This window comes from Coffea arabica, chromosome 9e, assembly GCF_036785885.1.
Source record: "Coffea arabica cultivar ET-39 chromosome 9e, Coffea Arabica ET-39 HiFi, whole genome shotgun sequence".
NCBI lineage: Eukaryota > Viridiplantae > Streptophyta > Magnoliopsida > Gentianales > Rubiaceae > Coffea > Coffea arabica.
In genome coordinates, this window is record NC_092327.1 from 2,319,629 (window position 1) to 2,391,717 (window position 72,089).

Consider the following 72,089-nt stretch of genomic DNA (forward strand, 5'->3'; position numbering starts at 1 on the left):
AATCAGCATTTATTGATTTTCCATTATCACTGCATGATAGCAAAGCAGGACAACTAAGTATAAAAAAATAAATGATTTATCACATTCAAAAGATTATAGATTAAGAAAGTAAAATAGTATATTAAATCTACCTCCTCATGCTAAAATAAAATATTGTACATTTAATTAGCCAGACTATTTATGGTATTTGATGTATTAAAGTGGGTAATACGTTTATATTAAATTGTATTTGTAGACTTAGTTGACTATTGGTAGGGATTCATTTCAAACAAGCATTCCAATCCCAGTCTTTCCGACAATTGTATGATTCGCCGAGTTTTAATGTTGGAAGAATTGCCTTCAAAGCTATTCGCTGGGAGTCAAAGGAGCCAGGGCGGTTCATACTAAACACAGATGGTTGTTCTAAGGGTAATCCAGGTCTGGGTGGAGGTGGTGGTGTTCTAAGGGATTCAACGGGATTACCACTCTTTGGTTTTTCGGCCTATTTTGGACAAACTACAAGTTTCCATGCAGAGGTTCGGGCACTTCTCATTGGTCTTCAAACGTGTATACAAAGGGGGTTTGGGAATATATGTATACAATCGGACTCATTGGCCTTAGTTCGAATTATTCATCGTCAAATTCAGTGTCCATGGCAGATTACAAGGGAGGTCAGGCAGATTCGGCATTTTTTGGAGTACCCGACTTGTTTATCACATTGTTATCGGGAGGCTAACACAGTTGCTGATGCGTTGTCCAATGAGGGGGTATCTCATCCACATCAACATGTCAGGTTGTATGACACCTTTTCTACATTCCCAAGACTGGCCCGTGGGGCAATACGTCTAGACAGAATAGGAATGCCCTCATTTCGCAAAATTAAACATATGTAGAAGGAAATTTCTGTATGTTGTTTATCATTATATGAATAAAATAAAAAACTAGTTTATAAAAAAAAAAAAAGTTGACTATATATTATGCCCATGAAAATCTTGTTGCGTTGACCCTTGAACACCAACATACATAAATTTCGCAAAAGGAACCAGAATAAATTTTTCCATTTCAGTTCATGATCACTCAAGAGACATAGGCCAAATGCTTATAATATGAATATTTAACAACAATGGAAGACATAGAAAACATAGTTCAACTAAAGTAACTAACAGCAATAATAGCTAAAGATACAAAATTTCTGAAGAAATATCTTCGTCAATTGATTATTAAAAATTTAAGAACAACATGAGACGTAATCAACAATAGCATTTACTTCCATAAAATTGAACAATTCAAGATGAAACTGTTCCAGATTGTAGTTACAAATTGTATTTACAATTCTGGACAACAAAACCCATGATCACTCACAATTCAAGATGAAATTTTAGTAGATATTTTGTCTTCGTAAAAGGAACGAAAATAAATTTGCACGTCTTAGTTCATGATCACTCAAGAGGCATAGGCCAAATGCTTATAATATGAATGTTTAACAGCAGTGAAAAACATAGAATAGATAGTTCAACTAAAGTAACTGACAGACTTACATGTGGTTGGGAAAAAAAGGCTAGAGAAAATGACAAATTCAACTCTTGGAGTATGCATCCACAGCACCAGCTACAAGCTTAGTACCTTGGATAAATGAAACAAAGGCAAATTAACAAACATCTAACATGCATCCTATAGCATATGAATGTTGTCCAATTCGGTGGAAAAATCTAACATGTTTCTATATGAAAACTTACTCACACATTTGGTTTATATAGATCACTGAACTTTCTCTCCTCCTTCTCTCTAAAACCTTCTGTCTAAAAGATTGGTTTCTCTGTGAAATATCTTAGGTTTTTACATGGCTTCCCTTCAGCCATCGGCTGAGGGGCAAGGGTCTCCTACAGCAAAAAAATCTTTTTCCCAACTCTTTTCACAGCCTTCAACATCGCCTATCCAAATTCGGCAGGCGTCTGTTTATAAGGGTGAAGCTGCAATCATTTTCTCCAGAGAAGATGTGGACAAACTTGCAGCACCATTTCGATGGGCTTTGGTTGGAAAATTTTCTCATGGGAGACCTTCGTTGGAGGATACTCGCAAGTTCTTTGCTTCATTAAATCTGAAAGACCAAGTTTCCATTGGATTAATGGATTATAGACATGTTTTGATTAAGTGGACTGCTGAAGTAGACTTTAACAGGATTTGGACGAGAGGGATCTGGTAATTGGGCAAATATCCGATGCGTGTATTCCGATGGACTAGGGAGTTTCATGTGTATAGAGAGTCATCTCTGGTACCAGTGTGGGTGAATCTTCCAAATTTACCTATTCATTATTTCGATAAACATTCTTTGTTCTCCATTCTTTCTCCAGTAGGGAGACCATTATTCTTGGATTCGGCAACGGCGGCTGGGACATGCCCTAGTGTGGCCAGGGTGTGTGTGGAGATTGACGTATCGAAGCATGTTGTACCACGGATCTGGGTAGCTGTTGAAGGGGAATCAGGTTTTTGGCAAAAAATTGTTCCAGAAAATATACCACCTTATTGTTCTTGTTGCTGGAGATTGGGTCATTTGACTGTGGATTGCAAGAAGAACTTGACTGAGATGGAAAATCTTCAATCCAAGCGTCTACAACATGATTTCCAGTTACACAGCAACACTGACCTCATGGCAGATAGTAAAACTGTGCGTAACACCCATTTTAATGGGAAAGTTCTTGCCGAAGTGCCATTACCTGGTGTGATTGATGAAGAAGGAACCTCAAAAGATGCAAGGGCAAAGAGTGCTCGATCTGCTCAGCTAGACGACGAAGGGAAACCATTGGACGCTACTGTGGTTTTACAAATAGAAGCATCTAATGAGAACAATGACATCAGGGCAGCTCGCCCATTTGTGAGCAATACTTTCATTAATGGGAAAGATTCTGAGAATGTGCTATTAGCTAATGCGGAGGAGGATGAAGGTAACACAACAGCTGCAATTGAGAATCCTGATTGACCTACTCAGCCATCCAACGAAGGACAAACAATTGTTGCCGAAGAATGCAATGCTGATGCGGGATGACAAACAGAAAATATGGATGATGGTGCACATGGACAACCTGCTTCGGATGATGGCATGCAAACTCCTGCTAATCTGAACGTTCACCATGACCATGATTGTGAAGGGTCCCAGATGGTAGTGGAGCACAATTATGGAGATGTCCAGCAGCAAATCATCGACTCCAAGCAAATGGCCGACACATCAAACAAGCTAAAGCAAAAGGCTTATAATGACATTGGCGGGTTTTTACTTTAAGTGCAAGTTTAATTCCGAATTTACACCCGTTGGACTGCAAGTATACAGGTCGCAATTGTAGTACGAGATGTGTATCGGGTCGATCCCACGAGGAGCAATTTAAAACAATTATTAGATACTAATTTACTCTATTATTTAGACTCACAATTAATTTGAGCAGAAACTTCAGATTTTAATTCAACTACAAAAATTCTTAAATAGATAAATGCAATATCTCAAGGGGAGTAGAATTCACTAAATATTAAGATCTAGGGATGTAGATTCCACTTATGACACAAAAGATCTAAAATGAATTAATTCAACACTTGTTACTGCTCTTGTTTAACCAAGGATTCATTTCCAGAAATACCAAAATCACATTCTCATGATAATAATGGGTTAAAACAGATTAGTTTGTCCTAATCTCTTGGTAAATACTAAATCTGTTCTTATTCACACATGAAATGCAGATTTCATCCACTTGAACGTATTTCTATTCTCATGAATATACAACTCAAGTTCTACTTGTGTCATTCCATTATTTTTACCATTTCTCAATGAATAAAAATAACTATAAACCTGCTATTGGTGATCAAGCAACAACAAGTAATCCAACATACACAAGTAGATAAGTTAATACAAGACATAACAAGAATGAATAACAATCACTTCATATCATTTGGCCATAAGCTTCATCTACTCCCTAGATAAAGAAAATTAGCTACTCATGAATGATAAAACACTCATAACTTCATTAATGTAAATCATCATGAATTACAAATACAAACAGAGTAAAGAAAGTCTTAGCCAAGATATGGTGAAGCCTTCCAAAAATCTCCTTTGTCTTGAACTTAGATGATTACAAGATGAAATCCCAATTGCCCCTTGCAAGTCCTAGGTAGAGAGAATATGTTTTTCTGTAAGAAGCTAAGCTACGAATGGATCCCAGACCTCTCCCCATATTTCTGCATAAAAGGTGGTAGAAATTCCATTCCTCTCACTTCATAATTTCCTCCACTCAGATTTTGTAAAAAGAAGTCAAAGATATGATGTTTCCTTTTGTCCACACTCATTTGGTCTTCTCTTTTATTGCAGAAGCATGTGCACCGAATTCCCTTGCATCTTATAGCTGGAAAGTGGTATGAACACAAGAGAATTGACTGAGTCAAATTGCAGAATTTCGGCTATAAAACGCGCCTACACAAAACGCGGCATAACTCGCGTTTTGTCTACTCGCGTTTTCACTCTGGCCTTATTTCAACTGCAATTTTCTCCATGATGCAGGCCGAACTAGCTTTTGTGCAAAACACAAAAGTTGTAGCCCTTTGAGTTAGCTTTCCAATGCTTCAAGAATCATCCAAATCGGAGCTTTGTACCCTGAGATATGATCGAAATACTGTTACCTGTTCAAACCTCTGTTTTAACTTCCGACCACAGAATGCAGCTTCTGTATTCCAACGTTTTTCCCATGAAGATGGCAGAAATGGATTTCGATGTCTTCATACTAATTGTAGGTCTCTTTCTTAGCTTTAAAATGGTATAAAGATCACCTCAATCCGATAAGTGTAGCTCCAGATATGGTCAAAATACTGAAGAGTGTCAAAACTGACTTGAAGTGCAATTCTTCATTTGAACGTTTTTCACTTCATTTTTCTTTTCACCACTTAATTTCATCACCAAATCTCTATTTTTCACCTCATTTGCCATCCTTTGGTGATTGAGTCATCATTCCTGCATAAAAATGAAGGTTTTACCATTAAAATCACTAAAAATGCAATATTATCCACTTTTACCAAAAATATATAATTTTACCAAAAACCTCTTTATTTTATTTATAAAACTAAATAATCAACTCAAAATTAACTAATAAAATGCACTTAAAAATACGTAAAATAAACTCTTATCAAATACCCCCACACTTAAATCATTGCTTGTCCTCAAGCAATATAAAATTCTAACCATCAATGATCCAAAAAAATTGAAAATAAACATATGTAGTATTTCAACTCCATTTCCTTGAATCAAGGTAAATAACCCTTATGTGATCTTTCCATTAAGTTCAAGTACTCATAATATCAAGCAAAGAAGAGCCAAGTATACCATAATTTTACCAATTCAACTCAACTTCTTATTTTTATCCAATTTCGCAAGCAAGCAACTCCTATAGTCAATAAAAATGCTAACTAATCTCATGATCAACTTCTTATTTTTCTTAAAGAGGGATTTAATTAATTTTTATTTATTTATTTATTTTTTTTATATATTTAAGGGTTAAATATTACTTAAATTGTGAAAAATGCCTTTTGACGCGAAGATCAACATTTTTAGATGCAGATCCCCGGTTACTCAACATTTCACATACTCAAGTTGCTTTGCATACTCTTAATTCAAGTACCTTTTTACGCGAATGTCGACATTTGTAGATGCCAACCCCCGGTTACTCGGTATGAGAATCATTGGAGTCGAACAACCCCTTTTTTTTTTTTTTTTTTCAATATATATATATATAATAAAATTCCCTCTAAGAGTAATCATGAGAAGAGTATGACACTTATTAACCATATTAATTTCTTATCTTATAAAATTAGATAAAAAGAAGAATTTTCATCAAATATACAAAATGTAGGCATAATTTTCTCCATTTTACTAGATATACTTTCCTATAGATGTAAAAATTATAATCACATAAAAATCATTTCCAAATTTCATGAGAAAAGAAGTATCAAAACCGCATATATTTATTTTAAAAGGATAAGTGACAACATTTTATTTATTTATTATAGTTAATAACATATATGTGTATAAGGTTTTGGAAAAATTTTGACAGAATCTCCCCTTAAAAGTGGACTAAAACTCCCTGCCAGCAACCACAAGAAACACCATTTAAGCACAAGAATTATATCAAACACAACTAAAACCACAAGTATCACACATATTTCTCCCCCCACACTTAAATTACACATTGTCCTCAATGTGTAGGGAAGAAATGAAACAAAAGAAGAAAAGAAAAGAAAGAAGTACTCCCCAAGTCAATGGCTGAGATCCTTATCAGCCACTAATCACGAACCACTGTCAAAATACAAGTACCTACCACATAGAAAACAGAAAAATAAAATGAAGTTAAACATCTTAAGTTCCACAAGTTAAGATAATTAGGCAAGCAAGTTCATCAACTAAAGATAGCTTCTGCAGTGTGCCAAGTCAGTCATCCCCCTCAGCATCATCGTCATCCTGTGCATCACGATTGGGCGGTGGATGAATGCCCAAATGATCTTCAATTCGGCTTAGACGATTCCTAACGTCAGCGAACTGGAATGCAAAGTCCTCCATATGATCAAAAAGTCGCTGCCAATTAGTTTGTGGTGGAGGAGGAGGTGGTGCTGCAGTAGAAGGTCCAGCTTCATCCCGACCATGTCTAGCCTTTTGTCTCCGCTCCTGAACAGGGCGTGGAATGTCTCCCGTGCCAATACCAAGGCGGCGAAGAGTAGTGATAGTCATCTCAGCACGTGGTGGAACATACTCCCGCCGCATGCCTTCCAAGGGAACCTCAAAACGGGGAAAGATTAAAGTCAGTAGACGAGGAAATGATAGTTTGAAGGAAGTTGTCTTACGCCTCGCCGTAGACCTAATGTGGCTGATGATGATGTTAGGCAATGAAATCCGAGCATATGGAGATGTCCGGTTATGGAACATGTAATCCAAGAAGTAGATATCGCTCTTGCGGACCTCCGTGTGCCCCGTCTTCTTTGGGATGACATTGTGAGCCATCATGTAAATGATAAGACGATGACGAGGTTCGAATACATTCGCCAATATAGTCTCCTTTCTGGTAGAGCGAAAAGGTTGGTACTCGAGACCAAACCTAGCCATGGCCAATGAGGGATCCCACCTCCTATTCGGGGGAACAAACTCCTTCTTCAAATCTACTGGACGTCCGTCATCCATACACCCCAAAATAGCAGCCAAATCTTGCCGTGACAAGGTGATTCGTCTTCCACGCACCCAGGACTCAACTATTTCTCCACTATGGCGCGCCTTACTTTCAATGTTGGCGTAAAACTCGCGCACCAAGTCTGGGTAGTAATGGTTTGGAAGGGTGAGAATCGGAGCCCATCCTAGCTGAGCAAAAGCCTCTGAGATGTTGTACATCATCTCAACTGGTGGACTGACGTGCATCTCAAACAAAAACTCCAAATTAGCACGCGCCTCATGCCACTCCTGATTCCTGCGAGTGTTGAACCTAGCACTGTCAAATACCGATTTTTCCGCTCCACGGGAGGTGCCCTCACCAGGTCGACGGTTAATTGGCGGAGGAGAAGGTGAATTCTCCTCTTCAGTCACCTCCATCTCTTCATTAACCTCCCTCTCCTCACTGCTAGAGGACGAGGTTATCACACGTCTTCCCCTTGGCATAGTACCTATTAGAAAATATTGCAATTAACCACATGTAATTGGACACAATTAAAAATTTAGCCATGAATATCCTAAAATGATCCAAATAATCTCCAATTTATTCCTTCAAGTGATAACACGTCCAATAACTAATATATAAGACCAAATAAGCAGAACCAAAATTTATGCCCAAAAATTACTCAAAATCACCAATTGAAACAAGATATGCAATAATTATAACCCAATCGGTGAAATTAGCAACAATTATGATTATAACTATTGAGAATTTCAATAATAATATGCTTTTAGCTATAATCATGTTTAGGCAAAAATTAAACTAATTAACTCACCAAATCAACCAAATTACTCACTATACACAATGCACATGCTTAAACATCATCAACTAACCATTTTTAACCATAATTTAACATCACCAATGGCTCAAAAACATCCTAGTTCCTTTTTCCAATTTCATCTAAATATAGCAATTGTGAATTTTAAAGTACTTGAAAACCAATAAATTGCTACATTTAAACATTTAAACATGCTTAAACAATCATAATAATCATGAATAAAATCAAAAATAGCCATGAACCTCATCAAATTTTCGAAATTAAAAGATGTCAGATAGCTCAGGATAAAAAATATGAACTTCTAAAATCAAAAGATTTGATGAAGAAACTTACCTCAATCACGTAGAAGGATGTTTGGTGATGCTAAAAATGCAAAAAACCCTATGAAACAACCTCCAATTGACCTCCAATTGAAGAAATTAGAGTTTAAGAACCCTAACCTTCAATCCCTCAAAAACCTGATTTTAGGTGTTTTTCTTGGATTTTAATCGGTTAAAAAGGTTATATGAAGCTCAAAAGGTGTTGGGGTGATGATTTCTAGCAAGATTATGGAGTATAAATGAAAATTTGTGAGTTGGGTAGAAGGAAGAGGGAAAAACGCGGCTGGAAAAATTGGAGAAGTGAAGAAGAAAGGCTGAAATCGCGTTTCTGAAGGCTATATTCAGACACATAAAACGCGACTAAAAACGCGCCTTCAACTCGCGTTTTTGAAGTCGCGTTTCCTGCACAAATCTTGCAGGAATGAAAACGCGACTGTGTTGGAAAACGCGACTTTGAGTCGCGTTTCAGAAGTCGCGTTTTTGAGTCTTGATCCAGGCTTGAAAACGCGACTTCCATTAAAACGCGACTTTAGGTCGCGTTTTGAAGGCGCGTTTTCTTTTCTGCAGGTGCAGAATTGAAAACGCGATTCTGAGAAACGCGACTTGTAGTCGCGTTTTCGAAAACGCGTTTTCTGCTTCGATTTTTAGCAGAATTTCAACTTTTGAAAAATTACAAAAGGTACCCCAATGACTCAAAATGCATCATAGATCATTTGTTTGCCAATTTTAATGGCTGGAACAAATGTAAAACATTAAAAACATGCATTTTACCCCTTTATAATGAATCAAAAACACCTTTAACGCAAATCGAGGGGTTGAGTTGTTTGATCAAAGTTCGCCTTTTTTGTACTCAATTGGTCATCCTTGCCTTCAATTGCCAACCCTACATTACAAAAACAACAATTTAGCTAAAACATTGATTCAAACCACAAAATCACACCAAGTTAACAAATATAACCTAAATATTGGGTTGCCTCCCAATTAGCGCTTTTGTTTATAGTCGTTGGCTCGACTCACACATTCAGTTTCTTAAATTGAAGAAGAGTCGCCCAAAAGACATATGAGTCCTTTGGGTACGATTTCACCTGCCAAGTAAGGTTTCAATCGTTGTCCATTGACCTTAAACCTTTCATTTCTTGAATTTGCCACTTCAACCGCTCCATAGGGAAATACTTGAGTGACTTCAAATGGTCCAGACCACCTTGACTTCAATTTTCCTGGAAATAACCTCAGGCGTGAATTGAATAAAAGCACTTTTTGCCCTACCTGAAATTGTTTAGGAATAATGTGCTTGTCATGCCAATATTTGATCTTTTCTTTGTAAATTTTGGCATTTTCATATGCATGTAACCGGTGTTCCTCCAATTCACTCAGCTCAAGTAATCTCCTTCCACCTGCAAGATTAAAATCTATATTAATTGCTTTAATAGCCCAATAAGCTTTATGTTCAATCTCTACAGGTAAGTGACAAGCTTTTCCATAGACTAAACGATACGGCGACATCCCTAAGGGAGTCTTAAATGCCGTTCGGTAAGCCCATAGTGTGTCATCTAGCTTTGTAGCCCAATCCTTGCGTGATTTATTCACAGTTTTCTCCAAAATGAGCTTTATCTCACGATTAGCTAGCTCCGCTTGTCCATTGGCTTGAGGATGGTACGGGAGTGATGTCTTGTGCCTACAACCATATTTAAACAATAAGGAATCCAGTTGTTTGTTACAAAAATGTTTTCCTTCATCACTTATTATGGCCTTAGGTATGCCAAATCTACAAAAAATGTTCTTTTTAAGGAATCGGAGTACAACCTTAGAGTCATTAGTAGGTGAAGCGATTGCTTCTACCCATTTAGAAACATAATCCACTGCTACTAAGATGTACTTATTATTAAAAGAGCTTGGAAATGGTCCCATAAAGTCTATACCCCATATATCAAATAATTCAACTTCTAAGAAGGTAGTTAGGGGCATTTCATTCTTTCGAGATATATTTCCAGTTCTTTGGCATGCATCACAACTTTTAACATATTCCCGAACATCTCGATACATAGTTGGCCAATAAAACCCTGATTGCCATACCTTTGCCACAGTTTTTGAGGTGCTAAAATGTCCACCTGTTTCAAGGTTATGACAATGATATAAAATATTATGTACCTCGTTTTCGGGAATACATCTACGTACCATACCATCGGCACAATGTTTATACAGCAATGGTTCCTCCCAAAAGTAACTTTTGACATCATGTAAGAATTTCTTCTTTTGATGGTAATTAATTCCCTTTGGAATCTCTCCACTTACCAAAAAATTAGCAATATCAGCATACCATGGAGAATTGATAATTGCTAGGACAAACTCATCCGGGAAATTCTCTTGAATAGGAACTTGATCCTTGACTGGAATATATTCTAGGCGTGATAGATGATCCGCTACTAGATTCTCTGTTCCCTTTTTGTCTTTTATTTCCACATCAAATTCCTGCAATAAAAGAATCCACCGAATTAGTCTTGGTTTTGCATCTTTTTTATGTAACAAATATTTAAGAGCCGCATGGTCCGTATATATAATAACTTTAGATCCTACTAGATAAGATCTAAATTTATCCAAAGCAAATATCACTGCCAATAGCTCTTTTTCTGTGGTTGCATAATTGAGTTGTGCTTCATTTAGCAACTTGCTAGCATAGTAAATGACGTGCAACCGTCCTTCTTTCTTTTGTCCCAAAACTGCTCCAACCGCATAATCACTTGCATCACACATCAATTCAAATGGTAGTGACCAATCAGGCGAAGTTATAATTGGGGCCGAAATCAATTCCTTCTTCAACCTTTCAAATGCAACCAAACAATTGTCATCAAATTGAAAAGGAGTATCTTTACATAATAAATCACATAATGGCTTTACTATTTTAGAAAAATCTTTAATAAAACGTCTATAAAAGCCAGCATGTCCTAAAAAACTCCTTATCCCCTTGACATTGCTTGGGGGTGGCAATTTTTCGATGACTTCTATTTTGGCTTGATCCACCTCAATTCCCTTGGAGGAAATCTTGTGTCCTAAAACAATTCCTTCTTTTACCATAAAATGACATTTCTCCCAATTCAGTACAAGATTTGTTTCCTCGCATCTCTGCAAAATCAATTCCAAATTATGAAGACACTGATCAAAAGATGAACCATACACAGAAAAATCATCCATAAATATCTCCATAATTTTCTCAATATAATCAGAAAAAATAGCCATCATGCATCGTTGAAAAGTTGCGGGAGCATTGCATAACCCAAATGGCATTCTTCTAAAGGCAAAAGTGCCATAAGGACATGTAAATGTGGTCTTCTCTTGATCCTCTGGAGCTATAGCTATTTGATTATATCCTGAAAAACCATCAAGAAAACAGTAAAATTCATATCCGGCTATTCGCTCCAATAATTGATCAAGAAATGGTAGGGGAAAATGATCTTTTCTTGTTACCGTATTTAACTTACGATAATCGATACACACTCTCCACCCTACCACAAGTCTAGATGGAATTAATTCTTCATTTTTACCCACGATTGTAGTTATTCCACCTTTCTTTGGTACCACATGAATTGGACTAATCCAAACACTATCGGAGATAGGAAAGACTATACCTGCATCAAGCCACTTAAGAATTTCATTTCTTACCACCTCTTTCATGTTTGGATTGATTCTTCTTTGTGTTTCCACCACTGGTTTGCAACCGTTCTCCAATAAAATTCGATGCATGCATATAGAAGGACTTATACCTTTAATGTCTGAAATTGTCCATCCAATTGCCTTCTTACGATTTCTTAGAACTCTTAACAACTTTGCACACTGTTCATCATCAAGGTCAGCACTAACAATTACAGGTAAAGTTTTATTTTCTCCAAGAAATTCATACCTTAGATGAGTCGGAAGTGGCTTGAACTCTAACTTTGGAGGTTCAATTTCTGAAGGTTGTGAAAACCCTTTTCCTTGGCCAAGACTTTCATACAAATTACCCCTTTTATAAGGTGCTTGAAAATCCAAGTACTTGGCCAATTCTTCAATTTCTTCACAAACATCTTCTTGCTTACCTAAACTCATTAAACAATACTCAAGAGGATCTAAGTCAAAGTTGACTTGACTCATCTCTTGGGTTAGTTTATCAATTGTGCCAATAGAATAAGCATGATCGGTAAAAGAAGGGTATTTTTCCATTTCATTCAAATTAAATTCTACCTCTTCTTCACCTACTTGAAACTTAAGCTTGCCATTTTTGACATCAATAATAGTACCTGCAGTAGCTAGAAATGGTCTACCTAGAATAATTGGCATAGATATATCTTCTTCCATATCTAATACCACAAAATCCACTGGAATGATAAATTTTTGAACTTTTATCAATACATTCTCCAACACTCCCAATGGATATCTAATAGACCGATCTGCTAGTTGCAAAGTAATATTAGTGCGTTTAAGCTCATGCAAACCCAATTGTCTAGCCACCGTTAAAGGTATTAATGATACACTAGCACCAAGATCACACAATGCCTTAGAAAAATCAACGTTACCTATGGTGCACGGTATAGAAAAACTCCCCGGATCCTTCAACTTTGGTGGTAGCTTATTTTGAATAATTGCACTACATTCCTCCGTTAATGCTATTGTTTCACAGTCTTCCAACTTTCTTTTTCTAGTCATGATTTCCTTGAGAAATTTCGCATAAGACGGAATCTGCAAAATAGCATCGGCAAAAGGAATGTTAATGTGCAATTGTTTGAAAAGTTTAACAAATTTTTCAAAATCTTTATCAAACTTATTTTGCTTTAATCTTTGTGGAAATGGAACCGCAGGAGGTATTGGAATGGTAGTGGAAGATGATGGTTGCTTTTCTCTTGGATTCTCCCGACTATTTTCCTCCACAATCGCCTCTTGGTTCCTCTGCTTTTCTTCTTGTTTTTCGTTCTCATCTTTCTCAACTTCCACCACTGGAGGATCTTCTAATTGTCTACCACTACGAAGAGTAATGGCTTGCACCTGCTCCTTAGGATTGACCTCTGTTTTGCTAGGTAATTCTCCTTGATTTCGATTATTCAAAGAACTAGCAATTTGACCAATTTGGACCTCTACATTCCTGTACATTGTAGTGAGTTGATCCAATCTCCCTTCTACTCGTTCAAATCTGTCCGAAGTCACCTTAGCAAGTTTTTCCACCGCGATCTCCCAACTTGGTTTAGTTTCAGCCTGTGGTTGCCTTGGTTGAAATCCCGGCGGATTGGTTGGCCTTTGTTGATTGCCTTGATCTTTCCATCCAAAGTTTGGATGATTTCTCCACCCCGGATTGTAAGTATTCGAGTAGGGATTATTTGGAGCATTTCGGTTGTAATTATTGACAAATTGTACCTGCTCAGAATCAACACACTCATTAATATCATGTTCACCTCCACAGAAAGAGCAACATGTTACATGTGCATTAGATGAACTTGTACCAACTCCACCTTGTCTACTTAGCAACTTCATCACATTATTCATTTGAGCACTCAGCATATTGAGAGTGTCCATTTCTATCATACCTGCGTGACGTCTTGTATTACCTCTCTCATTGGCCCATTGGTAGTTATTTGCTGCCATTTCTTCTATCAAATTATGAGCCTCTTGGGGTGATTTACCCATTAAAACTCCACCTGCGGCTGCATCAATAATAGTTTTAGTGGAGAAAGATAAACCATTATAAAAGGTTTGTATGATTAACCATTCCGGCAGTCCATGATGTGGACATTTTCGAAGCAAATCTCTAAACCTTTCCCATGCCTCATATAATGATTCTCCCTCCAATTGACTAAAACTAGTGATATCCATTCTAAGCTTAGCAGTCTTTCCTGGTGGAAAATACTTATTTAAGAATGCTCTTGATAAATCATCCCATCCGGTGAAAGTATTAGGAGCATGAGAGTGTAGCCAAAGTTTGGCCTTATCTCTCAATGAAAATGGGAACAATCTTAACCTTATAGCATCATCACTAACTCCATTCATTTTAATTGTATCACAAATTTCCAAGAATGTACCTAAGTGTGTATTAGGATCTTCTACAGCATTACCTCCAAATTGAGATTGTTGAACCATTTGGATAAGTGATGGTTTAATCTCAAAGTTGTTAGCATTTACCGTAGGCCTTGCTATGCTCGTTTGAGATCCTTGTGTTCCCGGTAGAGCAAAATCTCGTAGAACTCGCCTATTTGCTTCATTTTCAGCCATTTCTTCTTCAAATGGTAGTTCTATCAAAATTTCCTCTATCGGTTGCCAAATCTCTTGTTCCTCTTGCTGTTGTGTGTGCCTCCTTTGTCTACGTAGTGCCCTCTCAATTTCTGGATCGAAAGGTGCGACTTCTCGAGACTCCCGGTGCATACACTACAAACAGAAATAAGGGATATTATGCAACTTCAATGGTAAAAAAAAACTGATTATAATATAAGATTAAATATAATCAAAAAAATAAAGCTGTCTAAATTAATAAAGATGATTAGGCTCTAATATTGCCGCTCCCCGGCAACGGCGCCAAAAAACTTGACGGGTTTTTACTTTAAGTGCAAGTTTAATTCCGAATTTACACCCGTTGGACTGCAAGTATACAGGTCGCAATTGTAGTACGAGATGTGTATCGGGTCGATCCCACGAGGAGCAATTTAAAACAATTATTAGATACTAATTTACTCTATTATTTAGACTCACAATTAATTTGAGCAGAAACTTCAGATTTTAATTCAACTACAAAAATTCTTAAATAGATAAATGCAATATCTCAAGGGGAGTAGAATTCACTAAATATTAAGATCTAGGGATGTAGATTCCACTTATGACACAAAAGATCTAAAATGAATTAATTCAACACTTGTTACTGCTCTTGTTTAACCAAGGATTCATTTCCAGAAATACCAAAATCACATTCTCATGATAATAATGGGTTAAAACAGATTAGTTTGTCCTAATCTCTTGGTAAATACTAAATCTGTTCTTATTCACACATGAAATGCAGATTTCATCCACTTGAACGTATTTTTATTCTCATGAATATACAACTCAAGTTCTACTTGTGTCATTCCATTATTTTTACCATTTCTCAATGAATAAAAATAACTATAAACCTGCTATTGGTGATCAAGCAACAACAAGTAATCCAACATACACAAGTAGATAAGTTAATACAAGACATAACAAGAATGAATAACAATCACTTCATATCATTTGGCCATAAGCTTCATCTACTCCCTAGATAAAGAAAATTAGCTACTCATGAATGATAAAACACTCATAACTTCATTAATGTAAATCATCATGAATTACAAATACAAACAGAGTAAAGAAAGTCTTAGCCAAGATATGGTGAAGCCTTCCAAAAATCTCCTTTGTCTTGAACTTAGATGATTACAAGATGAAATCCCAATTGCCCCTTGCAAGTCCTAGGTAGAGAGAATATGTTTTTCTGTAAGAAGCTAAGCTACGAATGGATCCCAGACCTCTCCCCATATTTCTGCATAAAAGGTGGTAGAAATTCCATTCCTCTCACTTCATAATTTCCTCCACTCAGATTTTGTAAAAAGAAGTCAAAGATATGATGTTTCCTTTTGTCCACACTCATTTGGTCTTCTCTTTTATTGCAGAAGCATGTGCACCGAATTCCCTTGCATCTTATAGCTGGAAAGTGGTATGAACACAAGAGAATTGACTGAGTCAAATTGCAGAATTTCGGCTATAAAACGCGCCTACACAAAACGCGGCATAACTCGCGTTTTGTCTACTCGCGTTTTCACTCTGGCCTTATTTCAACTGCAATTTTCTCCATGATGCAGGCCGAACTAGCTTTTGTGCAAAACACAAAAGTTGTAGCCCTTTGAGTTAGCTTTCCAATGCTTCAAGAATCATCCAAATCGGAGCTTTGTACCCTGAGATATGATCGAAATACTGTCACCTGTTCAAACCTCTGTTTTAACTTCCGACCACAGAATGCAGCTTCTGTATTCCAACGTTTTTCCCATGAAGATGGCAGAAATGGATTTCGATGTCTTCATACTAATTGTAGGTCTCTTTCTTAGCTTTAAAATGGTATAAAGATCATCTCAATCCGATAAGTGTAGCTCCAGATATGGTCAAAATACTGAAGAGTGTCAAAACTGACTTGAAGTGCAATTCTTCATTTGAACGTTTTTCACTTCATTTTTCTTTTCACCACTTAATTTCATCACCAAATCTCTATTTTTCACCTCATTTGCCATCCTTTGGTGATTGAGTCATCATTCCTGCATAAAAATGAAGGTTTTACCATTAAAATCACTAAAAATGCAATATTATCCACTTTTACCAAAAATATATAATTTTACCAAAAACCTCTTTATTTTATTTATAAAACTAAATAATCAACTCAAAATTAACTAATAAAATGCACTTAAAAATACGTAAAATAAACTCTTATCAGACATCAGCCTTGAGGGTGACGGGTCCAAAGCAATTGCAAAGCAAATTGTTGGAGGCGAACATCATCACATTGCCGACACCACTGAACTTAACAATATTTATGTCGAGTTGCGTGGGGATGGGCCTGAAAAATCCACATCAAATACAGCTCATGAAGTTGTTTTGCCAACTAATGCAGGAAACTTATCTCCACGAATGGTTGTCCCACGTGACAAGTCCCTGGATTCATCAGTACATCCTTTAAATATTGACCAATCTGTAGCCGTTGAGAGGAATTGCCGACAAGCGAGGGGTAAAGGTGTGCGGGTTAATGTGCCAACCGACAGACAGTTAAGGTCAACAACATCACACCAAAACTCATTCTAGGTTCTTTCTCATGATTAGTGGAATATTTTGGAATATTAGAGGTGTATCTAAAGCCCCTAATCTAAGAAGATTGATTAAATTAGTACGTATTCACCACGTTTAGTTTGGAACTATGGTGCAACTTATTAAATGATAAGTCAATATCTCTTCCTTGGTGTATTGGGGGGAACTTTAATGTTATTTTAGCACCTCATGAAAAAAGTGGTGGCCGTCCATTTGCTATAGCAGAGGGGTTGGATTTCATGTCTTTCATGGAGGAGGCTGGGGTTTTTGATATAGGCTTCTCAGGAGCTAGCTTCACCTGGTCGAATAATAAGAGAGGTAGAGCCAGGGTTTCAAAGAGGTTGGATGGGTTTCTAATTAATGGGGAGTGCTTGGATATTTCAGATAAAATTTCTGTGATTCACCTGGCAAGACATCCTTCGGATCATTCACCGTTGAAAATTTCTTTTGCGGCCCAATCAAATAATAAGCCGCGGCCTTTCCAATTTTTGAATCTCTGGACCACCAAACCCGAACTCTTGCAGGTTATTCATCAGGCTTAGAATCAAGATGTGGTTGGTTCTCCTTTGCGTATTTTGTGTTCTAAATTATTGGCAACGAGGAGGGCTATTCAAACTTGGAATAAACATCACTTTGGGAATATATTTGATGCTGTGCGATCTGCGGAAATGGCAGTTCAACGGGCAGAGCAAGCTGTGGATCAAGATGACTCAGAGGAATTTCATGTTCAGCTTAGCAAGGCTCAGGCGGAACTACGGCATGCACTGTCAATTGAAGAGCAATTCTGGAGCCAAAAGGCCAGAATAAAATGGCTTACACAAGGAGATCGTAACTCAAGGTACTTTCATGTGGTCATTAGGCAGAGACGAGCTCAAGGAATGATACACCGCATCAAAAAAACCTAACGGTGTTTGGGTGGACACAAATGCTGATATAGCAGATGAGGCAATAACATATTTCTCAGATCTTTTCACGGGCTCTTTGGAATCTTCTTCTGATATGCTGAATCTAATTCCGCCTATTATCTCAGAAGACGACAATGACAAATTGGAGGAATTCCCTTCAATTGAGAGGGTCTATCGAGTTGTGAGGTCAATGGATGGAGACAGTGCTGCGAGCCTAGATAGATTCACTGGAAAATTTTTTACATTTGCATAGGAAGTGGTCGCCCAAGATGTCTATAATGCAATACTCAGTTTTTTCTGTGGGGCAGAGTTACCTCGATTCATCACCTCTACCTCTATTGTGCTAATTCCCAAAATGTCAAATCCTCAGGAATTTTCACAATTTAGGCCAATCAGTCTGTGTAATTTCTTTAACAAGTTGATATCTCGGATCTTAGCAGACAGAGTGGCTTATGTATTGCCAAAAATTATTTCCCCCCAGCAGAGTGGCTTTGTAAAGGGTCGTAATATAACAGAAAACTTTCTGCTAGCTCAGGAGATAATATCGGGTATTGGAAAAAAGAGGAGAGGTGATAATGTGGTAATGAAGCTAGACATGTCTAAGGCATATGATCGAGTGGCATGGGATCATATTATTGGTGTTCTGAGGAGATTTGACTTCGGGGAAAGATTCATTGATCTTGTTTGGAGATTGATCTCTAATGTCTGGTTTTCGGTAATTATAAATGGGTCATCATATGGTTTCTTTAAGTCTTCGTAAGGACTTCGTTAGGGTGACCCATTATCGCCTGTTTTATTCATTATTGGGGCTGAGGTTTTATCTAGAGGTTTAAATAACCTCGTCATGCAATCGGGTTTTGTGGGTTTCAAAATTCCATACGCATGTCCTTCTATAACACATTTGGCATTTGCGGACATTTGGCATTTGCGGATGATGTCCTCATATTTGCAAACGGATCTTCATATTCTTTAAAGACTATCATGCAGGTGATACAGTTGTATCGAAGGTGTTCGGGGCAGATGATAAATGTGCAAAAAAGCTGTTATTTGGTTCATCCATCATTGTCACCGGCGAGACGATAGGTTATTGAACGTATCACTGGTTTTACCTGGCATTCTTTTCCAATACGTTATCTAGGATTCCCTCTTTACTTCGGAAGGTGTAAATCATCATATTTTGGGGAAGTGTGTCAGTCTATTCTAGAGAGGATTATGTCATGGAAATCAAGGATGCTATCATTTGGAGGCAAGATAGTTCTAATCAAACATGTATTAGCATCGATGCCAGTGCATCTGCTATCAGCGGCGATTATCCCGGCAAAGGTATTTAGAACTATAGAAAATGCCTTCTCGAATTTCCTATTGGGATCATCACCCGAGGATACCAAGTTTCACTGGATACATTGGTTTCAAATGAGCTATCCAGTAAAGGAAGGAGGAGTCGGATTTCGAAGGTTAAAGGATGTTTATACAGCCTTTTCATTCAAGTTGTGGTGGAACTTCAGAAAGGGATCGTCGTTATTATGAAAGCAAAATATTGTAGACGACTACATCCCTATTAGGTAGAAATCAGAACAATGGACTCAGCACTTTGGAGAAGGATGGTGAATGTGAGTCGACAAGTGGAACTTTTTATGTTATGGGTTGCTAAAGACGGAGCATGTCATTTTTGGTATGACAATTAGTTGGGGGGTGGTGCGCTGTTCTTACGAACTACGGTACTCCCAAACTTGTCGTTTGGCAATTTCATCACTAATGGCCAATGGGATGCGAATCGGTTATATCAATATCTGCCACGCGAAATGGTTAACTCCATTTTGAACCACCCGCTCCCGGAAGAGAGGGGCGAAGCTGAAGTCATATGGATGCCCATAACTTCTGGAAATTTCTCTGTAGCTTCAGCTTTTCGAGAAATTAGGCAAGCTCGAAACACATCAATGGTGTTTGATAGAATCTGGCATCCCCGTCTTCCTTTGAAAGCCTCATTCTTCATGTTGTGATTGTTGCTGGGTAGGTTGCCGATACCGGATAGGTTACGAAACTTTGGTTTTCATTTACCCTCAAAGTGTTTTTGCTGCCAATTAGCCTTTGAAGAGTCAATCGAACATTTATTCTCCAATGGCAATATAGCATTAACAGTTTGGAATTATTTGGGGCTTCATGTGGACTCCAAGTATCAGGGTCATATTTGAGATCTCGCATAGTGGGTTGGTGGTTGAAATCATATGATTCTGATATAAGACGGTTTATTGGATGACTACTTCCTACTGTAGTATGTTGGCAAATTTGGAAGGCAAGAAATAAAGCAATGTTTGAGGATGTCCAGATGCGGTCGAATGTCATTTGTCAAGCCATTTTCTCGGAAATCCAATCCATTGTGGAGTCAATAATATCAAATACAGGACATAGGCATCAAAGTGCCTCAAAATACAGGGATACATGTAACAAAATACAAAAGGTCTCAAGGCGAGAATCACTCCTACTAAGTCTTTAGCAAAAGTCAAAAGGTCGGGAGATCACTAATGTAAGTGAACTGTACTAGTAAACCTCAACCATCCTTGACAAAAACTACCAAAGTAGACTAAATCACTAGCTAAGTGATTGGCGGAGCTAGCAGTCTCTGCTACTTCAGTAAGATCATTTTCACCTTCAGCACTAGGAGTTTCTACCTCATGTCCCTCGTCGAGTATCTTGTCATCCACCACTTATTACACCAAAATAACACACTCAGCCATCATCCCTTTAGTCCGGTCTCTAATTTCATGTACTGCCCTAACAAGTCGACGCTTAACCTCCCGAAACTGCTCACGAAGAGTCTAAGCCTTTTTCTGCTCCTCAAGTACATCCGTCTCCAGTTCATGAATTCTAGCAATTTGGACATCTACAGTCGCCCTCAGTCCTCGATTATCCTCTCAAACTACCCTAGTTTCCTTGGATAATTGCCTCCGATCATCGATTACTGCTAGTGAAGGGTATTTTACATACGTGCAAGCTAAAAAATACCGAATTACACCCGTTCACTGCAAGTATACAGATCAACTAGTAGTTTAGGGTATATATCGGGTCGATCCCACAGGGAAGAGTGAACAATTACCGGTATTACTAAAGTTTCTTTATTATTTAGACTATCAATGAATTATAACAAATTTAACCTACTGAAATTATACAAAATAACAAATAAAAACTCCTTAGGTTGTGGTATCCCTAACTACTCATGCAAGTGCTATATTTGGATCATTAATTACTACATCTAGGCTAGTTATGGTGTAATTTCCTTATGCATTTGAATCCTACTTTCGTAGTGAATCAATTATACTTATAACTAATCCATACCTATTCTCATGGTTATGAAATTAGCTACAAGTTCATTTCTTCAATGAAATTACATGAAATGAATCACTAAAAACCACATAGATGCACCTCTACTTTCGTGAGTGTACTCCCTATGTTTAGCACTTCTTGAACTAATGTTAAATCTCAATTTTCATTGCAGAAATAACACCTTAGATAATCACAATTAATGGTACCAGATTAATCATGATTTAAAGAGCTAAAGTGCTAAATAACTTGCTCAAATTATAGCAGTTAAATAGCCAAATGATAAACACTAACAATCATAGAAAGTTCAACCAAACCCAAGGCATAAACTTTAGAAACACATAATAGACATAAATTCCAGAACTTGCATAATAACCATAGTTAAGAATCCAATACAAAAGATAAAGAATTGGAGTAGAGATAACCCATGTCACTTGAGCTTCAACTTCTCCTTCTTCATCTCCATCTTCATCCTAATCTAGCTATTATACAAGAATGGATTAACTACACTTACTACACTATCCTACACTAAGGAAATGGAAGAACTACATTTCTGCACTCTTCAAGCTTCTCCCGTATGATTCTTAGACCTCAAATGTCTCTGCATATAAGCTGATGAAAAGTCCTTCCCTTACCAGTCAAAAATTTCTGCTATGATTCTCCAAATCTGAATTTGTTAAGGGAGTCAAAAATAATGGCTTTTGACTTGGAACCTTGGCTATATCTCTTCCTTATGTCTTCTGAAGCATGTGCAGCCTACGTTTTCTCTCCAACTCTAGCTGGAAAGTAGTGTGAAGATGAGAAAAATGGCTGAGCAAATTACAGAAATTCGGCTGCCAGACACGTTTTTACTTTTGACCTCACTTCAACTGCATTTTTCTCCATGATGAAGGCCGAACTGGCTTTTGTGCAAAACACAAAAGTTGTAGCCCTTTGAATTAGAGTTCCAATGCTTTAAGAATCATCTAATTTGGAGATCGGTGGACGGAGATATGGTCAAAATACCATAGACTGGTCAATTCTGGGCTTCAGCTTTCGACCATCCAGATAAGTTTCTGTGTTTCGACCTTTTGACCAAGAAAACGGCTGAATTGGACTTTGATGTATTCATACCAAATGTAGATATATCTCTTAGCTTCAAAATGGTACCAATATCACCTTGATCCGATCATTGTAGCTCCTGATATAGTCAAAATACGAAAATGTATCTGAGTTGTCAAAGCTGACTTTTCTTGATTTTTGTCCTCAAATTGCATTTCTTCTTTTACACTTCATATTTTATTTTTCCCACTTTAATCCATCTTCAATCATCCAAATATCTTCTCAATGCACTTCATTTGATGATTGAATCATTAAACCTACAAAATATGAAGTTTTTACCATAAAAATCCATAAAATGCAATGTTTAGCCACTTTAACATAAAATGTAGTTTTTTACCAAAACCTTAGTTATTTTAGTTATAATACTAAATAATCAAACCAAAATTAACAAATAAAACACACTAAAAATACGTAAAATAAACTCTTATCAAATACCCCCACGCTTGAACCATTGCTTGTCCTCAAGCAATAAGAAATACAAACCAACAATGATCAAAATTTGAAAATAAACATATGTAGCATTTCAACTTCATTTCCTCAAAACAAAGGAAATAACCATTATGCAATTATTCAATTAAGTTCAAGTACTCATAATATCAAGTAAAGGAGAGCCAATTATACCATCATTATAACAAATTCAAATCGATTTTTCATCCTTACCTGATTTCACAAGCAAGCAACTCATATGGTCAATAATAATGCTTCCTAAACCCATGATCATCTTCTTATTTAACTTAAAGAGGGATTTATTTATATAATATAGCTAAATATTACTTAAGTTGTAAAAGTATCTTTTTACGCGAGGATCGACATTTTTAGATGAAGATCACCGGTTACTCAACACTTCACATACTCAAGTTGCTTTGCATACTCTTAATTCAAGTACCGTTTTACGCGAAAGTCGACATTTTTAGATGAAGACACCCGGTTACTAAGTACAAGAATCATTGGAGTAGAACAAATCTTATTCTATTTTTGTCTTTTTCTTTTGTTTCTTCATTTTTTTTTCATTTTTTTAAAGTAAAGATAATAACATTCCCTCGAAAGCATAATCATGAGAAGAGTATTACAATTATTGACCATATTTATCACTTAACTTATAAAATCAAATAAAGCGAAGAAATTTCATCAAATATGCAAAAAAATATAGGCATAATTTTCTCCACTTTAAAAGATATACTTTCCTACAAATGCAAAAATTATAATCACATAATAGTCATTTTCAAGTTAAATGAGAAAAGAAGTGCTTAAACCACATATATTTATCTCAAATGTAGAAGGAATTTGAACTACTAATGGTATGGAACTTTGTTACCCATTTGGATGAAATTTAAAATTTAAAATTTTTGGGGCAAGTTTGCAATTTTGGACAAGATTTTAGAAAAATTTTGAATTTTAACACAAGTCCAATATTTGCAACTAATAATTCAATCACATACAATGTATATAATCTCAATTCTCCCCCCACACTTAACATACACATTGTCCTCAATGTGTAAAAAGGAAAATCAAGATAAAGAAAAATAATACTCCCCTATTGTTGTGATTGAATATGAAGCTTCAAGATATGTTGTTCGCCGGTCTTCATCACTTCATGAGTTCCATTGGATAACCATTAGTGATATAAACCTAAGAATGGAAAATGAGAAACCAAAGTGATAACAAAGGCTTAAAACATCAAAACGGCTATCCGTAACTTCAAGCCCTTGTTTTGGTGATGTACCTATAAAAAATACACAATAAGCAACTCAAGGTACAAGAAAATATATGAGGAAAAGAAGAAAAAGAGAACCAAGGAACCTGCATTTTTTTCTCAAAAAAAAAAAAAATGCTCAGAAAACGTGAGTAGAAACGCGCCTTTAACGCGCGTTTTTAAAGTCGCGTTTTATGCACAAATCTCGCAGAATTGAAAACGCGGTTACATATGAAAACGCGACTTTAAGTCGCGTTTATCTGTGTCGCGTTTTACAGTTTTGCTCAGGCGAGAAAACGCGACTTCCTTCAAAACGCGACTTTAAGTCGCGTTTTAAAGGCGCGTTTTCTGTTCTGCAGGCGCAGAATCGAAAACGCGATTCTTAGAAACGCGACTTGTTGTCGCGTTTTCTTGGAAAACACGTTTTCTGCTTCGATTTTTAGCAGAATTTTAACTTTTGCAAAATTACAAAAGGTACCCTAATTACTCAAAATGCATCATAGATCATTCCTTTGCTAAAATACTCAATATATGCACATGTAAAATGATCAAAATATGCATTTTAACCCCTTCTAACAAATCAAAAACAATAATTACTCAATTCGAGGGGTTGAGTTCCTTGATCAAATTTCGCCTTTTTCACCTCGTTTGGTCACTTTTGCTTTCATTTCCAATACCTACAAATGAAAAATAACAAAATAACTCAAACACATACTTTAAATATAAAATCACACCAAAATAAAATAAATAGGCAGAACATTGGGTTGCCTCCCAATAAGCGCTTCTTTAAAGTCAATAGCTTGACTATTGAACCTCATTTTTCAAGGAGGTTTAGTTAACGAATAATCCACCATTTTAGGCCGTGGTGGATCATTAAAAGGTGGCTTTATCGCGAAAGCCACATAATCTAATGATGTGAGAAATAGAAGTGACTTACCTATCCCAAGTGTTTCATAAATATTACCTTGAGTATGCACCACTTGAGAACTTACCAAATAAAATGCCATGAGAGTATCTTGGGCAGCAATACCCTTAGAACCTACACTCTCAATGCACTCCTCAAGAGGGGTGAAAAATGAGTCATTAAAACTCACCTCTTGAGGTTCAAAGTTAGTTCCAAAGATATTATCATGTGAAATAGACATTTGCTCATTGAAACACAATTGAGATTCATCATTTTCATCAAAATGCAATCCATTTTCACATACAACATTCCTACCATTCATGCTAGGATCATTTTGCAATTTATTAGAAGAAATAACCTCACACAATGCATTCAATTGCTCATTTATTCTGCCAAAGTGAGAAGTTAATTCATCTATTCTTTCCTCAATCCTATCAAAACGGTCAGAAGTCAGATTAGCTAATTTTTCTAAAGCTAACTCCCAAGATGGTTTAAAATCATTAGCTACTCTTTCTATTGCTAACTCCCAAGATGGTTTTGGTTCATATTGGACACATTCAGGTTGGTAATCGTAAAAATATGAAGAATTATTATAAGTACATTGATTATCCCAACCATAAGCAGGAGAATTGTTCCAACTAGCACTATATCGATCAAAACAAGGATTGTAATGCTCTAATTCATCATAATAACCCACATTTTGTGCTTGCATACATGTATTAGTAGCATGATAACCTTCACACAAGTCACAAATCACATGATAAGAATTAAAATCATTAACATTCCTCCCTTGCTCAATTTCATGCATAATTGTGTCCATCATAACATCAAATTTTGCCTTTAAGCACCTTAAACCATTTTCAAAAGACATACAATCAGTAAATTCTTGGTTACCTCTGTTGAAGGAGCTTTGCACTTGGTAACCATCCATTTCCAAACTTCCATTCCTCAAGCATTGTCCTCCAAATTGACCTACCCTCCTCATTACCTAAAATTGCTTTTAAACAACTTAAGAGCAAAATTAGTAAGAAGACTAGATGATAAAACTCATGCACATATAAAATACTAAAATAACAGAAAATAACATTCACAATATAACTAATATTATGTCTAAACTAATAAAGTTGCTCTTCACACCGATATTGCCAAATCTTCCCCGGCAACGGCGCCAAAAACTTGAAGGGTATTTTACATACGTGCAAGCTAAAAAATACCGAATTACACCCGTTCACTGCAAGTATACAGATCAACTAGTAGTTTAGGGTATATATCGGGTCGATCCCACAGGGAAGAGTGAACAATTACCGGTATTACTAAAGTTTCTTTATTATTTAGACTATCAATGAATTATAACAAATTTAACCTACTGAAATTATACAAAATAACAAATAAAAACTCCTTAGGTTGTGGTATCCCTAACTACTCATGCAAGTGCTATATTTGGATCATTAATTACTACATCTAGGCTAGTTATGGTGTAATTTCCTTATGCATTTGAATCCTACTTTCGTAGTGAATCAATTATACTTATAACTAATCCATACATATTCTCATGGTTATGAAATTAGCTACAAGTTCATTTCTTCAATGAAATTACATGAAATGAATCACTAAAAACCACATAGATGCACCTCTACTTTCGTGAGTGTACTCCCTATGTTTAGCACTTCTTGAACTAATGTTAAATCTCAATTTTCATTGCAGAAATAACACCTTAGATAATCACAATTAATGGTACCAGATTAATCATGATTTAAAGAGCTAAAGTGCTAAATAACTTGCTCAAATTATAGCAGTTAAATAGCCAAATGATAAACACTAACAATCATAGAAAGTTCAACCAAACCCAAGGCATAAACTTTAGAAACACATAATAGACATAAATTCCAGAACTTGCATAATAACCATAGTTAAGAATCCAATACAAAAGATAAAGAATTGGAGTAGAGATAACCCATGTCACTTGAGCTTCAACTTCTCCTTCTTCATCTCCATCTTCATCCTAATCTAGCTATTATACAAGAATGGATTAACTACACTTACTACACTATCCTACACTAAGGAAATGGAAGAACTACATTTCGGCACTCTTCAAGCTTCTCCCGTATGATTCTTAGACCTCAAATGTCTCTGCATATAAGCTGATGAAAAGTCCTTCCCTTACCAGTCAAAAATTTCTGCTATGATTCTCCAAATCTGAATTTGTTAAGGGAGTCAAAAATAATGGCTTTTGACTTGGAACCTTGGCTATATCTCTTCTTATGTCTTCTGAAGCATGTGCAGCCTACGTTTTCTCTCCAACTCTAGCTGGAAAGTAGTGTGAAGATGAGAAAAATGGCTGAGCAAATTACAGAAATTCGGCTGCCAGACACGTTTTTACTTTTGACCTCACTTCAACTGCATTTTTCTCCATGATGAAGGCCGAACTGGCTTTTGTGCAAAACACAAAAGTTGTAGCCCTTTGAATTAGAGTTCCAATGCTTCAAGAATCATCTAATTTGGAGATCGGTGGACGGAGATATGGTCAAAATACCATAGACTGGTCAATTCTGGGCTTCAGCTTTCGACCATCCAGATAAGTTTCTGTGTTTCAACCTTTTGACCAAGAAAACGGCTGAATTGGACTTTGATGTCTTCATACCAAATGTAGATATATCTCTTAGCTTCAAAATGGTACCAAGATCACCTTGATCCGATCATTGTAGCTCCTGATATAGTCAAAATACGAAAATGTATCTGAGTTGTCAAAGCTGACTTTTCTTGATTTTTGTCCTCAAATTGCATTTCTTCTTTTACACTTCATATTTTATTTTCCCCACTTTAATCCATCTTCAATCATCCAAATATCTTCTCAATGCACTTCATTTGATGATTGAATCATTAAACCTACAAAATATGAAGTTTTTACCATAAAAATCCATAAAATGCAATGTTTAGCCACTTTAACATAAAATGTAGTTTTTTACCAAAACCTTAGTTATTTTAGTTATAATACTAAATAATCAAACCAAAATTAACAAATAAAACACACTAAAAATACGTAAAATAAACTCTTATCAGCTAGCACCACATCGTTAGGGTACGAGTAAGTCCTCCAACAATCACATGAAGGTCTAGTTCGACAAACTGGGGTCCACTGCCAAAGAAGGTCCCAAGACCTCTCTCGATAACGAATCGTTGGAGGTGTCTCAGAGGTGATCCATCTCTATCATTTCCTTCAATGACCTACAATTAACCCACAAGACTAAAGGTTAGGACCTTATGATCACTGGTGCCATTCAAAAATTTAGCTTAGGGTTTATCACGAATTTTTATAACCAAAAGTTCACGACTAAAAACTCTTAACCCTATTCCAGGTATTTCAAACCTAGCGCTCTGATACCAACTGTGACACCCCCACCTCTTCCTAGGACGAACCCTAAGGTGTCAGCGGATCGCCTACCTAATTCTCGTTAGAACTCACGCACTCGTTCAAGCTTAATATAGAGCCACAAACAACCATCGACTTAAATAAGAAGTAGTTAGAATATACAAGCCACAACTTCTAAGGCTAGCAATTACAATTACAATCCACCATACCCAAAATAACAAAATTTAATTACACTTTAAGAATCTCCAATAACATACAAAAGGTATACTAGTTTCTACCAAAAGTCGCTAGTCTAGAACCTCCAATTCCACCTCCAAAACCTGTTAAGGAAAACAAACTTAAAGGGATAAGCTAACGCTTAGTGAGGCCAAGAAAACAAGCAAGTAAGCAAGCACGTAGGACTAATTAGCCGAATAGCATGTTTGAAAGCATCTTTAACATGAACTTTCATTTAAGTGCACAAGTAGGAAATAACACACATGGAAGGATACAGGAGCTCTCAGGAGCTATTTCTACGTCTAGACCGCTTCGAGCCATTTGAGGTTGACTCTCCGTCAATTCACGTAGTAACATAACTGTAGTGCTCCACTTACTTCATCCATCCAACATAACACTCTCTCGGTTCCGGAACCAAACATGCATGAGGTGGCGATACTATTCGATTATGCCAAGCGAGATCTCAAAAGATCAAACTATAACATTTTCCAAGGTTCACCAAGCTTCTCGACCAAATCCTTGCCGGCTCAAGTTACAAGGTTAGCCAATGGGTTGGGGTATCCCCAGAAGTATAAGTGGTCAATGAGACATCGTTCCAATGGATTTAGAATTGTTTATGGCTCTGAGTCAGTATGAGAGGCACCTCACACCTGAATTGGGTGTGGTACATGCTTCCGCTCAGAGCTCACGAGTTAAATATGTTCATGTACAAATGCAAGTCATATATATTCATTTAACAAGTATCATGTAATCAGGAGAGAGAGAAAGGACGAGAGCGGTAAAGTACACCTTCGCCTTGACAAGTTCATGTATCATATAGCACTTGTACAAATAGCAATTCAATTATAGTAACATTGAACATGCACTTGACACTCACCAAAAGTCAAGGCAAAACAAGAGCAAAGCGAGAAGTCAGATGAGCTCTTTGGCGTTCTCGTGACCACCTGAGACATGCACAATTATGATTACCTAGGTACTCGACCAAGGTTATAAAGAAAAACATTTTCTTGCTATCCACTCTCAAGGTCACAAGTCGAGTTAAGTTAAAGGAGTTTTTCTCGCTAAATCATTGAAATAATGCTCAAAGAGAATTCAAAGGGTGTTTTCGATTCAAGTCGTGACAAGAAATCTCAATTCCAAAAAAAAGTATATATACTTTTGGCACAAAAATCGAGAAAAGGGTAGATGGTTTTCATCTCTCAAAACTTCTATTCTTATGTCCAAACTTTAGAATATAAAGAGCGTTCATATTTTCCAAACTAATGGAGTCAAAACTCATCCAAAACTCCACTCATTTCATAATAAATGTCAAGGCTAAAGGTTCCAAGATTCGAGTATAAAACTAGTGAAATTCTCCAAGAATTACTCTAGTTAAAACGTTCCCTTTTTAAAGTTCAAACTCATGAAAATCAAGGGTATAAGACCGGGGGTTGAAATCCATTTCTCAAGTATAAGGTGAGGTGCAATTGTCCAAGAAAGTTAAGCAACCAAGAAGAATTATAAAAAGAGAGGATTAATCCTTTGAAAACTAAGATTCAAAATGAAGGTTTAAAGTTCAAAGAGACCTTGTAACCAACCATGAAATTAAACTTAAAACGAACTAACACTCTCAAAGAAAGGTTGAAAGTGCTTAAAAGCGTACTTTGTTTGAAACCAGAAAATTTTCAGTTTGGTGTGACACTATTTGGAAAACTCATATCTCAAGTTCCGTAAGTCCAAAAATTTTAAACTTTATACCATTGGAAATTAGATTCAATGAACTAAAACTCTCTAGAAGACACTTTTCTCAGAATCCAATCTGAAGTCATTCAAATTTTGGTTCAAAGTCACTGTGATAGACAGGACAGAGCAAAACAGGCTTGCAATTTTAGTAAAGTTTGGAAATTCGTCAAAATTCTTAAAAATAGAATCAACCCTTGAAATTTATACCACTAATATAACTCCAAATCTAGTTTCAAATGCAATAAACAAAAATTAATTCAGACCTTTCTAAACCAAGATACAACAATTTTAAGAAAGCCGAGTTTTGGAACCTGTTTCACGAAATTTCCAGTTTTGAAGGCTTGGCAGAGTTTCAAAATCTGGTCATAACTAAAGTTACACACCTTAAAATTTACCGTGGTTTACGGCGTTGAAAACTAGATTCAAAATTCTACAAATCACTAGAAGGAACTGTCTTAAAATTCATTTTGGAAGATAGGTGAAATTGGGCTACAATCTGCAGCTAGGACTGTTTCTTGTATGAAAGCAGTGAGGAAATTCAGTTATCTTTGCCGGTTCACTACGGCTCATAGGAAACGAATTACCAGGTGCATTTTATACCGATGGAAAGCCCTCAGAGTATAGTTTAAGATGCCATAAATGGCACTGGATTTTAACTCCCAGAAAAAAAATTTATGGGCCAAAATGTGAACATTGGTCGGGTCTCCTGATCAGAAAATTTTTCAGATTTCTTCCTCACTTTAACCCTACTTTAATACAACCAATTGTAAAGCTTTTTGGGAGATATTTACCACACATAAACACCATTATATAACAAACATTATAGCACCAAAACAACAACAAAATTCGAAATTAACATGAGGGTTTCATCCAACCAAAATTAGGACAGGAAGCATCATCCATGCTTCTAGTTTTCTTTTCCAACTTCCCACTAAAACTAAGCCATAATTTCTCAAAATAAACATCAAACAAGCAAGTAAACACACAATGATCCTCAAGGCCTCTTCCTATAAAGTCACCTCAAGTCCTCTACCTAGTGTCAAGGTTCTTGTGAACCCATCAACAACCCAACAACTAACTAACTATAACTAACTAACTACTAATAGTTGAGAGGAAAAAGATGAGAACTTGGAGGATTACCTTTGCTTCCAAGAATGAAGAACAACTACTAGTATATAAGCTCTTAAATCACCAAAGTTTCTTCCTTGTTCAAGTCACTTTCTAAGCTTGTATGAAGAACCAAGAAAAGAAGCAAATTTGGAGAGTCTTTTTGGAGGAAAATGGAAGACAAGGTGGCTGAAATTTTTGGTAGGAAATGAGAGAAGGGGAGTCGGCCAAGGGAGAGAGGAGGGAGAAAGGTTTTGGGTGATAGTTGGGTGATTTGATGGTGTGAAAGAAAGATTGACATAAAGGTGCTTTTGTTCCCAAAAGTCAACAATTGAATAGTGAGCAATTAATGCTCTTAATTGAGTTTAATTTAACTCAGTAACCTCTAATCCCTTAATTAACTTTTCTCAGTCTACTATTAATCATTATTAATTCTCCAAGATTAATGTACTCTTGGATCGAATTTGTCTCGAAAAACATGCATGCGCTATTCTCGCTAAACAAGCCACAGAAAAATTAAATTCGCTAACGAAACATTTTAAAAATATAAATGAGACATTGTTCCATGCAAATGGATTTAAAATGGATGAAATAAATTATTTGGAGTAAACGGATAAATAAATAAATAAATAAACCAGTAAAATAAAATAAAAGTAAGTAAAATAAAAATTCGGATCCTCACATCATAAGCCTTTATGAGATCTACTTTTACGTCGCACCTTGCTTTGCCATCAATTCTATGATCTCCCCATAAAGTATCATGCATTAACAATATAGTATCCGTTATAGCTCTTCCTTTAAAAAAAGCATTCAATTGCTACTAATTAGATTAGGCAACACTTTCTTCAATTTCTCCATATTAACTTTTGAAAAACACTTATATATAATATTGCTGCAAGAAATGGGTCTATACTCCATAGAAGAGGGATTAGGAACTCTAGGAATCAATGTGATAATAGTGCTGTTCAAAAGAGGATACATATAATTTTCTTCAAAACAATAAGTCACAGCTTTGACAAACTCATCCATGACTACTTCCCAGTTTTGAGTAAAGAATTTTAATGAATATCCATCCGGATCAAGAACTGTAGTTGTCTTCATAGAAAATAGAGCCAGTTCTATTTCTTTAGCTTCAATAGGTTTTTGTAGATCTTCAACATGCTCAGGTGTAAGTGTTTTTTTAATCAAATGGTGTATCCTAGCCTTCTGCTGAGTTGTAAACACATTTGCTTTAGCAAACAAAGATTTGTAGATCTGAGTTGCAATTTGTTTTACCTCCTCATTATCATCCACCTTCCTACCATTTGCATCTAGTAAGGATGTGATTCTATTTCTTGCCAGATGGACTTTTACTTTCTTATGAAAGAATCTAGTATTTCTATCTCCAGCCAGCAACCATATACATCTAGCTTTATCTTTATAAAACGCCTCCTCAGCCAGCAATAATTCTGAATATATATTCATTGGAACCTTTTCTACATTCTGTAACTAGTTGTCAAAAGGATTATGCAATCCTCTGAAGACAATCAAGAACTTGCTTTGCTTGTTGTGCTTTGTCACTAATGTTACCATACACTTCCTTGTTTAGTTGTTTCAAGGCCCCTTTCAAGCTTTTCAGTTTTAAACATAGACATCTCATAGGATTCCCATCAACTTCAGATTGCCAAGCATCACATAAAATCTGCACAACATCCTTATGCTTCATCCACTAGCTATGTAATTTAAATGGTTTAGTCCTTGAACCAAAGTTTGTTTGATGGTAACCATACCAGGATTATGATCAGATACACAGGCTCCAAAAATTCAGCTTCCATGCTGCTAAACATAGACAACCAATGCTCATTACATAAAATTCTGTCCAACTTGCAATACATTCTGTCCTCACATTGTCTACCATTGCACCACATAAGTAGACAACCTTTATATGGCACATCATTAGCATCTATTTGCTGCAAGAACTCCTCAGACTCCGCTATTGCCACCCTGTCTCGATCACCACTACCCACATTTTCGTAGTCATATTGTATAACATTCATATCCCCTTCAATGTTAGTAAGTTACTTAATTCTTCCAAGTTCAGTCCAGAGTTCTCTTCTATCCACACTGTCAATCTTGGCATATATGAAGGAAAGGAAAAACCTCTTTTCCAAACTAGGTGTTCAATATAACAAGTGATAACTTGCTGATGAATATTAACTGAAGTTACTTGAACTTTTGAAGGGTCCCAACAAAACAAGACTTCTGCCTACTCTTTGCAGCTTAGTGTGATGAATACAATCCCAATTTATAAAACAACTATTATAGATAGTATCAAAGTTCCTAGCTATCACTTTATTCACCACTATACCCAATATGTCAGGATGTATATTATTTACAGTTTTCTTTACTGAAACTTGCTTATGAGGCTGATTTAATCCTCTAATATCCCAAAAGATAATATTCACACTAAGTTTTGGGGTCAGGAGGCTTACCCTTGCTCTGGCCTCCAATTACTCTCCCAATTGCACCTTTTCTTCCTCCTTTGCCTTTCCTACCTTTCAGCTCCTCCATTGCACACATAGAAGTATCAGCTAAGGAAGAAAAAGAATTTGTGTTATCCATCAATAAGGAATTCGCACTACTCATTAACACCTATTGCTTGTATTTTCACATTCATTTAGATTGATCTCAATGGATGATTTGCCAATAACCATGTCCTGCTCCACAATGGCAGCAATTACCGTTCTTATATTATAGCTGAACGTAAAATCAAATTCAAAAGAGAGAGTGATAGGAGAGGTTACCCTTTTCATATAAACTCCAACTCTCCATCTTACTCCTAAGCTCTTCATCCAAATCTAGTTGCTAGTATGAGAGCAGTTGAACTAAACTACACTACTCTATTCTACTCCTAAACCAACAACTAGGAGCTTGTAGCTTAAGAGCTATATATACTACACTACCAAGCTCTCTAACTTATGCTCAAATAAAAAATACAACTCCTACTTATAGAGAAATCTTCAAGCCTCTTTACATCTTTCTCCAATATGAACTCTTGACAAAAGTTGCTTCAAAAGTCAGGATTTTGGCTTCAAAGAATCTTCAAGTATTGTGGTGGTAAAATATATTGTTGAAACTTCTTGAACATGTTCATCCAGCCACCAATAGGTCCCGTCAACTTTTCTTTGCAAGTTAGAAAATATATGCCAAAAGAAATAAAGTTGCATAAGTTGTGCAACTTGCATGAAACCTTTTCGGTTGAGAATCCCCCGCTCGAAACCGGGCCTTGCAAGAACTAGTTTTGCTTCGACAAAAGTTTTGCCCAGAATCACCAACTCCAATTGGTTCTTGTCAAGAACTAGTTTCTTCACCTGTTTTATGAACCTTCTCAAATATTTCTTGCTTTCTTCATTTTATCATCATTTATACTTCATGTCGACTTCCCAAATGTGCTTTAATCATCAAGAATTGTTCAATTAACCTATTGCTTACCTTCATTTGATGAGTTAATTATTAAAACCTACAAAATATGAAGTTTTCACCACTTAGTGGCATAAAAATGCAACTTTCTCATTTTAACCACAAAATGCAACTTTTGACTATAAATATAATTGTTTAATTATAAATTATCTGAAAAAACATTAAAACACATATAAATGACTACTCAAAAAGTACATAAATTATTCACTTATCTGACAGGGGAAAACATCTCGAGAGAGTCTACCAAAGAATCCAATATGTAAGTCAGGAACCCAACTTTGACCCAAAAGTTGAAGTCTTAGGTCTTTGATCCTTACTTATATATTAACTGCTTTTTTTCCACCTCTCGAACCAATGTGGGACATAATCTTTTACTCATGAACCTAACATTATCATATATCGTTCCTGTCATATAAATGTGGACAAATCATCATGGACAATGATAAGGATTTATTTTACGTATTTTTAAGTGCATTTTATTAGTTAATTTGGTTTGATTATTTAGTTTTATAATTAAAATAACTAAGGTTTTGGTAAAAATATACATTTTTTGTAAAAGTGGCTAATATTGCATTTCTATTGATTTTAATAGTAAAAACTTCATTTTTATGTAGGAATGATGATTCAATCACCAAAGGATGTCAATTGAAGTGAAAAATAGAGATTTGGTGATGAATTCAAAGTGGTAAAAAGAAAAATGAAGTGAAAAACGTTTAAGTAAGGAAATGTAAGTCAAGACAGTTTTGACACTTTTCAGTATTTTGACTATATCTGGAGCTACACTGGTCGGATTGAGGTAATCTTTATACCAATTTAAAGCTACGAAAGAGATCTACAATTTGTATGAAGACATTAAAATCCAGTTCTACCATATTCATGGACAAAAAAGTCGGAATACAGAAGCTGCACTCTGTGGTCGGAATCTGAAACAGGGGTTTTACCAGGTTTTGGTATTTTGGTCATATCTCAGGCTATACAACTCCGATCTAGATGATTTTTAGAGCATTGGAAATCTAACTCAAAGGGTTACAACTTTGGTGTTTTCTACAAAAGCCAGTTCGGCCTTTATGATAGAGAAAATCGCAGATGAAGTAAGGCCAAAGTGAACACGCGAGTACATAAAACGTGACTTGTAACCGCGTTTTGTGTAGGCGCGTTTTCTGGCCGCAATTCTGCAATTTGCTCAGTCAATTCTCTTATGTTCAAACTACTTTCCAGCTACAATCTGCAAGAGAATTTGGTGCACATGCCTAAGAAGACAAAAGGGCAATAAAGATGGCTTATTTTCAAGTCAAAAACATTGATTATTGACTATCCTAACAAAGTTAGATTTGGAAATCAAAAGTTGGAATTTGACTTGGAAAAAGAGAGCCTTTGAGTAGTTTATATGCAGAGACATTTGGGAGCCAAAAGAGGATCATACGGGAGAAGCTTAGAGTCTGTAAAAATGTAGCTTTTCCATTCTCTTAGTGTTAGTTTAGCTTAGTATAGAGTAAGATAGTTCATCCATTCTTGTTATTAGCTAGATAAAGAAGAAGATGGAGGATGAAGAAGGCAAGGAAGAAAGCTCATGTGACAAGGGTTGTATTCCTTCCAAATCTTTATCTTTTGTACTTGATTCCAAGTTTAGTTAATATACAAGTTCTGGATTTTGTGTTTAATATGTGTCTCTAAAGTTTATGCCTTGGGTTTGGTTAAACTTTCTATAATTGTTAGTGTTTATTATTTGGTTATTTGATTGCTATGATTTGAGCAAGTTATTTAGCACTTTGGCTCTTTAAATCATGATTAATCTAGTACCACTGATTGTGATTATCCAAGGTGTTGTTTCTGCAATGAAAATTGAGATTTAACACTAGTTCAAGAAGTGCTAAACATAGGGAGTACACTCACGAAAGTAGAGGTGCACCTATGTGGTTTTTAGTGATTCATTTCATGTAATTTCACTGAAAAAATGAACTTGTAGCTAATTTCATAACCATGAGAATATGTATGGATTAGTTATAAGTATAATTGATTACGAAAGTAGGATTCAAATACATAAGGAAATTACACCATAACTAGCCTAGATGTAGTACTCAATGATCCAAATATAGCACTTGCATGAGTAGTTAGAGATACCACAACCTAAGGAGCTTTTATTTTGTATAATTTCAGTAGATTAAATTTGTTATAATTCATTGATAGTCTAAATAATAGAGAAGCTTTAGTAATACCGGTAATTGTTCACTCTTCCTTGTGGGATCGACCCGATATATACCCTAAACTACTAGTTGACCTGTATACTTGCAGTGAACGAGTGTAATTCGGTTTTTTTTAACTTGCACGTATGTAAAATACCCGTCAGACAAAGACATGGAAATTTTGTTAGCCCAAATATTCAAAATCGACATGTCCAGCTCATTGGTGGATGCGTCCTTGCTTTTATACATGGGTACAAGTCGATTGTGGGGAATAATATTATCTATTGTGAAAGGTTTGACTTACACTAATGCTTCTCAGGGTTATGAAACATAAGTAGTCACCGATACAAATCACCTTCGATAAAATTTCTTACATGCTTATTGTGGTCAGACATCAACTTTTGTGATTTTTTCTGTTTAAAGAAAACATTAATAAAGAACAAGATGTATGGTTGTAGCTTGTTAATCTGCTCCATTGTAATAGCAATGGCTGTTTTTAGAATTTGTTGTGAGTAATTTCATGGGTCACCTCCTTGTGACACAGTTAAATAAGAAATAGGTAGCAGCAATATTATTCTAAACCATTTGTGCAGAAAGCGCAGTTCAAACAAAGACATTTGTCAAGTTAGGAAAATAAGTGAGGTAGCCAACAGACTTCCTGGTCACTACACGCCACTCTACGCCCCATCAAACCTACTTAGGTCTTGAATTAAAGGTCACTCCAAAATTGATTATCAACATTCGTAAAGATCTAAAACTTTTGGGGACCTAAAAATCCTCATTGGTAGATCAATAGAGTTACCGGAATCCATGGAGAAGGTAAAGCGGTGGAAGTGATTTAGAAGGTATACCCAAAAATCCAAATTTTCCTACTAGCACTTTCCATATGTGCACAAAACAAAACTCAAAGATTTAGAAAAGTTTTGAAATCCAATTTTTTTAATTAAAAATACATTACTCAAATTTTTAAAAAAATGATGACGTGGCATTTCGTGCTTGAACATGTACATAAGAGGTGATACACCAGTGATCTAAAAATCAGTGATACATGTCATTACTCTCCATTTTAATGCCTTACAATTTGAATGTCTATTCAGCTTTCGCATAAAATGTAACCAAAAACTATTCAGCTTTATGCGAATTTTCTACAATTTCTTCTTGTAGTGGTTTAGGATGAAACTGAAATAATAATAATATGTGTTATAGTTGCCTGACTTGTTAATGCTATCTGTGCATCGTTGTTTTTGTTGCACATTTTGCGTGTACTTCTTGGATAGTTCTTTTGGCATTTGGTGAGGGTTGACAATAGTTCCTTGGTCCTTCTGCCACTTGTGGAGAACGCCATTATACGAAGAGTTTAGAATTTGGTACTTTTCCAATTTTTTTCCTCTCTTGGAACTTTTACTTTGATACTTTTCCAGTTGTTTCCACAAGCTGCTTGCAGAGAAGATAATCTAGTCTATGCATGTGGAATCTGCTAATGAGAATGGTGGCCTTTGTGATCAAGACAGCATCACATAGAGAATCTTTTTCTAACCCAATTTCCAGAGTCTGAAGAAGCTGAACCTGGTCAGAATTATATAGCAGATGAAAAAAATAAGAATATTATCTACCATAGATGTCTAAAGCAGCAGATACCGATCCAGTATAATCTACCCTCCCTCCACTCGTATCCCTTTTCATCTTCGAATTGCAATATCAAACAGCTAAGGTTAATAGCAATATTGTAGATAAAAGCTCAGAAGGATTCAAAACTGGATTTAGCTTTATAGTAATTAATTAGATTACTAGTTTTTTTTTGGGGTAATGGCTAGGCTATATGTACACATATGTAAGGGAAGAATGTCAGATTTTTTACAACGTCCAAAAGTACAAATAAGGCAGTAATGGCAGCATCAAGTTGAAAATGACAGATCAAAGGGAATAAATAGGAAGTACTGAATGCAAAAGAAAAGATTGAAGAAAGGCACCACTCAAGTTCTATTGTTTAGCACTCTTTTCATTTGGTCCCATATCACGACTAGGTTCATTCAGGTACAAGATGAAAAGCATAAAATGCTTATAGAACGAAAAGCATCTAAAAAAAAAAATGCTATCAGTGCACTGACCACATATACAAACCATCAAGAAAGAAGCTCTATAAATAGCAGCATCGAAGCAGATCAAAAGCATAGGATGAATTAACAAAGCATCAGATGTCCTCTAGAGTTCCCTCGAACACTTCACTTGGGGGGACAAGTTTCTTTCTTTGACTCAATTAGGGCCAAAGAACTTTGCCTACTGAAGTGTTTGGGGGAACTCCTGAGTCCATTTGATACGTAATAAATAAGATTCCAGATTTTTGTTGTTGTCTTCAAATTTCTTCATAGCTGGTGAGCTTAGGTGAGCATTAGGATTGCGAAAAGTAGTTATTCAAGCTAGTTGCTTATATGTTTTCTTACAGTTTCTTTGAGTTTACTTATGTAGGTTTATGCCTTCTTTCATGGTAGAGATGAGTTGCATGAAGCAAACTACATAAAGAAAAGAATAAGGAACTTCAATTAGCAAATGCCTGGCCTGTAAATTACTGGTTCAAATTACTTATAGCCTATGCTCATTGTTAGTTTCATGCTGGTATTATATAACATGTCTAGTTTCTAGCTAATGCTTTAGATGAATTAGGATGGCCTTCGGAGATAATATCCAAAAAGAAACTGAGGAAAAATACATAAAATTGTTTCAGTACCGTGCAACAACTACCATCGGTTTGAAGCTTATGTAGAGTTTGCTGGAACTATAAGAAGTCTCAGTTAGTGTTGCTCAAAAATCAAGATAAAAGTGTTTTTTCTTTTGTTGCAATTCCTTTCAATTTGGCTTACAAACCCAACCCCTCTCCGCCCAAAGGTTTCATAGGAATATTGGCAAGGTTACAATAGCAATATGTAGTAAAAAGGGAATTGCAAGATTGATAATGGTGGTTAAGAGTAAAGATACTCAAGCATGTTGCAGCTTTAACGTTTCCATTAATTGTACATGATAAATAGTGCATACTGCCATCGACAAAATGTTTTTGTGCATAGATTTTCATAAATTTGTATAAATGGTTTAACAAATAGATAAGTAAAACTACATAATCACTTTTTAAAGATAAAAGTCGTGTACTTTTATTTTCAATTATGTAGTTCGATTTCAGGATGCATGACTAAAGTTAGTAGTGTTATACTATTTACATCCGTATGTTGGTTGCCTAATGATCATATCTATATTTTTCTCCAAAATCGAACCTCATTTGATATACCTCGCAAAATAAGTTTCTTACTTCAGGTAAAGGAAACTGTTATGGATTTTACCGTGCCTCATATGTTGGACGATTTGAAGAGCGAGGAATCCGTCTTTATGAACCAAAGTTTCAGGCATAAACGTTGCATACATGGAATAACATCAAAGGGATTATTTTCATTCAAAGGGAAGTCCGGATACCAGTTCCAATTTCATGGCAATGTTTTCAGGCCTCTCGCTATAAACTTAACGTGGATTATTTTCTTTAGGTAATCCGGGGTTCTCTGGCGGAGGAAGCATTATTCGCGATATTTAGGCAATTTTATTGATGGCTTAACATGGAGGGTGTGGCGCTTGCCCTACTAGAGGGTTTGAAGCTCTATCTTGATCGACAACTCCGGCCAGAGATCGTTCCAAATGGACTGGAAGATTGCTCCAAGGCGCGTTACAATACCAATTTCCCTAAACTTTAATTTACCCCTACTACTTTGGTGTGTAAAAGAGTCGCAAAACAACTTCTAGTACACAACAAACTTAGTGATTGACTGCATTTTGCACTAACGAAATTAATGCACTAAGTACTTAAAGAGTTTGACAAATTTGTCTTATTTTTGTGGAGGAAATTAGAAAAATATTGGCCTGAAAATGATTATGCAGATTTTATATTCCTGACAACTAATATGGTTGGTTTTATTTAGAGACATAACCATGTCTCTTCAAATGAGACATACCCATTCGCTAATCCATGGCTTTAGTGAATAAACACAATAACCAACTACTAGTCAGTAAGCTTATTTTTTTAAACGAAAATTTAGTAAGGAAAGGATACGATTTAAGAAGTAGGGAAATGGCAGGTAAACTAGAACCTAGAACCTCTAATTCCGGAAAATACAATAAGTTATAACTACCATCAAGATTCTCCAACAGTATTCAGCAGCTCCGCCAATACATTATGGGCTTTGAGTTTAATAAGTCATAACTTAAATTATAAGCGTGTTGTAAGTTAAATAACAGGGTTGCTTTTCAGTAAAATTTGAAGACGTCTAATTTTCTATGTTAAATTACAAACGATTAGTTCACATACAGCCACCAGTGGCTAGTTCTACACAAAATAAACGGCACTTGAATCCATTTTCTCGATACCACATTTATGACTTAACACTATTACACTATACAGACTATTCAGTTTGAAGTTACAAGCCAAATAAAAATATAAGTACCAAACTATCCTTCAAGGATTGCACCCCTATCATGGAGAAGATAAAGAGGAAAATAGAAGGGTGAAGCAATAAACTATCGACTTACGTTGGTCGGTTGCTATTGGTGAAGTCAGTGTTGCTTAGTGTTTAGCTCTATTGGAGTAGCTATTCCTATTATCACAAGCTGTCATTAAGAGGATTGAAGCTATGCTTACTGCATTCTTATGGAAAGGAGTAGATTCTATCAAGAATGGGATCAAAGTATGCTGGAAGGAAATGAGCAAACCTATCAAACAAGGAGGGCTAGGACTGCCTAATTTAACTAATTGGAATAAGGCTTTATTGTTTAATCATATTTGAAACATAGCACTTAAAAAGGATTCTCTTTCGATTGCTTGGGTTCACACTGTGAAATTCAAAAAATAAATGTTTCTAGTCTATTTCATTGCCTCAATTTTGTTCTTGGATTTGGCATAAACTTCTTTGGATCAGACTTATTACACAGCCTTTTATTGTCTCAGTGATCAAAAGTGTAGAAAATACTTATTTCTGGTATGATAATTGGTGCCATAGAGGGCCATTGTTGACAGCTTATGGGCCCAATATGGTGCGATAGTTTGGAAGTACGCTACAGGCTAAGGTTTCTTTTATCATTGAAAATAGAGAGTGAAAGATCCCCACTGGTAGGAGGAGAACGGATGAAATAGATGATTTTGCACAATTTCTTCCTTCTAGACAGTCATTAAGTGAGGGAATGTTAGATATAGTGAAACGGCTGCCCAGTAACTCTGGTTTGTTCTCTATCAGATATGCAAATGAAGTGTTGAATCATTTCACTGCTGAGGTCTATTGGCATCATCTTGTACGGTTCAAAAAATATATCCCAAAACATTCATTTATCTTATGGTTGTTGTGTGAGAACAGATTAAGCACAAAGGATAGGTTGGTTAAGTGGGGCATTATGACTGAAATGAAATGTGTATTAATTTTTTTTTTTTTTTTGACAAACGATACCAATTTTATAGATATTAACACTTGATAACACAAGGGCTAATTACAAAAAGGGGTAACTACCCCCATATCCTTTCTAGCTAACACTGATAGCCAAGATGGGAATGAACCTTCCCATTCAATAATCCTAACCGCGTTGACTGCAAATTGAGCCATAGCATGGCTACAACCATTAGCAGTCCTGGGAGCAAACAAAAACAAACAGCATTCAAAACTCTTCTTCAGGTCCTCAATGTCTTCCAGGATTGTTTGTAGTTTACATTCTTGCACATTGCCGAACTTGATTTCATCAATGATTTTTCCTCACTGAAATGTGTATTATGCTATACTAGAAATGAATCTTGTAATCATCTCTTTTTTCAATGTAAGTATACAGCTTATATTTGGTCAAGAATAACTCAATACTGCTTGCAATGTCAAGGGACTTATGAATGGAATACTGAAGTTGAATGGCTCAGTTGTCATTGGAAGAAAGAATGCTTTATAAACACAGTAAAGAAGTTGGCACTACGAGCAGCTGTATATTATACATTTTTTTTTTTTTGTCGAAACGATAGGATACTTTCATTATAGTAAGGAAAAAATTTACAAGTGCGAGCAACGGCTCGAGAGAACTTTACAAAAGTGTTCAAAGACACTGAGGAACATTCCTTTCCTCATCCACAATAATGCCTAAAGCATCAACACTTAATTTTCTACTATCTATCATATTTTCTTCCCTACTCAAGCAAAAGGAGCACATGCAAAACAGTTTTTTCACATTCACAATATCCTCCAGCAATGTAGCCATTCTGCTCCCCATAGGCTGTGTTTTTGTTAGTTGTTTCAGCAGCTCCTTGTTGGCAAAATTGAGCTTGATTCTGTTCCAACGATATTGCGCAGCTTTACACAGGACTAACTTTAAAGCTAATGCATCATCTAGGCTTTGGTTCCCCAGGCTTCTTTCTTTCAGCTTCCATTCTGCAATCTTGGTGCCTGTAGTTGTTCTAACTGTTACTCCAATGCCTAGATTGTTTTGACCTTTCCTTGTAGCTGTTGACAGGTCCATGATCATAGCTCCCTGAGCTTCATTGCCTTGGCTTTGTTGATCATGCATGTGGTCTGTTTCTTCTGTGCTCGTTCTATCTTTTGATTTCTCTACTTCCACTTGCTCCAGCCACTCTCTATGTGCTTTCTCTACTGTTCTCAGTGGTGGTGATCTAGTTGAGCTCTCAAACTCCTTCTTATTCCTATCTTTCCATATTTGCCACAAGATATTTGCCGTTAATCCAATATGTTCCTTCCCTTCTGGTCTTGCCCTTGCTTCAATAGGGTGTTCCATGGAATGAGAGAAATTATAGGGTGTTCCAATATAAAGCCTCTGATGCTGAAGCTATTGTACGCAGAGTGCTAAAGGAGATTCACAGCTATGTGGTAGAATGGAAGAATGTATCGAGTACAAGGGACAAATGGTTATTTTACCTTAGTTGGGATTTTTCCTAAGAGATTTTCCTTAAATGTTGACGGCATAATCGGAGTTTAGTTCATTGAGCAGTACTATAGTATAGCTTAATTGGTTGTAGCCGTAACTTTGTGGAGCAGATTCCTTTGCACTTATGTACATTCATGTTCTATTAAATAAAATCCCTTTTTACGTGTATATATATATATATATATATATATATATATATATATATATATGTATGTATGTATAAGGCTCAAGAGAATTAAACTTACAAATGCACCCTACAAACCATTCTCCTTTTCATGTACTCCATCTATTCGTATAACTCACGATTTCCTATGATATTTATTAGACACGTACATTGGTTTTCCAAAGTCTTTGAACCAAGATTGTGACAAACAAACATAAACCTTAATTTCATCAATTATTCAAAATTCACACAAATGTTCATATCTTAGTTTCAATCCACATTTATGCACACAAATACAAATGTTGGCTCTGTCATTCAATGCTGTGATTACAAGAAATACGGCCCGTAACAATCTACTTTGAATGATAAACTCTTATGAATGGGAATAAAACTAACATCTTTTTTCATAGAAATTACTTTTAAATAGGAATTACTTTTAAAATTTTAAGAATGCTAAGTGAAATTATTAGAAGCCTTTGAAATTATCCCTTAAGGAAAATAAGTAAGGTAGCCAACAGACATCCTGGTTACTACGCACCACACTACGCCCCATCACACCTATATTTGGTCTTGAATTGAATGGCATTCCAAAATTGATTATCAACATTTGTAAAGATGTAGATATACCATAACTAGATACCAACGCCAAGGCAATCGAGAATCTAAAACTCTTGGAGACCTAAAAAATCCTCATTGGTAGATCAATGCGCTGATCAGGAAAAATAATTACGTGCGTAACATTTCTAAATTTCAGGTCAGGAGAAAAACTACGTGAAAATTTTCCTTTTCGATACATGTGATGAAGGCTACATGCATTTAGAAATTTTCAAGAACTCCAATAAAGTGAAAACATGTATGGTCGTAATGGGCTATTGAAAGCTGAAAGTATCATAATCTGGATAATAATTTAGGGGCAAATTCCTCATATTTCCCTTGTAGTTTAGCATTTTTTAAGATATACCCCTTATGGTTCAAAAAAGTCCACTTGTACCCTATGTGCTTTGAATTTAAGTAGGAAAACATGGAAGCAGACTTCACTAGCGGAGATTTCACTGTAAGCATTTCAATAGTGCAATTAGTTACTTGATTCTAATGACGTGAAGACTTAATAATATTTTTCCTCCACAAATACCTCCAAATTAACATTTGCAATCTTTAAAAAGTTTCAAATCATCACTTTTAGAGTATTTGAACCTTCTATACAATAAAAAATGGTTGATATATTTTTATTATAAAGTGCAAATGTTCATCTGAGGGTATTTTCGAAAGAAAACATTATTTTAGTTTATCATCACTAGAAACAAGTAATCAGTTAGACTATTGGATTGTGTAAAGTTAAATTTTCACTAGTAGAGTCTATTTCTGCAATACAACAAAAATGGTCTTTCCTCACATTCCTATAAGGACACTTGCTGGTTTGTGTCATTATAGCACTCCTATCATGATACTTATTACCAACTCAATAATATATACTCTAATTTTTTTTAATTTAATCAGATATAAAAATAATAATGTGCCTTTAGACTACCTAACATGACACTTAAGAAAATGTGAGATGTACAAAAAAAAAAAAGAAAGACACAAAACGGCATCGTTTGATTTTGGCAGAAGATTCATTTGCTTAAAATACTCAAAATTTTCATTCTGCCGGCCAAAACACTTAGTCAAAACACTTGCTCAAAATTTTCATTTTCCGGCTCCACCATTTCCAGCCCCCCTTCCCCCTCTCTCTGTCTCTGTTGTTAGATTCCAACATAGTTGGTGGGAAAAATGGGTAGCAGCCAGGCAGCAGTTTCGTTCTGACGTAGTTGGTTTGGGTATCGGCGCCACCGTCCTCAACTCCTCCCTCTACATTGTCGACGGAGGGCAGCGGGCTGTCCTCTTCGACCGGTTCCACGGTGTCATCGATGACACCATTGGAGAGGGTACTCACTTCCTCATCCCCTGGCTCCAGAAGCCCTTCATCTTTGACATCCGTACCCGTCCCCACACGATTCCGATTACGATTAGCCCCACCTTCATCTTCATCATTAGGATCTTCCAAGCATCGAAGCCTGTGATTGGAGCTCCGATTTCCATAAAGCTTCAACCGTGGCTCCCTCAGGCAGCCAACAGCAGCATCAGCAACAAAATCTCTCTCGAAGGAAACCCTCTTTCGGGTCATCGTCTTCTTCTTCTTCGAATTCGGCTCAACAAATTTCTCCCCCGACTCGAATAGTTTATCGAGAATCGTCTTCCAAGTCCGATCTCAGTTTGCTCTTTTGGCAAACTACCTGGTTCATTGGCTTACTTTTACTAATGGCAATCTCGTTTTTCGGTCTCGCCATTTTCCTTTTTCTTACCCTTGACTCTGATTTCATCTCTTCCCCCGTCTCTGCAGCTTCCGAAGGCGTCCAGGTAAACCGAAAGCCCACTTACTACTTCAAATTTGTGGTTTTTGCGTTCCTGTAGTTGCACAGATATGCGGTGCATCTTTGTGTGTGTGCTTTTCCCCCTATTTGTTGAAACTGTACGCGAAAAGTTGTTTTATAGTTATTTTTGGTTCAAAATTTTGACCAAGTTTGTGCTATTATAGGCATGTGATGGTTATAAATTCTAGCGCTTCAGAGGTTTCTAAGCTAAAAAAGGACAGGGAAAGAGGAAATGGAGTTGTTTGTGTAGAATTAGTAATAGCCTTCGACATGTTTGATGAAATGCCTCGATAATCTTTGTTAAAAATCTAGCTGGGTGTCAGTTAAAAATTGCAATTTGGATTTTTAAAGAGCTGATTTATGAATTAAATTTGATTTTTTTTCCTGTTTTATAGTTTGACATTTCTGTTGTGTGGCGAAAATAAAAAATGGTGTATGATGCTTTGAGTTCTAATAGTTGTATAATGGGGCTTTGTGCTAAGTCATTCTTATTTTGTTCGGCATCTGTGATTTTGATAGATTACTTATGGGTCAGTGATCAAGTTGATGCATGAGAGAACAAAGTTTAGGCTGCATTCGCATGATGAACCATATGGCTCTGGTAGTGGGCAGCAGTCCGTCACTGGTTTTCCCAACGTTGATGACTCAAACAGCTATTGGGTATGTTTCTTTTTCTAGTATCTATTTTTTTCTAGATCATCATAATTTTCTAAGGTTAGGTATGATTAAACTTGGCTTGCAGATTGTTAGACCTGTATCAGATACCAATGCCCAACAAGGGGATACAATCAAAGGTGGTACCATCATCAGGCTGCAACACATGAGGACCAGAAAATGGTTACATAGCCACTTGCTAAATGTAAGTCTTACTATGATGCCTATTGCTGTTATGCCTTATGCAATTAATCTTCTTATCAGTAAATAGCATGTAATGGGTAAAAACCACTATGCCTTATGAACTTGTGTTGATAGTTACTAGGCCACTCACAGCCTGTCTATCAGCTTCTGAAACCGTGATACTTCTCTTTCTTGTGACAAATTCATAACTGATTCTACAATAATGTACTTCCTTGGTTCCGGGTAAGCATTCTGGTTTGTGTTTTCTTGCTAGTGCTCAACATTTGTGTAGATGACAGTAGATTGTTAGAAGAAAATTTTCTTTCCTGATAGGGTCCTTGAGACTATTTGCATTAAAAACCATGAAAACATTATTAATTGTTCCGTATATACTCCTTTATCTTTCCATTTCCTTGGTCCTGCAGTCTTGTGTTGTCAAAATCATGCTTATATCTTGTTCTTCCTCTGTTTTGCAGTAGCATTTGATAGAAGAACTTTCAGCCTACAAGATACAAGTGAGCTGTTGAGAGTCGATTGACTTTCTTGATGTGTAATTCATGTCACGTAAATGAACGCTAGTTACGCTTTTAGCTCCTTCTCATTAGCTTACCATTTGTCAGGTATGTCTGGATATCTGTACGGACTTCTTGTGGCCATTTACCTTACTAGTCATGTGCTCTTCTGTTATTTATGAATCATTCCTGTGAATCTTTTCATGTATGAAACATGATGACAAATCTACTCTCGCTTATGGGAGTTGGCATTTTCAGTTCTCATAATCACGGTGCTGCTCAAGTTTGATGTTTCTAGATTTTTGCATCATAGCATATTTTCTTATATGCATTTTGTTCTTTGGGATAATTTTACAAGTCCTTTGGGCTTCTGATTGACAGAATGTATAGCATGGAGCACTACCTGCAAGTTGCTTCTATATCAAAAAAAAAAAAATTTTCCTGGCAATTAAAAGTGTCAGTATAGAATTCGAAATCCTAATGTTGTACTATAGCTATCCTGACACTTTCAATTATCAAGAAAAGGGATTTTTGTTGACGGATGGGAAGTTATAACAGCATAATTTTCCTGACACGTTTGAATATATGAGCCTATCCCCACATTGGAAGGGACAACACTCGTCTGAGGTGTGAGGAAAAGTAAAGTGTCAGGTTAGATTATCTATACTGACACCTTTAAATGCCGTTAAAAGTCATTTTTGTTGTAGTGCTGTCAGTTTTTCACTTAAATTAAAAGCACAATGGATGTTAGTGAATATTTTTTAATCACAAGGGGTGTGTCTTAAAAAGAGTTTAATCATAGAGGTGTCGAATTAGTAGGGTTGGGCACGGGTCGGGTACCCACCCCTATCATGATTTGGCTGACCCGACCCTAATATATCGAATCAGTCATTTTCCGACTCTAACCCGCTCCTAATGTCTTCGCATACACGTTATTCGGGTACCCGAAAAAAAAAGGTGGGTCATAGGGTACCCGCCCCCAAAAAAAACTATTTTTCAATAAAAAAATTATTTTTCACTTAATATCAACATGTTTTTCAATGAAAAAAACATACTTTTCCAATTAATATTGGTAGAGATATTGTAATTAAAGTCCATACATCACCATTCTCACACATTTCATCCAACAATCAAATCGATCTCATAAATTTAGTACATATTAGAATTATAATATCAAATGGACAAAACGAAATTTCATAATAATTTTGAGTACATCACCATTCTCACACATTTCATCATTCTACAACACAACAAACACAAGGATAGTAAGTATTTGGCAACTTCTCCAACTTCCTTAAGGATGTTATGGTACAAGACTGCATCCCAAATAAGTCGATTGTGAAATCAAGTTCGAAAAAGAATTGAATAGAACTAATTATTTTTGAAAAAAATATAACCAAAATAACCTTAAAAAATCTTCCCCAACTTCTTTACTTCTTTGGAATAGACCTTATGGTATTAAAGGTGATGAAAAAAAAAGAAATTTCTTACACTAAATAAAAGAGACATAATTGCAATAAAATAAATCAAATAAATAAATAAATGAAAGACACAAATGTTTTAATTATCTAGCTAACAGAAAATTGAAACTCCAAATACAAATCTTTGATTGTACTGATGCAAAATTTCCAGGAAAGATCAATGCAGGTAGAATAAAAATAAAAAGGATGAACAATTTTTATAATAGAGTTTCACAAATTTTTTTCATTTTGTTCATTTGGTTCATGTTTCACCAAAAATATTCACTTTCTTCGAACAAGATGAAGAGAGGTGGATCATATAGAATTAGAATATGAGGCTGTGAGCCACTTCACTTGCACTTAGAATTAAAAATTACAAAGTTATAAAATGATTCCTAATTTTTTAATATTTATAAAATATACCCTGCGAGTCGGGTGCCCGCGGGTTTTTATTTTTCTGATCTGTATCCGTACCCAATTTTTGTGGGTACCAGACTCTCATCTGCCCCGCTAAGAAAAATTGGATTGGATATCCTATTTTTCGTTTCGGATCGGATCGGATCGGGTTCATCGGGTTTTCGGATCGGCGGGTTTTTTTGCCCACCCCTAGGAATTAGCCCATAATCTAATTTTCCTAAAGAAAGATTTTGGGTAAAAATAAGATGAGACAGAAATAATGCGAGAAACTGATAAAAGAAATCAAGCGATCGATTTTTACCAAGACGATGTTTCTTCTCATTTGTGAAAAAAATATTTCCGAACTTATCAACTTTTGATCTTTGGAAAAAAAAAAACACAAAAGATTATCCATGATTTATCGACACGAAAAAAAATAAGACATGTAGCATACTTCGAAGAGTTATTTCTAGGTTTTTGTTGTTTATGAAATTCAATTAGATTTCAATGGCACATTGATGAGTTATCTTAAAATACAAGTATATAAATGGAATATGCGGCAATCACAATAGTAGAAGAAATATTTAGGCAATCACACAGTGTTTTGTGTCCTTTGAATTGCGGACCACTTCAGGAACATTCCCGCTGTGGAACATCGATATGCATAGATTGGTTTTATTAATTTATTTATTCTAAAAGTATACTCAAAATTGCAAAATACTTCATTGAAGTTGTCTATGGAGTTCACCGGAATCCATGGAGAAGGGAAAGCGGTAGAGATTATTTAGAGGGTATACCCAACATCCAAATTTTCTACAAACACTTTCCATATGTGCATAAGGAAATTCAATAATTTAAAAAAGCTTTGAAATCGAAATTTTTTTAATTTAAAAAATTAAAGTACTTAAATTTGGAAAAAATTATTATGATGGCGTGGCATTTCCTACTTTGACATCTACATAAGTGGTGATACACCAGTGATCTAAAAATCAGTGATACATGTCATCACTCTCCATTTTAATGCCTTACAAAGCTTTTGCATAAACTGCAACTCAAAAAAAAAAAAAAAGGAAACGAAGGAGGGGGAATTTTCTACAATTTCATCTTGAAGGAGGGCAATGGTTTGGGATGAAACTGAAATTAAAAATATGTCTTATAGTTGCCTGCTTTTTTTTTTGTTTGGGTTTGTGTGTTGGGTGTGTGTGTGTGTGGGGGGGGGAGGGGACATATAGTTGCCTGAATTGTTAATGCTATCTATGAATCGTAGTTTTAATTGCACCTTTTGCGTGTACTTCTTGGATAATTTGTTTGCACTTGTTGAGGGCTGACGATAGTTCCTAGGTCCTTCTGCAACTTGTTGAGAATGCCATTATGGGAAGAGTTTAGAATTTGGTACTTTTCCAGTTGCTTCCATAGGCTGCTAGCACAGAAGATGATATAGTCTTTGCATTTGGAATCTGCCAAGAAGGGTGGCCTTTGTGATGAAGACTGCACCCCGTAGAGAATCTTTTTCTAATCCCATTTCCAGATTCTGAAGAAGCTTGAACCTGGTCACAATTACGTAGTAGATGAAAATATGAGAATAATATCTACAAGAGATATCTAAAATAGTAGATACCGATCCAGCATCATCTACTCTCCCTCCAGTTCCTTATTATTTTCAAACTGCAATTGTCTACACCAACCAGAAACTAATTCAAACTGCTAAGACTAATAGCAATAAAGTAGTTAAAAGTTCAGGAGGATTCAAAACTAGGTTTAGCTTGACACTGATTAATTGGATTATTAGTTTTGTTTTTGTTATGACTAAGTTCACTTCTGCTAAGCATACGCAAGGAAGAATGTCAGATTTTTTGCAGCATGTCCAAAAGTACAAATAAGGTTGTATTGGCAATGTCAAGTTGAAAACGAGAGATCAAAGGGGATAAGTAGGATGTCCTGAATGCAAAGAAAAGATTGAAGAAAGGATCATTCCTGTTCTATTCTTTCTCACTCTTTTCATTTGGCCCCATATCACGACTAGGTTTAGGCACAAGATGTGTTAGGTCTGACCCTAAAAAATTGACAAAAGGATTTTTGGTAACTCCAAAAGACAAATAACAACGCAAAAATAAATAAAATAGGAACACAAGAATTTATATAGTTCGTTTAAATTGACCAACGTCCACAGGGGGAGAATGATCAATATTTTACTATGAAAAAGAGAGTACAAAAATGTCTTAGGAAACTATTTCTAGGTCTAAAACATCTAATACTTAAAATACAAGAGAGCCCAAAATATTTGACTAACCAAAAGGTTTAATGATCCAAAAGTCAAAATAACCCACGAAAACTCTTTTGGTTTGGTGCACTTAATTCCCATCACAGGCCCACTATATTTATAGGCAATTAAGGGACAAGTTCTCTTATAGAAAAGGAGATGTGAGACAAAGCCACTTTAACAATTCTCCACCTTAGCATGTCCCCAATATCGACAATAGCACATCTGCTTCACCTTCTCCATATAAGCTCCAATGGGCCTAAATCACTAACAACGAGTAACAACCAAGTTCAAGCATTGCTTGAAATTTCATGGGTCACCTCCTTGTCACGCACTTAATAAGAAATATATAGCACCAATATTATTCTAAACCATTTGAGTAGACAAAAACAATTCAAACAAAGACCAAAGAAGCTGAGTTAGCCAACAGACTCCCTGGTCAATACACGCCACTCTACGCCCCATCAAACCTACTTAGGTCTTGAATTAAAGGTCACTCCAAAATTGCTTATCAACATTCGTAAAGATCTCAAACTCTTGGGGAATCCATGGAGAAGGTAAAGCGGTGGAAGTGATTTAGAAGGTATACCCAAAATCCAAATTTTCCTACAAGCACTTTCCATATGTGCACAATAGAAAACTCAATGATTTAGAAAAGTTTCTATATCCAATTTTGAATGTCTATTCAGCTTTCGCATAAAATGTAACACCCCCCCCCCCCGGGCAAAAAAAAGGAGGACGAATTTTCTACAATTTCTTCTTGACGGAGGCAGTGGTTTAGGATGAAACTGAAAAACAATAGTTGCATGAATTGTTAATGCTATCTATGTATCATTGTTTTTGTTGCACATTTTGGGTGTACTTCTTGGATAGTTGTTTTGGCATTTGGTGCTTTTCCAGTTGTTTCCACAAGCTGCTTGCAGAGAAGATCATCTAGTCTATACATGTGGAATCTGCTAAGGAGAATGGTGGCCTTTGTGATCAAGACAGCATCACATAGAGAATGTTTTTCTAACCCAATTTCCAGATTCTGAAGAAGCTTGAACCTGGTCAGAATTATATAGCAGTTGAAAAAAGGAGAATATTATCTACCATAGATGTCTAAAGCAGCAGATACCGATCCAGTACAATCTACTCTCCCTTCACTCGTATGTCGTATCCCTTTCTATCTTCGAATTGCAACATCAAACCGCTAAGATTAAAAGCAATATTGTAGTTAAAAGCTCAGAAGCATTCAAAACTAGATTTAGCTTTATAGTAATTAATTAGATTACTTTATTTTTTGGGGTAATGGCTAGGCTATATGCACACATATGTACGGGAAGAATGTCAGATTTTTTAAAATATGTCCAAAAGTACAAATAAGGGAGCAATGGCAGCATCAAGTTGAAAATGACAGATCAAAGGGAATAAATAGGAAGCACTCAATGCAAAAGAAAAGATTGAAGAAAGGTGACCACTCCAGTTCTACTGTTTAGCATTCTTTTCATTTGGCCCCATATCACGACTAGGTTCATTCAGGTACAAGATGGGGGCTTACTTAGCTTATTGAACGAAAAGCACTTGGGAAAAAATAAAATGCTATCAATGCACTGATCACATATACAAATCATCAAGAAAGAAGCTCTATAAATAGCAGCATCGAAGCTGATCAAAAGCATAGGATGAATTAACAAAGCAGCAGATGTCCTCTAGAGTTCCCTCAGAACACTTCACTGGGGGGGACATGTTTCTTTCTTTGACTCATTTAGGGCCAAAGAACTTTGCCTACTGAAGTGTTTGGGGGAACTCCTGAGTCCATTTGATATGTACTGAATAAGATTCCAGATTTTTGTTGTTGTCTTCAAATTTCTTCCTAGCTTGTGAGCTTGAGCGAGCATTAGGATTGTGAAAAAGTAGTTATTCAAGCTAGTTGCTTAGATGTTTTCTTACAGTTTCTTTGAGTTTACTTGTGTAGTTATATGCCTTCTTTCTTGGTAGAGATGAGTTGCATGAAGCAAACTACATAAAGAAAAGAATAAGGAACTTCAATTAGCAAATGCCTTGTAAATTACTAGTTCAAATTACTTATAGCCTATGCTCATTGTTAGTTTCATGCTGGTATTTTATAACATGTCTAGTTTCTAGCTAATGCTTTAGATGAATTAGGATGGCTTGGGGAGATAATATCCAAAAAGAAACGGAGGAAAATGCATAAAATTGTTTCAGTACTGTGCAACAACTATCATCGGTTTCAAGCTTATGTAGAGTTTGTTAGAACTATAGAAAATCTCAGTTACTGTTGCTCAAAAATCATGATAAAAGTGTTTTTTCTTTTGTTGCAATTCCTTTCAATTTGTCTTACAAATCCAACCCCCCTCCCCCAAAGGTTTCATAGGACTATTGGCAAGGTGACAATAGCAATATGTAGTAAAAAGGGAATTGCAAGATTTGTAATGGTGGTTAAGAGTACAGATACTCAAGCATGTTCCAGCTTTAGTGTTTCTATTAGTTGTACACGATAAATAGTGCATAGTGCCATCTAAAAAATGTTTTTGTGCATAGATTTTCATAAATTTGTATAAATGGTTTAACAAATGGATAAGTAAAACTACATAATCACTTTTTAAAGATAAAAGTCGTGTACTTTTATCTTCGATTATGTAGTTCGATTTCATGATATATGACTAAAGTTAGTAGTGTTATACTATTTACATCCGTATGTTGGTTGCCTAATGATCAAATCTATATTTTTCTCCAAAATCGAACCTCATTTGATATGCCTCTCAAAATAAGTTTCTTACTTCAGGTAAAGGAAACTGTTTTCGATTTTGCCGCGCCTCATATGTTGGACGATTTGAAGACCGAGGATTCTGTCTTTCTATAAGGAGAGAAATACACGTATTTACCAGGTGATTATTCAGGCATAAAGGTTGCATACATTGAATAACATCAAAGGGATTATTTTCAGTCAAAGGGAAGTCCGGATACCGGTACCAATTTCATGGCAATGTTTCCAGGCCTCTCTCTATAAACTTAGCGTGGATTATTTTCTTTAGGCAATTCGGGGTTCTCTGGCAGAGGAAGCATTATTCGTGATACTTAGGCAATTTTATTGATGGGTTGACATGGAAGCAGGGTTTGAAGCTCTGTCTTTATTGACAACTCCGGCCAGCGCTCGCTCAAATGGACTGGAAGATTGTGATCAGCTTAGTTTGCAATACAGTAGCAATTCCATGGAAAATTGTGTAATTTAAGAAATTAAGAAGTTTGCCTCGGATGAAATTTTTTCTATTAAACTTGTGTAGCGGCGAGTTAGAAGTCTTTATCTAAAGTTGAAACTTCAGAAATTCGAGATTTTGATCCAATCCCCTCTCCCTTTTTGATTTCTTAAAATTTCACCCTTCCCTTATTATTATTATTATTAAAAAGTAAGTGGCAAATGCACTCGCTAATATAGATAGCTCAAGCAAGGCAACAAAGCACAGCGTGCTGTATGATTTGAGATCCTTCTTAGTCACGTAACTGGCCTAAATATCATGCTGGATAGGGCGCATGTTCTTATATATTAGGTTTATATGGTTATGCTCATTTGTAAGCAAATAGTACTTTTTGTTTTCCTTACTGCTTATTATGCTTATTGGTGATATAAGTGCATTGTACAAATTCTAACATATTCTCGTGATTAGATTAAGTATATTTATCTATTTAGTTCACAATTATATATCCCTTCTTAATTCAATACAAACCCTAAGAGCATGTTTATGGTGGCCATTCACAAACATGTAATTAAATCAAGGCAAAATTTAAGAATTTAATTAAGATAACTAATCAAAACTTGTAAGCCCCGATGCAACCAAATACAACCAAAATACTCAACCAGACAAGTAGTCAAGTAAATACAATGACAAAGAATATAAGCAATTTTAAAGCACAAAAATAGAGTAACAATAAAGTAAAAGAAATTCAAACCAATCAAACTCCCAAACTTCTTCCAAACTTGGAGTTGAATCCACCAAATAGTTTCTTCAATTGATGGTAGTGCTGACCAACTTGTACAAGTGAAGGCTCACTCCTTCCTCACCCCAAACATACTTTGGTTGAGCAAAGGAATTTTACTACTCTCCAAGTGAACCCTCAACTAGCTACAATTGAAAGCTTACCCACTCAATTAAGAACTACTTTATACAAGTGAGGCAACCTTTATCAAGGTTTTACCACTCCAAGTGATAGGTTCACCTTCACCAAGGTTTTACTCCTCCTAGAGAGTAACTTTCACTTGAGCAACCTCACAACCCAACTTTCCCAACCCCTTATACAACCAACAAAGAATATTTCTACTCAAAGATCTCACTTGTAAGCTTGTATTTAGTGTTGGCAAAAGTCTGTGTCTTCTTGTGCTTTGGGGTATTTATAGAAGGTGAGAAATGGCTCCAAAAGGCTCTCCAACGGTCAAATATTAAATGCTGTCGAAACTAGCCGTTGGCCTGTCGGACGTCCGAACCATTTGCTCTGCGTCCGAACCATGCGTCCGAACCACCTATCGGACGTCCGAACCATTTGTTCTGTGTCCGAACCCTGCGTCCGATAGAAGTCAGAATGTTCAACGTTCATTCTTTTTGTGTCGGACGGCCGAAGCAATGAATGAGCGTCCGATCCAAGCGTCCGAAGAGTATCGTCGTCAGTCGGACGACCGATCCTCTATCGAGCGTCCGATCCTCTACGTCCGAATCTTCATATTTCTTAACTTCTCTTTGATTCAAATCTTTTCGATTCTCTTTTGAATCAATGACCTGTTCTAACAAATTTCTCACATAAAAACATTAGTCCAAATCTACATTTGGGTTTGTTAATCATCAAAACCAAGGACTGATCAACCAAGGTCAACAAAACTCCTTCACAAAACCTTGACCCTAGATATAATTTAGTTCAGCATATTCATAATTAAAACCAAGAGTTCAAAGGAAAGATACAAATAAGAAGATAAAAGTAAAGAAAACTTCTCAATTTCCCTTGCTTCGATCTCCATCTTGCTCTTTCTCTTTGATTCTTGATAGGTCATAATTTGTTGCTAAATTTATAATTATTCTTACCTTGATTTTAGCCAAATATTTTTTTAGTTATCGGATTCTACTTATATTTGGTGTTTTATGTTAATTGTAGGACATTGGAGTAAAAAGTAATAAAAAGGTGATTTTCCAAGAATTGCTATCAAGTCTAGAGATATGGTGTTCATGCATGGTACTTTTCCAATTTAAGTCAAAATCTAAAGGGGCATGTTTCCAAATTGTATTGGGAGACAAATTAGATTATTACGGAATATCTTCTTCTTAGGAAAATTAGAAAGTTTTACTTTATTTGGGAAGCTTAAAAGTAGGAAACGGAAAGGAAAGAAAGCCAGATCCCGCATGATTAATACTTGGAGAAAGGACGGTAGCCGCGGGGCTTTCTTTTCCTCTTGGTAGTTGCTTCTGTTTCTTTTCCTTTTGACCAATCGGGAGAAAAACAATTGCAAGCTTCGAACAAATTATCTTTTGATATGGCTTGTTCTCCCTTAATCGAGAATTAATTTCGTATCTCTAGTCAAGGAACACCGAGAATTTGGTTCAACTATCACTGTGAGATCTAATTGATTTTATTTATTTCTTCTATTCTTTAATATTTGTACATTTTCTGCTTTATAGAGTATGATTCTTGTGTGTGATTGAATAGGTGTGCAATATTTAATTATACACGTAATCTATTTGCTAATTAGAATAGTTGAATCCGTAATTGTTTGACTTTTCTAATCCTGGTAGCAACTGGCATAATTGGATTTATGTCGGGGAAGCGTATAATCTAATTTAAATAAACCCTTGTAGCGTGTTTATTGATTAGAATAGGGTTTCTCTAGTTTCTAATGCAATTGGGGAATTACATCATGTGGTCATTGATAAGTGACTAATTTACGTAATAATTGTATGACATTTTATATTATTTTTAGTCACTTTGGTTATATTATTGGAAGAATATGAATCATTTTGGCTATAATTGGTGAATAAATGTTTTTAAGTGATTAAATGAGGTTTTTATCACTTTTTACTTGGATTTTGTGTATTTTGACAGTTTTGACACATTTTCGTATTTCGGCTATAACTTGAGTTACAATGATCGGATTGGGATGATTCTTGAACCCATTTGAAGATAAGAGATAGATCTACAACTTTGGTGAAGACATCTAAATCCAGTTTGAAGGTTTTCCAGGTCAAAATGCCGAATTACAATAGCAAATTTCTACTGGTCGAAGCTGGAACAGGGCAATGAGCAGGCAAGGGTATTTCAGTCATATCTCAGCCTACACAGATCCAAATGAGGTGATTCTTGATGCATTAGAAAGATAACTCAAAAGGCTACAACTTTCGTGTTTTAGACATGAGCTGGTTCAGCCTCTAACATCAAGAAAAGATTGGTTGAAGTTGGGCCAAAAACAGAGCAAGTGATCCACACTCGGATCCACTATTCATCCGAACCCTCGGTTGTTTCTGGGTTAGTGGATCCGAGCTCGGATCCATACGGATCCGAGGTACTGTAGCAGCTCGGATCACTGGTCAGAAAAGGCTGCTCTGTACGCGTAAAACTCAATTTCACCTCCACCAACTCACATTGGATGCTAGACATGTGAGAAACATTCCCAGCTGTAAAAGGGAGATGTAATCCTCATTTCTTGACCACCTTTCATCATTAAATAGCCAAATTCATTGCAAAAAAAGAGAGGGGGGAGTTCATAGGAGAAAAATAGAGAGAGACATACGGGAGAAAGCTTGAAGCTGCAGAAATGTAGCTCTTTCATCTCCCTAGTGTTAGTTTAGCTTAGTATAGAGTAGTGTAGCTTTTCCATTCTTGTTTATTATCTAGATTAGGATGAAGATGGAGGATGAAGAAGGCAAGGAAGAAAGCTCATGTGACAAGGGTTGTATTCCTTCCAAACTCTTTATCTTTTGTATTTGATTCCAAATTTAGTTAATATACAAGTTCTGGATTTTGTGTTCAATATGTGTTTCTAAAGTTTATACCTTGGGTTTGGTTGAACTTTCTATAATTGTTAGTGTTTATTATTTGGTTATTTGACTGCTATGATTTGAGCAAGTTATTTAGCACTTTAGCTCTTGAAATCATGATTAATCTGGTACCATTAATTGTGATTATCTAAGGTGTTGTTTCTGCAATGAAAATTGAGATTTAACACTAGTTCAAGAAGTGCTAAACATAGGGAGTACACTCACGAAAGTAGAGGTGCACTTATGTGGTTTTTAGTGATTCATTTCATGTAATTTCATTGAAGAAATGAACTTGTAGCTAATTTCATAACCATGAAAATAGGTATGGATTAGTTATGAGTATAATTGATTCACTACGAAAGTAGGATTCAAATGCATAAGGAAATTACACCATAATTAGCCTAGATGTAGTATTCAATGATCCAAATATAGCACTTGCATGAGTAGTTAGGGATACCACAACCCAAGGAGCTTTCATTTGTTATTTTGTATAATTTCAGTAGGTTTAATTTGTTATAATTCATTGATAGTCTAAATAATAGAGAAGCTTTAGTAGTACCGGTAATTGCAATCTTCCTTGTGGGATCGACCCTTAATACCCTATACTCGCTCACGATTCGTATACTTGCGATAAATCGCGTGTGGGGTATTTAGGAGTTTATAAATGTAAAACTTGATTAGGATGAGCTTAATTGTATATGTATACTCCGCGCACGTCAGTCATACCTAGGGTTATTCCTAAATTAAGGAAATAGTCAATGGTCGTACATTAATTATCGAAACAATAAGAAGAAATTGACCGTCAGATCGTACCCCAGTTAAGAACCTGTTTATTAATGAATATTGGAATTTTAATTGCATCAAGGATCAATTACTTGAACCATCTCTGAAATGTAACCTTGGCTAGAGTTTCCCCCCCATTAATTGTCCTAATTTCTTTTGCATGTTTCATTACCTTGGTGATATTCTACTAGTCATTAATTCTTGAAAATCCCCCCACTCCGTTTTATCTTGAAAAAGAGCAAATTTTCGACCATGCTCACTGCTATATACAAAATTTATATTTTTGTTGAATATATTTTTATTATTGCACAGGCTCGACACCTGTCAATTTTTGATGCCGTTGTCGGGGACTGGTGTCTGATTAATTTGTTTACTTTTTGAATTCATCTTGTTTTCATTTTTTTCATTTTTCTCTTATTTTTTTTATATATAGTTTATGGCTGCTAACATTCCGTATTTTGGTGATAGACTGGATTTTATTTCTAGAAGGGGTTATGAGACTCATGTTTTTTCTAATGATCAATTGGCTGTTGCAAATTGTGGAAGTTATTTTGCCTCAGATTATTCAACCGACATATATCCCGTATTTCAAGATGGCCTAAGTGCTCCAATCGATACTTTTGGAGATTTTTCACCTCAATATCAAACGTGGTATGACCCTTATTCAAACACGTATGATCAAGAATGGTGGGATGATTCTAATTTTAATTATGTGACCAGACCAATGGGTTTTCAACAACAAGAGTCTCAAAAATCGCCATCCATGTCAAGTATGTCTCTTGAAAAAATAATGAAATTACTAACTGCTAATACATATCTATTTGAACAGGAGGCACAAATGAAAAGTGGAGAGACGAAGGATGAAATGCGTCAAGAACCATTATTTACATCAGATATGTCTCTTGAGGAAGTGGTATATTATTTTCAACAGCACACACAAATGATGATTAAAAGGATGGAAGATGGAGAGCGTGAATTGGCATCTACACTGACAAATTGATTTCTCCAATATGTGAAAAATTGCCCTCACAGACCATCGTCAACCTTAAGAAAGATGAGAATGTAATTGTCCTGACAAGTGACATGGAACTGCAAGAGTCTCAAGAAAACGGATCTAAAGATGTAGTTGAAAAGGAAGTTGAAGTGCAAGAAATGGGACCTCAATATCAAATTGTTCAAGTGAATGCATCCAGTGAACAATCTCCAAATGCGATGACATCTCCTCCATTCCTTAATCAATATTCTCCCGACTCTTATTCTTTAATTCCGGTTAGTGAGATTGACTTTATTATACCAGAAGATTTTGAGTTTCATAATAAGAATAAATTAAGAGTTGCGATGACAAAATATCTTGAACCAGTAAATGCTCGTAATGGAGGAGTGAGTGAAGAATTAAAGTCATTACTTGTTTGTTTGGTGCCATCTACTAATCCATGGAAGACTGTACCTCATGTGCTCAATGATTACTCTATTTACGAGGAATATCAGGACTACATAGAAGATAAAGCACTGAAACAAGCTATACGATTTTATCCTCCGTGAATAAACATGGCAATGTCTAACTAAAGATATTAAAGAAAGGCGCTTATTGGGAGACAAGCCAATCCATTTTTTTTAGTTGTTTGTTAACTTTTTTTATTATTAATTATTTATTATGTGTTTCAATATGTTTCTCTTAAACTTTTCATATTTGGTGGCTTAATTTTTCGTTGCTGATGATTAACAGGCTTCCTACCATTATGACATGCCCACGCCAACTGGGCATGCCTAAGGAAGGCAATTTTCGTCTGCAGGCAGAAAACTCTTTAATAGTTAGACGTGCCCACGCTAGGTGGTCACGTCTAAGGCATGAATTTTCGTCGTTTCGGCAAAAGACTAGGCATTGGTTGGGCGTGCCCACGTCATGTGGTCACGCTTAAGGAATTTAATTTCCGAAGGTTAGTCAGAAGACTCGAGGGCAGTTAGGCGTGCCCACGTCTAACGCAGCGGTTAAAAAAAGGGAGTAAAAGACAAAATTGCCCTTTCTTACTTCCTATCAATTAAACAACGGTTGCCTTCTTCTTTTCCTTCTTCTCTTTTTCTTTCTTTTTCTTTCTTTTTCTTTCTTTTTCTTTCTTTTCTCCCTCCATTTTTCTTCCTTTCCTGGTGCCGCTGCTATCTTTCCCTCTCTCCGCAGATGTACGCGGCTGCCAATCACAGCTCGCGCACCATCACTGCTGCTTGCGCCGTTTTTGCTCATCACCATCGCTACCACACCATTAGCCACCACCCATGACCATCTTTGTTTCCGCTATCTATTGGCATCTCCGATTTTGGTTTGGGGGTAGTGGAGGTCCACCATATTGGCTTTACACCACCATTCCCACCTATGCCATAGCTGCTCGAGACCATCCATTACGTGCTCAGGGAAGTTTCGTTGTCCCTTTTGTTTCGTATTCTATTTTTTATTTCTTACATTAGAGACAATGTAAGATTTAGGTGTGGGGGGAGTAGTATATTGATAGTATATTGAAAAAATGCAAGTGTACGTATTTTTGTTGAAATTTTTTGTTTGACTTTGTCGAATTTTATCCAATTTTTGCCATGTCTTGTGCATTTTTTGTGGTTGTTCCTGATAAACGATGGTTAGATATTTCAAATTTTTTTATTTACTAAGATTTTATATTCTAAGATGTTAAGTATGACATGGTTAAGTTTAAAGGTATCTCTTTGGTGAATATTTGAGATTTTGTGACTTTTGCACTTTTTGGTTAACTTCTCTAAATATTGTAAATATTTGTCTAGCATTTTTTTATGCAAATTGGTTCAACTATTAATCTTAGTTCTCCGTGTTTAAGAAATGAAGTGGGTTTGTGTGATTTCTAATTATAATTTGGTGCTCATTATGAATAGTATTCGGCTATACTTCGCTAGTATCGCTACCTAGTAATCGGAGGTCTTCACCACAAGTGTCGATTTTCGTGTCAAAAGCTGTGATAGCTATGAATATTGACGTGCGCAGGATATACATATAACATTAACTACATCCTAATCAAGTTTTATATTTATAAACTCCTAAATACCCCACACGCGATTTATCGCAAGTATACGAATCGTGAGCGAGTATAGCGTATTAAGGGTCGATCCCACAAGGAAGATTGCAATTATCGGTACTACTAAAGCTTCTCTATTATTTAGACTATCAATGAATTATAACAAATTAAACCTACTGAAATTATACAAAATAACAAATGAAAACTCCTTAGGTTGTGGTATCCCTAACTACTCATGCAAGTGCTATAATTGGATCATTGAATATTACTATCTAGGCTAGTTACATGTGAAACCTACTTTCGTAGTGAACCAACTATACTCATAACTAATCCATACATATTCTCATGGTTATGAAATTAGCTACAAGTTCATTTCTTCAGTGAAATTACATGAAATGAATTACTTAAAACCACATAGGTGCACCACTATTTTCGTGAGTGTACTCCCTATGTTTAGCACTTCTTGAACTAGTGGTAAATCTCAATTTTCATTGCAGAAACAACACCTTAGATAATCACAACTAATGGTACCAGATTAATCATGATTTAAAGAGCCAAAATGCTAAATAACTTGCTCAAATTATAGCAATCAAATAACTAAATAATAAACACTAAAAATTATAGAAAGTTCAACCAAACCCAAGGCATAAACTTTAGAAACACATATTAAATACAAAATCTAGAACTTGTATATTAACTAAACTTAGAATCAAAAACAAAAGATAAAGAGTTGGAAAGAAAGGTAACCCTTGTCACATGAGCTCTTCCCTTACCTTCTTTATCTCCATCTTCATCTTTGCCTAGCTAATAAACAAGTAGGATGAACTATACTAGCTAAACTAACCTACACTAAGAAGATGAAAGAACTACATTTTTGCAGACCAAGTTTCTCTCGTATCTCTCTCTTCTTGGATCCCCTCAATCTTGCAAGTCTTGGCTATTTTATGATGAAAGCTAGTCAAGAATTGAGGTTTACACCTCCCTTTTACAGCTGGGAATGTTTCTCATATGTCTGGCATTGCATGTGACTTAGTGGAGGTGAAATTGAGTTTTCGCGTAAAGAGCAGCCTTCTCTTACCACAATCCGGCCGGATTGCTACAGTGACCTTTTGGTTACTTTCTGTTCAATTTCCAGCTCTGCTCTGATTTTGACTCAATTTCAACTGCATTTTTCTTGATGATAAAAGCTGATTTAGCTCTTGACCAAAACATGAAACTTGTAGATCTTTGAGTTAGCTTTCCAATGCATCAAGAATCACCTCATTTGAATTTGTGTAGGTTGAGAAATGATCGAAATACCCTTGCTGTTCACTGCCCTGTTTCAGCTTCAACCATAGAAAATTAACCACTGTACTTCAGCTTTTTGACCTAGAAAACCTTCAAACTGGATTCAGATGTCTTCACCAAAGTTGTAGATCTATCTCTTATTTTCAAATTGGTTTAAAAATCATCTCAATCCGATACTGTAGTTCAAGTTATAGACGAAATACGAAAATGTGTCAAAACTGTCAAAATACACAAAATCCAAATAAAAAGTGATAAAAACCTCATTTAACTACTTAAAAGCATTTTTCACCAATTATAGCCAAAATGATTCATTTTCTTCCAATAATATACTCAAAGTGACTAAAAATAATATAAAATGTCATACAATTATTACGAGAATTAATCACTTATCAAACTCCCCCACACTTAAATCATTGCTTGTCCTCAAGCAATCCACACATAATCAACTACAATAATTCAAGAGGTGAAACAATATATGCACTTTTGTCAAATTTAATTCCTCAAGACTTGGAAAACAATCATTATACAATTGTTCAAATTACACTAAATACTCATAATATCAAGTAAAGGAAAGATCATTATATCTTAATTCAACAAGTTAAACTTAATCTCTTACCCCAACCTAATTTCACAAATAAGCAAATCACATAGTCAATTTATAACATTCCTCCTCCTATAATCATCATTTTCTCAAAATTTTACAACTAAGAGGGATTTATTCATAGTAATTTTACTTAAATGGTGAGAATGTCTTTTTACACGAAAATCGACACTTTTAGGTGAAGATTCCCGGTTACTCAACATTTCACCTATTCAAGTTGCTATGCATACTCTTAATTCAAGTACCTTTTTACGCGAAAATCGACATTTGTAGATGCCAACCCCCGGTTACTCGATATAAAAATCATTGGAGTAGAATAATTTTTACTTTCTTTTCTTCTCTCTTTTTTTTTCTTCTTTTTTTCTTTTTTTTAGAAATAAAGAACAATAAATAGATATTCCCTCTTAGAAAATATATAAGAATAATCAAAGGAGGAGTATAACCTTTTATCAATTACATCAATCACTTACTTATAAAATTAAGTAAAGAGAAGAAATCTCATTAAACATGTAAAATTATAGGCATAATTTTCCTCACTTTACCCAATATACTTTTTAAAATGCAAAAATCCTAATTGCATAATAACCATTTTCAAGTTAAATGAGGACTAAACCTTCCAAAATACACATAAAGTTTCAACAATTGGAAGAATTAAACACTTAAAGTTGGAACAAATTAGCTCTTTTTGAATGAAAATGCAAAAATTTGAAGACCTTTTGGGCTATAGTGAATTATTGGAAAAAATTTTACAGAGTTTCTCCTTATAAGTGGATGAAAACTCCCTGCCAACAAACCCAATTTCAGGCAAATTATCCACATGGCAAATAATTCAAACACAATTCCAATATTTCTAAGCATTTAAATCCACAAAATATCATCACATAGCATTAGAATGCAAGTTCAAATATTTCCCTCCCCCACACTTAAACTTCACATTGTCCTCAATGTGAGAAAAGAAAAATAAATAAAGAGTAAAAGAAAATACTCCCCTTATGACTTGCGCGATCCAAATCCATGTCAATGTGATGAATTTCCAGCTGTATTTGAGGAAGAATGGAGAGTTCACTTATTGCACCCTAAAAAAGACAAAATCAAAACAAATAAATTTCTTAAAAATAAAAGGTTGCAATCAACAAAAACATGCAAGTCAAGGAAAAAGGAAAAATGATCAAGCATCTGGAACCATACAATGTTCATGGGATAAAAACATGAAATAAGCTAATCTTTGCTAATCAAATATATGCATTAGTATCCAAAGCAAAGGGAAGCTAATTTCACATAAAAAATCCACAATCATGAACAAAATAAGTTCCATTTATACATTTTGTCATCAATGATCAAATCCCCTCAAGTACACAAATAATCTCAAAATGGAGACAAACACACCAAATCAAAATATAAATGACCTTCGTGAGAATTCATGAAATACTAAAAACTATTGAACCACAAAAATTGTAAGTGCATTTATGAATTTCATCAATTAAGGCCATCTTCAATTCATCTCTTCTTTTAGAATTACCTAAGAATTCAAGAAATCATTCAATCAAGCACATTTTCATTCATTAGGTAATCTAAATTACTCACATGAATATCAAAAACTCCCACTAAGCTAATTAAAATGCTATATTGGCTACTTAATATGCAACTTTGTTACCAAGCCAAATTAAGCATAAAACTAGCAAGAATTCACCAAATAAATACAATAAATGCAAATCACAAAATATATTTATCACTAACAATCACCAATAGCAGCAATAATCTCAAATAAATACACCTAACTTCACATATAAAAATTGCCTAAAAATAGAAAATATTCAATCATGGCAAAACTCAAATAACAAAGTTAGGTGAAGAATTGTTACGTCAAATTGGTTTGGTGATGTTAAGTGATGAATATGATGTGAAAACCCTCAAGAAACTTACTCCAATTTGACCTCAATTGAGTGATTTCAAGAAGGTAGAACCCTAACTAATGGTAAGATTGAAACTACTTTAGAGTTGTTTTTGAAAGAATATGAACTATGAAATTCACTCTAAAAGATGGGAGGAAGTGATTTGGTGAGGGTTATTTGAAGATTAAATGGTGAAAAAGTGGTATTTTAGTTAGTTGTGTGTGTTTTAGGTGTTAGTGTGTGAGTTGGGTTGAAGAAAAAGGAGAAAAATTGTGAGAAATCCGTGAAACGGATTTATCTTGCGCTAGTTACTGTTCACAATCCGGCCAGAAATTGGAGCGATTCGAGGAGGGATTGCTGGAGGGATTTTGGTCAGATCTTTTTTTTTTTTTGCTGTTGCATATCCGGCCAAAAACTGGCCGGATTTCAAGCCGGATTCTTGGCCGGATTGCTACAGTAAGTTTTTTTTCTTGTTTTACAATCCTACCAGTTTTGGCCGGATTTTCGGCCCGATTCTGGCCAGAATGTCCGAAAAAAATTTTCTTTCTCCCCTGACTATCCAGCCTTCAATCCGGCCAATTTATGGCCGGATTTGCTGCAGAAAAAGCTGTTTTCTGCAGTTTTTCCTCCAAATTTGCTTGGCCAACCTTCCACATTCAACCTACTTCATGTTCTTTGAATAAAATTCAAATTTAGCATGATCATGCATGAATATAACTTAAACATAAAATGCATGAAATGCAGCTATTGAACATGAAAACTCCCTTTTTGTCTCAATATAAACACCTTTGCAATTGAGATCATTTGCATGAACTCTTGCCATTGCCACCTACAAAACACACAAAAACATTAATCGAACAACTTAAACTTACTAAAAATGAGAAATCGTTGGGTTGCCTCCCAACAAGTGCTTCTTTATAGTCATTAACTTGACTATATCACCTCATTATCAAGGAGGTTTAGTTAACGAATAATCCACCATTTTAGGCCTTGGTAGATCATTAAATGGTGATTTTATAGCAAAAGTCACATGATCTAAGAATGTGAGAAATGAAAGTGACTTACCTATGCCAAGTGTTTCATAGATATTATCTTGAATATGCACCACTTGAGAATTCACCAAAGGAAATGTCATGAGAGTATCTTGGGTAGGAATACCTTTAAAACCTGTACTTTTTATACACTCCTCAAGAGTGATGAAAAATGAGTCATTAAAACTCATCTCTTGAGATTCAAAGTTAGCTCCAAAGATATTATTATGTGAAATGGACATTTCTTCATTGAAATACAAGTTAGAATCATCATTTTGATCAAAATGCAATCCATTTTCACATACAACATTCCCACCATTCATGCTAGGATCTTTTTGCAAATTATTAGAGGAAATAACTTCACGCAATGCATTCAATTGCTCATGTATTTCACCAAAGTGAGAAGTTAATTCACCTATTCTTTTCTCAATCCTATCAAAACGGTCGGAAGTTGCATTTGCTAGCTTTTCTATTACTGAATCAAATTGATTAGAAAAATTTTCTACAGCTAGCTCCCAAGATGCATTAGAATCATTAGTTAATGGTTCATTCTCTAATTCCCAAGGTAGAGGTGCATTAGCTAACCTTTCTATTGCCAACTCTCAAGATGGTTTAGACTCATATTGGACACATTCAGATTGGTAATCATAAAAATAAGGAGACTCACTATACGTACGTTGATTATCCTAACCATAAGCAGGGGAATTGCTCCAATTAGCACTATATTGATCAAAACAAGAATTGTAATGTTCTAATTCATCATAATAATCCACATTTTGTACTTGCATACAAGTATAAGTAGCATGATAACCTCCACACAAGTCACAAATCACATGATTAGAATTAAAAGCATTAACATTCCTCACTTGCTCAATTTCCTGCATCATGGTGTCCATTTGAACTTGTAACTTAATTACATCAAATTTTGCCTTTAAGCACCTTAAACCATCTTCAAAAGACATACATTCAGTAAATTCTTGGTTACCTCTGTTGAAGGAGCTTTGCACTTGGTAACCATCCATTGTCAATCTTCCACTTCTCAAGCATTGTCCTCCCCTGTTTTCTACTTTCCTTGATCCCCTAAACATGCTCTCAAAATAGCTCAAAAACAAGTTTAGTCAAGAAGAATAGATGACTTTAAATATACAAAAACAAAACACTAAACATAAAAGACACAACAAGACTCAAAACAAACAAGACACTTAACCAACAAAAACAAGTGAAATTGTCTAAATTAATAAAGTAGCTCTTCACACCGATATTGCCAAATCTTCCCCGGCAACGGCGCCAAAAAACTTGATGTGCGCAGGGTATACATATAACATTAACCTCATCCTAATCAAGTTTTACATTTATAAACTCCGAAATACCCCACACGCGATTTATCGCAAGTATACGAATCGTGAGCGAGTATAGGGTATTAATGGTCGATCCCACAAGGAAGATTGCAATTATCGGTACTACTAAAGCTTCTCTATTATTTAGACTATCAATGAATTATAACAAATTAAACCTACTGAAATTATACAAAATAACAAATGAAAGCTCCTTAGGTTGTGGTATCCCTAACTACTCATGCAAGTGCTATAATTGAATCATTGAATACTACTATCTAGGCTAGTTATGGTGTAATTTCCTTAAACATGTGAAAACTGTGGCGGCCCCACCTCCCCCTAAGGCGAACCAGAGGGTTCGGCGAGTCGCCTGCCCAACTCTCGCCGGGACTCACTCACTCAATCATCTAACATCGTCAAATACAAATCGTAATTAAACTTTACTTCTCGCATAAGCCAAGTACTTAAACAAACCGTACCATTCAACTTACTCTGTTCAAAAGTACAGTTTCAAGCATCAAAGCAAATGTCTAACTTAAAATACTTAAATTCAACTTAATTTACAATTTAAAATTCCTAATCCAGGGCACAGAAGCACCACAAGATTCACATTTTCCCAAAGACACAAAAGTCATCCAAAAGATACTAAAGTTTTCCCAAAGTACATATATGAAAGTGGGCATTCAAAATATAATATTTCTTTTCTAGTTCTCCAAGACTTCATGCAACTCAGAACCTGTCAAGGAAAACAAATTGGAAGGGATGAGCCAATAGCTCAGTGGTGCCTCGAAACATGCAATTCACATAGGGCAACTTAACAAGTACAAATGGACAAGTAAGCAATTAACAATTTAGGAAATCGAAGTAACATGACAAGAAAAGGATACGGGGCTCTCAGGAGCCAAAGTCCACGCGCTTGATCAGGAAATTTTTAGTAGTTGACACTCCGTCAACTTTCACTACCTAACCTCCATGTAGAATATTTCCTACTCTACTTGTCTCCTAGCAACGACTTCCCCCTTATTTTCGGGCCCGACTCCAACACGAATTTTGCAAGCACTTTTACCAAAACGGCAGAGAGGTACCTCCCACTCTAATAGAGCGTGGTACGTGCATCCGTTTGGTTTATTTAGTCGACGAGACCACGCTCCAATCGACATTGCAACACTTGTACTTGTGATATTTCGCACAATCACATAGCATATAACATTTCATGATATCTCTAGCAAGTACTTTTAACAAGTAGTTCAACTAGCAGTTAAACACGATTCACGCAAGAGACACTCACCTCAAGTGAAGTTTCTAGAATTCCAAACTTTGATCGAGATTGTGCTCTTCACCAACTCCTAAAATCATACAAATAATTCACATAAATTTCCACTTTTGAGTTGGCGAATTTAACTCGAGTCAACTAGCATTTAATTTCACTCAAAAATCCCAACCTAGCATTAATTGTTTTCTCAAAGTGAAATCCACAATTTCGAGTGAAATTAAATTTTAAGGTTTCTTTAAAACCAAAAACTTGCTAAATTCGTCAAATATTCCAATAACCAAGTTCTAGAGTCATATAAGCAATTAACACCACTTTGGTGTCACAAGTTGAGAAGAATCACATTTAACTATTTAGAAGAATTTTCCCCTCTAATTTTCCCCAAAAATATCTTGGGAAATTCCTTTAAGAGGAAATCATATAAACCAAGTAAAACTAGTCGTTGGAATTTCTATAAAATAGAAACTCCTTAAGTTTGCCAAATTCCATTGACCAACTTGGTTCAAGGATTTTTATGAAAGCAAAAACTTGAGTTTTCAAGAAAATTTCCAGATTTGGCATATTTCTCGAAATAGGGCATTTGGTTTAATAAAATTCAAGGTTATTGACTCGAAGTGGACCTAGTAACAAAGGTTAATGCTAGAAAACATTTTCGGGACAATTTAGTCCACATTTAATCAAAATGAAATCCAAACGTCAAAATCATTTCTAATTTCAAACAAAATTTCTGTTTTGGTAGCCTCGTGAAGAATAAAATTTTGGCCCACTTTTGAACATAAACTCTACTAGATTTTGTCCCCAAATGGAGCTATACACACCCCTTAACTAAACACAAGTCAAATTGGGTTCATGTTAACGTGAAGATTATTCAACATGTCTCATGCAAAGCTGGACAAATTTCCAAGTGCATTCGGTACAAGTAGTCCCTTTTCTCTTCAATTTGTCCAAAATTTTTCAACTACTTAAAGGCTACATTTTTACCCAAACAATACTTCACATATAGGTTAACATGTTTACAGCTCAAATGGTTCAAAAACTTGTCAAAACCAAACCCCAAATTCGCCCAAAAATCTGGAAATTTCCAGAATTTTTGGGACAGCTCAAAGGCATTTTTCTCTTTGATTTTTCAATGAAATTTCCCATTGTACCAAAGCTGCATTTTCACCAAAACTACTCTACACATATAGGTGAACATATACATGATTTAAATAGCTCAATAACTTCACAAAATCCAGTTCAAGAATCTGGGCAAAGTTGGAAGAAAAACAGGCCTGCTGGTTCGGTTGCAGAGCAGAATTTTTCTCTTCTTTTTGATCAACCATTTCCAACTTATAATTCATACTTTAAGTCCCTAACAATCACCACTAACTAGTCTAGCCCCCAAACAAACAATCCAGTTCATTACCTAAGCGAAATTTGCAAAACATCAACAGGTACAAATCTGGAAAATTTTCCCTTCTCTCGGCAGCACCCCAGCTTCATTCTAAAAAAATTTTCCCAACATTTAACCACCTCAAAACATACATATAGCACATAAAACACCTCTAGCTTCATCAATCATTAGCTTAGAGGATCAGCAACCCAACATGTTTCACCAAGACAAGCTAAAACTTCAAGAACTAAAAGCTGCAACAAATCTGAAATTTTGGCTAAGGGGGTGAAGCGGAAGTTTTTGGGTTACCTTTGGTGGTTGTTTACTAGCTAAATGAAGTGCCTAGTTCCCCAAGTTCGCTCCTAGAATCACTGAGGTCAGTCGGCACCCCTTGCACTCTG

The 72,089-nt window shown here is 35.7% G+C and overlaps 2 protein-coding genes and 1 non-coding gene across 3 annotated transcripts; 2 read left to right on the top strand and 1 right to left on the bottom strand.

Moving 5' to 3' along the window:
* Nucleotides 1–9,329: 9,329 nt before the first annotated feature.
* On the bottom strand, nt 9,330–14,085 carry LOC140014876 (uncharacterized). The gene is made up of 6 exons (XM_072066512.1): nt 14,077–14,085; nt 13,125–13,679; nt 11,196–13,010; nt 10,593–10,739; nt 10,374–10,408; nt 9,330–9,975 (listed from the first exon to the last, which is right to left on the bottom strand). Exons 1-6 carry the CDS (start codon nt 14,083–14,085, stop codon nt 9,330–9,332), a joined length of 3,207 nt encoding a protein of 1,068 aa, XP_071922613.1.
* Nucleotides 14,038–14,144, top strand: LOC140014908 (small nucleolar RNA R71). The gene has a single exon (XR_011821655.1). It is a non-coding gene; the product is annotated as a small nucleolar RNA R71 (small nucleolar RNA).
* A 31,864-nt stretch (nt 14,145–46,008) lies between these two features.
* On the top strand, nt 46,009–47,530 carry LOC113710098 (stromal cell-derived factor 2-like protein). Its single transcript, XM_027232943.2, has 3 exons — nt 46,009–46,591; nt 47,125–47,265; nt 47,348–47,530. Exons 1-3 carry the CDS (start codon nt 46,493–46,495, stop codon nt 47,528–47,530), a joined length of 423 nt encoding a protein of 140 aa, XP_027088744.1. The 5' UTR covers nt 46,009–46,492.
* The last annotated feature ends 24,559 nt before the right edge of the window (nt 47,531–72,089 follow it).

What these genes read in the sequence shown, in the direction of transcription:
- LOC140014876 (XM_072066512.1), bottom strand. An exon ending in TTAAAGATTTTTCTAAAATA is followed by an intron (nt 10,740 to 11,195) that starts GTAAAGCCATTA and finishes AAAGACAAAAAG; the next exon opens with GGAACAGAGAATCTAGTAGC. An exon ending in CCTCAAAAACTGTGGCAAAG is followed by an intron (nt 9,976 to 10,373) that starts GTATGGCAATCA and finishes ATATGGTTGTAG; the next exon opens with GCACAAGACATCACTCCCGT.
- LOC113710098 (XM_027232943.2), top strand. Translation starts at nt 46,493, where the DNA reads ATGGCAATCTCGTTTTTCGGTCTCGCCATTTTCCTTTTTCTTACCCTT. An exon ending in CAGCTTCCGAAGGCGTCCAG is followed by an intron (nt 46,592 to 47,124) that starts GTAAACCGAAAG and finishes TGATTTTGATAG; the next exon opens with ATTACTTATGGGTCAGTGAT. An exon ending in ATGACTCAAACAGCTATTGG is followed by an intron (nt 47,266 to 47,347) that starts GTATGTTTCTTT and finishes CTTGGCTTGCAG; the next exon opens with ATTGTTAGACCTGTATCAGA.